This window comes from Chenopodium album, chromosome 26 (genome assembly GCF_948465745.1).
Source record: "Chenopodium album chromosome 26, dcCheAlbu1.1, whole genome shotgun sequence".
Taxonomy (NCBI): domain Eukaryota; kingdom Viridiplantae; phylum Streptophyta; class Magnoliopsida; order Caryophyllales; family Amaranthaceae; genus Chenopodium; species Chenopodium album.
This window is the reverse complement of record NC_137859.1, coordinates 6,862,015-6,933,159: the sequence shown is the minus strand read 5'-3', so window position 1 is coordinate 6,933,159 and position 71,145 is coordinate 6,862,015. Positions and strand designations below refer to the sequence as shown.

Genomic DNA, 71,145 nt, shown 5'->3' with positions numbered 1-71,145 from the left:
ACTCTCCTAAGTTGCCATATTTATAATAAAGAAGACATATTTTTTAGCCAATAAAGGAAATATTTGAGTAGGGTAGATTTTATTGATTAATCTCAGGTCTTCAACATATGCACTCTTTTTTAGATCTTATTTGAACAAGCTAAGAATGAATAAGTAATAATCGTAAGCTTAAAGTGGAAAGATTAAACATTTATTATTCCCTATAAAAGTTTGATTATTGTTTCCCGACTATCATGGGAAAATTGTCTTATAGTGTTTTCTAAGAAAATTACAACATGATTACCATATTCTGAATCCATAATCTATGATTGGATTTCATAAAATAAAAATGCACAACTTTTACTATTATTCCTTAGAATGAAAGGACATATTAGAGTACAATTCTCAATCAATTTAAAAATTCAAATCTCATCACAAATCACGGCTTGTTAATTGATAGCAAATGAATTGAAGGGAATTAATTACAATACTTCTAGAAATAAATCTGTTTCTCAAATGGAATTCTAGTTTAATTTCTACTTCCTAGAAAATACAACTTTAATTGGTTTCAAATAATAGAGCTTAAGTCAATTAGATGACCTGTTAAAGTTTACGGAATATTTATTTTGAAGTCAAAATCTATTTTCCCGTCTTATATGCGTTCTCATACGATAAAAATAAACATGTGCGATATTATAATTAACGTAAATACAATATGAAAAAAAAAAAAAAAAAAAAAACGATAATGAATTAATGATACATGAATGACTGATCTATTAAAAACTAATCAACCATTACAAACAGAACAAATTTGTTTTGTTCTAATGAGAAAAATCTACCTCATTCCCTTATTACAAACATTCAAAAAATGTTATTAAGGGAAGGGCAAACAAACCCAACAAAAAAAATGGCTAAAATTTATGAAAAAAATTATAACCAAAAATTTAATTAGTACTCCCTCCGTCTCTTTATTAACGTGTCATCATCTGCACAACTGAGGTAGAGAAGGCTGAAGAATTTGATCACAATCAGGTGAACAACAACCACTCAAAGTAGAACTCATAACATCAATATCAGATGCATGAAACTCAGAACTTTGAGACATTTCATGGAAGTAAAACTCCTCCCTCTTATGCTGTACCATTTGTAAGATCTTCTCAAACACCGCGACGTCGGAAGGGATCTTAAGCACCCCTTCTTGATGGAATCCGAACTCTTCTTCTGCTTCTCTTAGCAATATTCCAAATGCTTGATGACCTAAGTATTCTGTTGGGATTACGTACCTTTTAAGCTCTTTTCCTACACAAACTGCTAAGTAGCCTTTTGGGACATACTCTGTTCCTGAAACAGAGTTGTCTGAAAATGAAAGTGTCTTTTTTAAAAATTTTATGCCTTTGTTTCCGCTACCGCTACCACCACCATTGCTCGCAATGGTGGTGGTGGTGGCCGAGGTTGTGTTTGTGGTGGATACAGTGGTGGTAATCGTGTTCGATTTAGATGCATTAGCTACTTTTCTCCATTTCTTGAGGATTTGTTGTAGCCTTACTATATCTCTAATTTTGTTGGATTTTTTTGAATCCATGATATTTTTTGTTGTTGGTTTTTTTTTTTTCAAAAAGTGAGATGAGGGGATGATTGGTGAAGCAACCATGTTAGGGGGCAATTTAAAGGGGATGGAAAGGGTTAAGGGGTTGAATTTTTTATTTTATTTTAGTTTGAATATTTTAAAGATTTAATATAATATAATATACCTACTAGCTAAACTATAGTTTATATTTATTTATTTATTTATGAATGAATGTATATATTTATGTTATTATATAGTTTGAGAGAGTGGAAGTTTTATTTAGTTTAATTAGTTGGTGTTGCAACTGCCTCAAGAGTCGAATAAATGATTCAGGGGTGTTTAATTTAGAATTTCGATGTAATGGAGTTTCCAGATTTTTCAACAACTAGACAGTTGGCTCCCCTAGGTAGGTAGGTTTCCTTTCTTTCCATATTGGCTGTTTTAGATAATTTCATTTATAAAAATTGTTGCAATTTTTTTTTTTTTTTTTTTTTTTTTTTGCTAAAATAATTTATTGTACATAGATGTTAAATATATTATCGAAAATAATACTACCTCTATCCGCAAACAATAAATTACATTTGATTGATAGTTAATTTAATTTATTCAAATTCATGTTAGTTTCTTAAATTAAAATTTTTGTATGTGAAAAGTAGAAACTAATGAGTGATGATTCCAATCAAATATTGTTGTTTATTGATCTCAAATTTAGCAAATTTGACTCTTTTATGGCTTTGGTGCCACAGTCCCTAAAAGACCATGCACCAAGCTAAGCTTAGTAAACTAAGGATTTCGGAATATGTGAGTGTAGGAAAAAAAAAAAAACAAAATCAAAGGAGATTGAGATGTTTACATTGACGCTAGTTCTTATCAAATATACTTTTATTGTTTATTTTTATTATTTTAATTACGATAAAAATTCTTACTGTGTATATCTTTGACATTGATCCTAATAGATTTTTATTTCCTAAATTTTATTGAAAATTCTTATATGTATTTAGGTGTATCTAGAGTTAGCTACATCCAAATGTGTATTCTGCTCATTAAATATGTAAAATAAATATTAAATAGACAATAATTATGAATTATCCTTTGGAGTAAGTGAGATAAGTGCACTCCTAAAAATGTCTGACTTTTTATAAAGTCAACAGTTAACTAATTTTCACATAATATGTCATGAAATTTGATATAATGGTTGTTTCGATGAGCGAGACAATTGGGAGGCCATTCCCCATAATGTTACTGTCTTTGACTATTTTCATGAGGCAGAAAAAAGGGTTAGTGTTATTATTTAATTGGAGGGAAAGGGTAATTTGGCTTAATTAGTTGCCTTTAACCCAATTAAGTAAGCTTAGACAAGAAAGGTAGACATGGTTGAAATTGTGAACCAACTCTAGAACGAAGAAGAAACAAGCATTAGGTAGCAAAAACACAAAACAAACAAATAATATGTGTACAGTAAAACTTCGTTAAATTTGACCTATCCTTAACCGCCACATACACTCTACACGAAACAGTATTTCGTACTTCCTTCGTTCTTTTTTACTTGATCCGCTTTGACTTTTACACTATTCATCACCCCTCTTTTGATCATCTTTTGTGAATAATATGTGAGAAAAAATATATTCATGTTGGATATTTTTAAATCTGTCTTAATAAATACTACCATAATATATAAATTTTATGATTTTCAGTTGTGGAAAACTAAAGTTAGGGTCTGTTCTCATTAACTGAAATGAAACTAAACTGAACTGAACTGAGCTGAAGTGAACTGAACTGAAATGAATATTTTATAAGAGAAGAAATTTAGGAGCTGGACTGAACTGAATTTCAACGTAAGAGAAAGGCCCTTATTGATCGTTAAAGTTTTATATTAGCAAGCATGATAAAAGAAACAGGTCTAATAAAAAAGAACAGAGGAAGTATTTGACTATTTAGGTTTGCATTCATTATACTGATTAGCGTTTTTATTTTCATTTATTTTTCAATTGATTATACAGGATATTAATTTTAAAAAGTACGAGTATTTTTAAATGCTTATTATATTACCGTTCAAAACATATGCTTATTGTATTATGTAAACCGTTAGATTTGAGTAGGCAGCAGAGTGTAACTAAATTTAGTTGCAGCAAAACTACCACATAACAGATGTATAGTTCCCCGGAATACAAGGTAAAATGCCACCCTTCATACTAGGAGCTGTATTAATTATAAGCTTATTATAGTACAGTATTAGTAACTACTTCAACAGTCAAAAACCATCAAACGCAAATCTCTCTTTCTTTCATGTTAGGGTAGTAGACTAGTACGAGTAGTATTTCGTCCCTTTTCATTGCTTTGGTGCCCGTGACTCCGTTGTCGTTTATTATACAATGATGAATTGAACGTATACACAAAGGTAATGATACGAACGGATACAGATACAAATAGGGTAGTCGTATTGGTTCTAAGCTTCCGCTTATATTTTGTATTGTGTATTGAATTATAAACATTTCGACTATTAAACATGTTTATGTATTATCAATCCTTTGAATTTGATTTAATAATGCTTTTTCCAATATTACTTCTACTTCATCTCAAATTGCATAATCTTTTACCTTAATTAATATTTTATAAGATTGACTTTATGTTACGTAGTATTATTTAACAATTAACATAATATGCCAATAATATGTGAATTGTCTTATGCTATGAATAACTAACGTAACTTTTGTTAGAACAAGCAATACGATGACTGTGAACAGTAGGTAAGTGGGCGAACAACTTTTTACATATCAAATTTACATTGATGGTAAAATTTACTATGATTAAAGTCAAAATGTGGCTAAATGCATGCCTGAACATGCTATTGTTGTTTTATCGATCAATTATGAACATATTTATATGGAAAAACGGTACATGGAAAAACGGACACTACTATATCTACCCATTGAATAGATAACCCACCGTTAATACAACTTTTAAAAATACTTCTCAATGCTCCGTTGATAAAATAATGGTACCTTATTAGGTCGTACCACTACTCTCTATAATGAGTGATGGATAGACAGTTTTATTCCGCTTTGTATTGTCTTAGTCACATTATTCATCCAAAAAAAAACGGCTATTTCATCAAATGCCACTGAGTACTTAAAAAATTCACCAAATGCCATCAAGGTTTTCAAAATTCACCAAATGCCATCAAGCTTTTAAAAAATTCACCAAATGTCATTAATGACTAACGGCCATTAACTCCGTTAATTATTAAGATTAAATCTTGACACGTGTCATAATATGATTGGTTCATTTTAATTATTTATTTTAATTAATAAAAATAATATTTTTTTCTTCATTTTCGTGGCAAAAATTGCTCGGGTATAGTTTTGGGGGTCATTTTGATCCTCTATGGATAGAAATAAAGCTCGAAATTGACAAAAAAATAACGTAAATGCTCCGTTTTGTGTGCTGAAAAATATTTCGATTAGCGTGTCGTTATTTTTTAACCATCAAAATTGATCGGGTAAGGTTTTGGGGGTCATTTTGAAACTTTATGGGAACAAATTAAGCTCAGAATTGACAAAAAAATAACGTAAATGCTCTGTTTTGTATGTCGATATCGTAATTTTTTTTGGGGAAAAAATGCGAAACAGGGTATTTACGTTTTTTTTTTGCCAATTTCGAGTTTAATTTGTACCCATAAAGGGTCAAAATGACCCCCAAAACCTTACCCGAACAATATTTGTCACAAAAATCGAAAAAAAGTATTATTTCTATTCATTATTAAAATAAATAATTATTGTGTATTAATTTTAAAAAGTAATGGCATTAGGTGAAATAATTTTCCAAAGTAATGGCATTTGGTGAAATAAGAATTGCATTAACGAAAAACTAACGTCCATATGCTATTAGTGGCACGAGGTGTCATTGTATTGTTTGTCAGTGACATTTGGTGAATTTTGAAAACTTTGATGGCATTTGGTGAATTTTGTAAGTACTCAGTGGCATTTGGTGAAATAGCCGAAAAAAAAACATATAACTTCAAATCTTCTAATACTCTTCTAACACTATATATGCATGGTCGTCAATTATAAAACTAAAGGTGATCTAATACCTCGTGATAGTCCAAACTAGCATTATTCACTTATATCCCTCGTACATAATGACAATCCATCTCAATATGTTCCGCAGATAATGACAAGTAGACAATAAACCACCAACTAATTCCTCCACCTCTCTTGTACAAGTAGACGAAGTAGTATACGTACATGCACATAACACAATTGTTTTATAGAGACATCAGAATTTGGGGAATTGCTTTGAAGAACGTGGAGAAAATGGCAATAGAAAGGGTTCCATGTGAGAACTCCTTACTATCCTGCCGTGAATTAATAATATTAACAATTAAATAAAAACAAATTGAAATCAAAATAAATAATAATAGACCTACATATAATTATAGACTATATTATAGGCCCTATTAATTAACAAAATGTTTAAGGTGGGTTATTATTGTTAGCATGTGATAATGTGATTTGGTAGTATTACGTACCTCTATTATTATGAAGTAGTACTACTATCATTTTTATCAATTTTTATGCAGTACGAAATCCGTCCTATTAAAGTTGATTAATCATTGATTAGAGAGTAATTATATTAATTTCTTATTGTTGATTTTTTATAGGTACATATCTACCCCAAATCGCCCGTTATCTATAAGATGATTTGGTGCAGTTTTAATCTTTAATTAAGGTGGGGAGGAGGCAAAAATGAGGTTAATCATGTGATCTGCCCAAATGTTAATTTTCAGATGTAGACATACAGTTTAATTAAAGAATTTTATCCTCCTTTAATTAAGTTAATTGGCACAGTTAACAAGTTAAAAGTGCACGAAAAGTCAAAAAGGGAATTCTCTAGGGATACCCTACCCTAGTGTACAACATACATGATTATGTTTGTTTGGTAAGTGGTTATAAATCGTGAGAATGATAATGAATTTGAGTGTAAAAAGAAAACTTATGTTATTATATACGGTAGTGTGAGTCGATCTATCCCAATTAATCATTGCATTTTCTGCATAAATGTTCATTACCATACATAATTCCATTATCGATTCGGGTAATAGAAATTTGAGAACAAAAACATGTGTTTGCAGATAAAGTTTCATTACTTCATGAACATTTAGGTTAGTATTGTCGATTTTACAATACCCTTAAAATGTGTCTTAAAATAGATACACCAGTGACAATAACAAGATAAAGTTTGATATTAATATGTCGTTCCGGTGGCCGGGTTTAAGATAGAAGTCATGGTGTACCATATAAGTACTTCAAACTCAATTGACATTAACCAAAAAAGGTTTAGTCAAAGGTCAAAGGAGGATGGGCCATTTAATGATTCTTATAATCACTTGTCTTTGTGTTAAATTAATGACAAGTTGAAACTTAGCAAGTTGAAATTCAATAAGTTAGTTAGTTAATTAATGTGTGGGAAGGGGAAATAAAGGTCTCTTCCCATATGATTAGCTTAAGCAGCAATTACCTAGGGAAGTACAATCCTCATTGATCTATCAAATATGATTTGATTAATGATCCCAAATTACTGCTTAAACACCTTAACTTTAAAGCCTCTCGGCGAAAATTAAGCAACACAATCAAACACATCATGTGCAACCAAAATTTTCAACATTTTTCTTCATTTTCTCTAAGGAACAAAAATCTTTAGTTTCCAATTTTGTTTCCAAGATTTTAGGTTTATGATCGTATAGCCATATAGGGTATGATTATTTTTAATTTGTTTTAGTGAAATCTAAAAGAATGATATCTTATAAGATTTGTTCAACAAAATAAAAGCATTTAGGGTTGTGTTTTGTAATTAATAATGATAAGCATCTACTATTATTTATGGAATCCTCTCTACTATGGTTAAGGTTACTACGTACATGTTGAATGCTCTTACTCATCGAACAAACTAGTAGATCTCGTATTAATCACTTAAGATTATGAAATTGTAAGAGGAAATTTACCGCAATAATGATTATACCTTGTACAAGGATCTAATATATGGACAAAGACATAATTTTGATTGTGTAAGCATGCTAAAATTGGCAAAAGATTATACTCGAGCACTTCAAAAATTCCGAGTGAGAAAGTGAAAAGAGATTGAGTAAAAGTTCAGTAATGTTTAGAGCCTAAAAGCATATTATATGTTGCTAACTAATTTACTTCTCTAATCAAAAGAAACATGTTCAATGTATAATTCTTACTCGTATTATTTTGCATTGAAACCATCCATAACAATATTGACTTTGATCAATCGTAAATCTTAATGGCTTCATATCGTATAAAAACAAGTGATGGCATTGGTTCAAGCATCTACTTGATGTTCACATGGTTGATGATCCCAAATCAAACTTAATTATTATCCCTTTACCATTCTCATAACAAATGTATACTTCGATATTTGATCAACCACTTGCTCACAATTGAATCTTTCCTCTCCCAATTATTATTCTGGAGTATTATTATTATTTGCATAAAAAAAAGATTATTATTATTATTACTATTATTATTCTTAGCATTTATTAATTAATTAATTTATTATTATCAAGAAGCACACTTTCTAGAAGCACACTTAGTTATTTTTCATGAATGATGTAAATTTTTTTTTTGTAGATGTGCACGTTCATACTATGAACAACACTTATTTGTGGAGAAATGAATAATATAAAAATCTTTAATATGTTATCTATACATGCAAATTATTCCAAATATTATATTTTAAAAACTATGGAGTAAATGTTATTCTAATAAGTTTACATTATTTAATACTTACGTAGTAAAAGTGTAAAATCATATCATTTGAATAAATTAACTTTTAATATTTTCACTAACGAGGTTAATACTTGTACATTAAACACACCTGAATTAAGTAATTAATCTAAAAATTCAATATACTCTTAACCCTAAATATATAACTAGCATTTTTTTCAAGTATGACAATAGTATGATACTTGAACCAATTTACTTGCCCCATTTTCTTTACTTTGCCTCATTTTCTTTTTCTTTTTAAGGAATTAGTCATCACTACTTTTTCTCTTGAGTTGAGTACCACAATCATCCACTCATTTATGTTCGCAACGTATAAAATCTTGTACAAATAGCTATTGTGGCTAATTAATTAGGCCGAACGAAAGCATAATGATTATGATTAATTACAACAATAATAATTGTTGAGAGAAACAAAAAAAGGCTAAAGAATAAAACATAGAACATTTATTCTAAAAGGCGAAGATGCTAATGAGTAATCATTATTGGTGCTAGAATGTGCAGTGAGTACAAATGCAATGTACCAAAGAGGCAAAGAGAATGGGTTGTTCATGAATTGCATATCTTTCTACTGTTCCAAATCTTGACTCTTTGATTATATGTAACAATACATCGAGCTACGTGTTTAGTAAATCCAAGAATTTTATTTTATTTAGCAAATCAATGGAATTATGCATACTATGGGTTTATGGTGATGGTATTATTGTTTTCCATAGTTTTGTTTGTGTGGAAAACAGCTACCAGAATACTTTAACTAGTAGACGACGTAGCCCACTGATACGTACTTTTTTTTTTTTTTTTTTTTTGGTAAATTTAAAATTAAAAAAAAAAAAAAAGTATTTTTGAAAAAAAATAAAACGAAGTGGCACTTTGTTATCTTAACTTAAACCATATTACCTAATCAATGGCATGAAAATGTATTAGAGATTATGCACACATATTAAGAGTTTTTATGTTAATATTTACGGAGAAATATTGACAAAATAATACAAGTCTGGCTTTAATCTAGAGTAGTTTTGATAGTATGAAATAGGAGTCATTACAATTTACAAAATGCTTCAATGATCATGCATATTAAAATTGCATTCTATCCATTTCATTTTTACTTGTCTAAACTTATCAAATCTTATATGAATTTATTTAAACTAATCTAATCTTATTATGAAGATTATTAAATTTTATCAGAACTTATTGTGGTTGTAAATCAAATTATAAAATCGTTTTTAACTCATATAAGAACTCACCTTAACTTCCCTAGATAGTTTATTTAAATTTATTAACCCTTAATTAAACTTAGCTGAACTTGATTTTTTTGCAATAAGTAAAAATAAGATAAACTAAACAATGTCCAACTATCGTTAGAAAATGAATAAGCTGAAACAAATATAAAATTCAAGTGACTTTTACATGTTCTTTTTTACTAGAACTTTTACATGATTTGGGGTAACTTATATTGTCGTACATACATCACCTGTTATACACACGACATATGAGAACTGAGATAAAGTTACGACGAGTCGAGTCGGATAAAATTGAAAACATCACCGTTCTAAAATTAGACACTAGTTGCACATAAAAACCTCCGTATATCCTTTCTGGTACACTAGTAGATGGTCCATAACCTAATCTAAATAAACCACAAGTGTGTACGTAGGTGAGTTGGTGACAGATTCCTCGTAGCCACCCCATCTCATACAAATTTACAACTTTTTGCGACAATTTCAAGTTGAGACCAACCAAGACGGACAACTATCACAAATATTATGACATTATCAAAACTAGTACTGTACTATTTTGCTTTTATATTGTATAAACAAAATTTAATTGCTTTTGGATTTTCCCAAAAGGTACATTTCATAAAAATTCAAACAATTAATTAATGGTCCGACTAATGCAAAGCACTAATTAATCATGTAATTGCCAGCCATATAAACCTACTTAACATAGAAATACTATGATTAGTAACTTGACCAAAAAAGGATATATGGCTGAAAAGAATAATGTTGAGGAGAGAGAAAATGAAGCTTATAATTCATTTCTTCAATCATAACTTCTGTTGAGCGTCAGAAAGCAACCTTTCACTTGCTCCGCCAACTACATTGCAATCATTTATGTACCAATCACAATTCAGAAAGAAATCAACCTGCATTAAGATAAAATAATCAGTATGATTAATAATTTATGTGATCCAAATCAATATGTCATCCTATTAGCAATTGGTAGCTCAATTGTGCAGCTGCACAAAATCTGTAGTCACTACATCCCAAAGTTACAGATTTTCGATCCGAAAATCGTACACCTTATTCAGAAATTAAATAAAACAAGGGTATATTCACAACTGGCGAGCCAGTCGATGTATCGATATAACAGGGTACTGAAGATGGTGACAAGATAACAGATCTAGAAATAAGTTAAGATTACATGTACAGCTGAGCATGAATGCAGTTTCAGTTTCTCTGACATGTTACAACTAGTATTATCATTGGAAGTAACATCACAATCATGTACTAATAATGAAAAAGTTCAAAAAAACCAACTTGAAGGCCAAGGACATTTTAGAGGTAGGACATCTTAGAGGTCAATAGGATACATATACTCGAAAGCTGAGAACCGATGTACGAGGAGCAGGAAGAACACTGGAGGTAACACCAAAGATGGAATTATCATCTAAAACGGAAAAACAACTGATGAATACAATGTAAAAGTTCATTTCTTGATTCCTGAATCATGTAAACCTATACGGATAATAAATTCAGCAAATAATACAGCAAAATTATTTCCCCTCTTATTTTTTTTTTTACACTTGACAAGATTAATGAATAATATTACCAGAAATGGTCTAATATTACAAGTCCATAGCACAGAATTCAATATCAGCTTCTGAAATAGCTTTAGCAGTATAAAAAATGATCTTCATTGAAATTTTTTGAAGATATCAACCATGATTTCGAACTACTAATATAGAAGCAAAAAATCATCTAAAGTCATAACAACCCTGTACAACAGTATGGTCCTACGAGGTAAAACTCATAGCCACTGCGGCCAGAGAAGATGTATTGGCATTATGATGTTAAGAGTATTCAAGTAGCTTGATAACACAACAATCAGTGAGATTCACAAAAAGAATTTACTATATACCTATGTGAGACAGGATCTTTATCGTGTTCTACACAACATTTCCAACTATACAGTATTCACAGAAAAAATTGGCTCTGTAGTAAAATGCATGAGCTGAGCTATATCTGTTCACCTATGAAATACCAGTTTTTTGGTATAATCACAGCTATGTCGACAGTGAAGTGGGATCTTTAACAGCAAGAATAAAGTAAGCATCCTAGCCATTTGCATCACTCTCTGGCATAATATATACGAGCAAAACAAGGGCAGACTTAACGTATGTATGTACTTCACTGGTCCAGAGGATTTGAGGCTGTTACCGAAAAACAAAAGAAAGGTGTTAGCCAAGAGCCAGCTTATCAAATGAGTAGTTAGCTCAAAGCAATGATACCAAAAAAAGGTGGAGAAAAGGAAGATTAAACAAAGAAAAATAAAAGAAACATACTTGAACTTTATCATGCTTTGATTTGCCAATAATACACCAGAACAAGATGATTTTACAGCATAATAATTCATCTTGTGAGGGGATTGGTTCCTCGGGTCCTTGAGACATGTGGAGAGGGTGCCAAATGTGCACATCTTCAACTCAAACAGCCAAACTTCAAGAAATAGACAATATATAAGCAAAATTGTGCAGGAAAACCCACTCACGGAAACAACAAAGAGAACAAATAAAGTACAGAGTATCCTAGATAAGAACTATGATAAGCTATGGAAGCACAATTGCATTAACATACATTCATCAGCAACAGAGACATGAAAAATATAAGAAATTATAACTAGCATAAAGGATCACAGTTTGCAAACATGAACATCTACTTCACTGAAGAAAAGAAAATACAAAGAGTGCAAAAAATGGATTAAGTTAACGCAAGGGACTAGGGAAAAAACAGAAACAGAATTGAAAGATTTTTTTTCGGCAGAATCAAAAGATCCTGTAAATATAAAAAAAAAACCCTCAAAATTACACTGGTATAAAAGCTCTTGAAGATCAAGGGCTTCAAGGCTGGCAAAAGCATCACTAATGTACTTCTTAAGAATATATACAGTACCTATTAAGTATATATATACAGTATGGTAACTCAAAATATAAGCTGACCGGTATACCTTTTATGAAGGCCATACATTCTGCATCGATGGTGTACCAACCAACAATCAGTTCTGCATGGTAGAACTGTAGAAGTTTATCGAATTACATGATACTTAGACCGGGAAAACTTGAACCCTACTTGCTTTGCAGCATATTGTTCTGTTACTGACTTACTGTTAGCAAATCACATCATTTATTCGAGTAATAGATAGCCATTATACAGTAACTGGATCCCATTCCTGGAAAATCAAAACAAGCTCAAGTTATTAGAATTTGAAAAACATGTATTGACGTAAATCATACAGCAAATTTAGCAAAATTTCCCCTCAGAGGGCAGCATAAATGTGCAAGCACAGGGAAATCAATCACAAACGTAGTCTTCCTCCGATGGATTAAGAAAATTACCATATAATACGACATTATCTCTTTTTACTGGAGCTAAGGGATTCCACATTCTTGTCTTTCTTCTGTCTCTGTTCAGCTTGCAGGCCTACCAATGAAACAGTCAAAAACACAAACTTGAAAATCCATCCTTACTGACAGAGTGGGGCATCATTTGCCTTCACAAAGAGCCAGATAACAATCAAATAGAGGAACTCACATCTTAAAAACTGAAGTTATGAGAAACAGAAACACCCCACTGAATTTAAAATGCCCTTATTTTTCTTACCATTATTATGGTATCAGTAAAATTTAATGATCATCATTCATAGAGGAATTATGAAAGGCGTGTATATACAGATTATCAGGAGACTTTCACCTGATCTTGCACCTTAAGCTACAAGATAAGCCATCTATCAACCAGATCAGACTCCCCTGTTCATCCTTTGTAGTGCTATTTACGTATATGAAGAAAGCAAAGGAAACTCATTGATGAGTGTCATTTATGACACTATTTCCTAGCCTTAATCCTAATATTTTAGGGTAGTCTCTGACTCTCTGCAGCATTTGAGTCATATATAATGAAGAATAGCAACGACCGTCTTTTCATGGTAGTGGCTAATTATGAAGAGAAGCTGAAAGGAATTAGTGTCCGTCTGGATATCCAAAATAGCAAAGAAACTTGCTAGCAGTGGCTCAAAGGAGGGCTTCAAATTACAAAAAAATTAGCTGCTACATAATATTTGGGAGTTTTGAGAATAATTTATGAAAATGTACAGATGTTTGGAAGAGTTATTTACTAAGGAGGAGATCCAATCATATATAAAAAGATATGTCAAAACATAGATTCTCCCAAATTCTATCTAACTATTATCTCTTTGATATTTTTTGGGATTTTACTTGGGGAATCATTCTATCTTAACCCTATAAATCTCCATGGACATTCAGCGTTAAAAGAAACTATCATTGGCCATTCTCCTTACTTCTAAATCGCTTACTCATGTTCTCGTCCAGAAAAAACAACCTAGAGGAACTCGCTTTTTCTAGTTTGGAATTGACAATGTGTTTCCCTAAAAGATTTGCTTCTCTACTTTGTAACATCAATGAGTAGTTCTTTTTTGCTCAGGGGTGATTAGATAGAAGCCATGTAATCAGTGTTTGAGACAATGATTCCGTATTATTCGTTATTTCTATTAACTTATTTTGAGTATTCATGAAATACTTGTTTTATCTTATGAATGATTTCTGGCAGCCAACAATTATTTGAGTCGAATTTCATACTCCCTCCGTGTTTAAACAAATGAAACGTTTTGACCTTTTGCACTATTCATCTAATTCACTTTGACTAATGTTTGTGATTTATACATAGGAATAAATATAGTCATGTAGGTATTTGTTGGAATCGTCTCAATGAATAATTTACTGATTACTGTTATAATTTTTACTTATTGATAATTTAAGATATTTTTAGTCAAAATTTTGCATTGGCATACTTGCACAAGGGAAGTGTTTCATTTATTTAATGGAGGGAGTACCTATTAAGGAGTCTAAGTTCGTAATTGCTCATCCAATGGGTATATGTTCTATTATAAATTGTTCATATATTGCTATGCTAGTGTAACTTGTTAAATTAGTTCTTTAACTCCCTCACCTTACCCCCCCCCCCCACCAAAAAAAAAAAAGGAATAAAAAAAGTGTGCTACATATTGTGTGGAACATTATTTGCTAGTTTCCTATTCTTAGATTCGCTCTCTTTGTTAGAGTGGATTAAATTTTGTGGGCACTTTGACAACAATCCACTCAGTTGCAAGTCATGCAACAAATAATAGCAACATGAAAATGGGCAAATCAGGGATATAAAGCATATAAGCTAATATAGCTCATTTCTTAAGCATGACATAAGATTAGAAGGTACTTCCAATAACATTACAACAAAATTTCCTTAAAATTCATAAATCATGAAAGGCAAAAACTCCTACCAGCATTAAAATTAGGTTTCTTACATATAAAGACAAGGTTAATCATTATATCTCTTCATAATCTTGAAATTAGGATGATTTATTTTACATGGTGAAAAGAAGATAACAAAACAGTCAGATGTTTCATTATACTACATTTGAAAATGATTCCCATTTTGGGCCATTTCAAATGTTCATAACATGTAACCTTACTCAATGGTTGCCATATCCCTTTTTCTATGCTCGTATCCTACCCCCCCCCCCCCCCCAACACACACACACACACACACACACACACACATGTCCATTCAATTTTACATTATCAACATTTTTCTTACACCCACCCATCTTTTAACACTCTATTTTATTATATCACCTATTTCTTACACTCACTACCATTTTACACAATCTCTCACCTTTGTCTTAATATTTGTGCAAACAGTAAATGTTAAGGTCAATGTGAAACAGAGGTAGTAGGATCTACAACATTATTGGAAGACATTTGTACCTCTTTGTTGCTTGGTCGACTTAGAAACACCACCTGTTGATGATGGAGAACGAGGCCTTTTGTGGGCCAAGGTTCTGGCTGAGGTTTCAGGTTTCTTAGATGGTAAAAGGGCTGAGGAAAGAAGGGCATCCACAGCCTCTCGCTGTTGCTTTCTATTACAAATCATGTCCTTTGGCCTCTCAATCTCAGCAGGTCTCCCATCCTCATCCACGCCTTTACTTCGTGCCTTGCTGTTAACATGTGATCTTAGACCTCCTTTATCTTCCTGGTGTTTAGAATGCCGTACAACAGGGTCCTGGTTTTTAGAATTTTCTACAGGGTCCTGTTTTTTAGAATGTTGTGCGGAGTCCTGATTTTTAGAATGTCGTACAGGGTTTTCAACTCCTTTTGACCCCAGTGTATCAGAGATTTTCTTAAGACCACTATTTTCACGCTCAAGCTGCTGTACATCCCTTGTATATTTACCTTTTTTCCCCCTCGTATGAGCATAGTCACTTGACCCCGGTGGATTTGTGATTTTATCATGGATTATTTTTTCTTGGTCAGGTAGGTTGACACTCCTAACGTTTTTTCTCACACTCTGATGAATATCCTGCTGCTCAGCCTGCTTCTTACATTTCTCAGTAGTATCCTCTTTAGTTCTGGCAGTTTCAAGGCCCTCACTCGCAGAAGATTTCTTATGCTTATGCTTCATGTCCTTGTTCTTACTCTTCCTTCTAAAATTTTCATGACTACTTCCAATTTGCAAGCCATGCTGGCTTTTCTTAACTTCTTCACTAAGCTTGCCACAATAATCATCTGAGCATATGGTGTTGGTGGTTGTACCCAATATGTTCTCACATATGGACTTGTAAGGTCTTTTTAAAGATATAATCAAATTCCGCTCCCTAGCATCCTTCATAAGAGCAGCCCAATCACGATTTTTCTTCAATGTCCTCTCATTGCCCAAAATCCACAGAGAAAGCCTTGCTCTTGTGAGAGCAACATTCATTCGCCTAATATCAGCAACAAACCCAATACTGCTAGAGTTCATTTTGGAAGCCGTAGAATATGTATCCGAAGATCTAACTGTTGAAAGAATGAGTATGTCAACCTCCCGACCTTGAAAACCATCAATAGTATTAAATTCCATTTCTGAAGAAACAGACGATCCAAATACTCTGGAAAATCTTGAGCGTAAAAGGGAAAGTTGGCTCTTGTATGGAGTGATAATACCAATTCTTTCACCAACGAACTCTGAAGAATGCCTGAACAAAGCAAATAAAAATACATCAGCAATTTTAAGTAATGTGGACAGGCATCACAAAATAATAACTAAGAAGCACCACCGATACCTTTTCTGAAAAAACTTCACTATTTCAATGGCAGCATCTGCCTCACCCTCATTACATAGTGATGAAGACCCAGCATTTCTTCCATAGGACTCCTGACCATCACTGACATCATAGAAGACATAAGGTCCAAGACCAGGAGTCTTGTGAAAAGGTGCAGCTTTACTTGATGACAGAACACCATCCAGCAACTTGCCATCATAAAAATGCAAGGAAGGAAAACGACTTATCTCAGGATGCATTCGGTACTGCATATAAGAAACACCAATATTGCTCAGCAACCACATGAGAAACTGAACATTTTGACATAAGTAAGAATCAGTTTGGAGAGGGATAATTGAAAACAATTTCCCAGAAGGCTATTTATTTCTATCAACAAATGAAAAAAAAAATAACAATCAGTAAGCAGTTGGGTTCAAGTTACTTGTTCAGTGAGCATAATGACTGGATAACCAGCCCTCTGTAAACGCTCAAACATGCTGCATTCGTACAAATATCTGCTGGCAACATTAGAAAGGACTGTCGCAGGAAGTTGCTTTGGGTCACCAACCTACACAAATTGTTAATATGTAAACATCAATATAAGATTTAATCTTACTCAGAACAAATAGGCCAACAGAGTCTTTATTACTCACCATGATGCATTTTGTACCACTTGATTTTAAAAGCTGAAGAGGTATCAGAGTGGCTGGTTCCAAAGCCTACAGTAACAGAAGAATATCAAAGCTGCGAAGACATCAGAAATAATTCAGGGTGGGGGCAAAAGTTCAACACAACAACTACCCTAATACAAACCTGTGCTGCTTCATCAATGACGACAGCGTCAAACAAGTTATGTTCAGACAGGTTAGCAATTTTACTATTAGACATGGACTCAAAGCATGCCGAATATAGATCTCCACCACACCCACTCAATGTTGTTACCACTATTTCAGCTTCCCTTAATATTGACCTCCTTAATTTATTCCTTAACACTCTAATTTCTTCACTAGTCTTCTTTTCCCGGGCTTGTATTGCTGCAAGCCTCATGTAAATCTCCTTTTTCTGATTATAAAGGCTTCGCAACCTAGCCTCCAGCTCTGAATTCGACATTTTCTTTCCATTATCAACTTCAAGATGTTCATCCGCAGAAGCACCATTTTTGTCTGTACTTTCATCTTTCAAATTAGCCCGTTTAGATTCATAAAATTTTATGCGGTCTACTGTCTTTTCTAGACTCTCACGTAGAGTTGTCGAAGATTCTACAATCAACTCATCCTTTCCATCTCCCACAGCCATCTTTTCTTCAGCAAGACGATGTTCTACTAGTGTATCAATGAAAAATGGTAATGAATTTGGATGTATTGTTTTTGCATTGCCAACACGTACAAGGTATGGTTTGTACATGTTTCCATCAGCACCATACAGACCTTCACCAGCTAACCTTGAAACTAATTCATCCACTGCAGCATTAGACTGAGCACAAACAAGCACCCTCTTTCTCCCAGAGGCCCTTGGCAATTTCACATCATTCCCAGCATTATCATTCAGTTGTCTAGCCAAGGCAGCATCCTGCCATGCCCTTGCAATAGCAGCAGACTCGCTAATACTTTTCCGGAAATTGTTGAATGGAGTGGAGTTGTGTTTCAAATTGTTACCATATTGTTTGTCAATAGTTTTTGACTGTAATGATACTGCAAGCAATGCACTGATAAGAGCCACAATCGTCCGTGTCTTCCCAGTACCTGTATATAAAGACCATCACATAACAGGAAGTAATTCAATATATTGCTAACTAATGTTACATAGAAAGCCACAAACCTGGAGGACCCTGAACAAGAGACAAATCGAAATCATTTCTAGAATCAGGGATTTCTAAAACTGCACTGATTGCTTGAATCTGACTCCCATTGAAGGTTGACTTGAGCACTTGCTGCATTGGTCGCGACAGCTTGCTCAAATCTACCTTTCTATTCTGAGTAAAGGCATGAGAATGATCAGCAGGTTTCAAGATAACTGGAAGGGCAGGGATAACCTCAATTGAAGAAAGTGCTTGAAATTCTCGAAGTTGAGGTGTAATACTCATAATACGATTCAGATACCATTTGCTCCTCTCAAGAAGCTGCTTTCTGGCTCGATTTAAGCGTGAACATCCACTTAAAACATAAAATCTTATGAGAAGCATATTTAGCCTTCTTTTATTGTCTTTCTCACGTCTCTCCACCTAAAACACACAAAAGCAGAATTACATAGAGTAGAGAAGCAACAATTGAGATAAATTGAAACTGACAAACAGTGCAATTAATGAGCATAAAAGAAAAAAAAGTTTTCCGCAAGAATTCAAGGAACCTTTTTGCTATTCGTATTTTAAAGGAATGTCTATTGCTCTTTGGTCCCTAAGTTCAAGGAATGCACTATCCCTGCTTTTTCAGTCCCACAATATACTACTCCATACTTTTTTTTTTTCATTAAAAACCTCTAGTATACCTCCAAGCGTCTAATACTTGCATCAAAAAAAAAAAAAAAAAAAAAAAAAAAAAAAAAAAAAAAAAACCTAATTTCAAGGAAAATAAGATTTAATAACCTCTATTATACCTCTAACAGTCTAATACTTGCATCCTTTAAAAAAAAGGATACAAAAGTTGCAAATATTATTAATACTTGTGCATAAGCACAGGGTACACTCCACTAAACATTGTAGGAATGAAACATAAAAAAAGACCAAAGAGTATTTAAGCAGGAATCAACTAGGAGGGATGAAGAGGAATAGATTATTAGTTCATACCTTTCCTACCAAGTATACATTATGAGGAGAATTTTTTATGGGTTGTTTAGTGAGTAAAACTAAGTCATTCTCAGCACAACTGCTAGATGCAGAAGAACCAAGCTCGTCATGGACGCATCGAACAAGATGGAAGTCATCAACTCTTTCTACTGAAACCACAGATAAACTGCCACAAGATATTTCTTCTAATAAAGACACCTCTTGGAAAGAGCTGCGTAATTGTGCTTTAAACTCTTCCAAGATCAAGGGCCGGAAAATGTCCACATATTGCTGAGGTGACTCAAAACATACTGGAACCTCCTTTAAACCAAGCGGTGTCTCATTTTTCTCTTGATGATCAGTATCTAATCCAACAGCAGCAAAATAATCCATCTCCAGTATTGCCTTAAACCATTCATCCATTTTTGGAGGCTTCAACCGTCTGGCTGCTGCCTCCATCTTACGCAAATATACAGATCTGCTATCAATAGGACCTGCAAGTTGAATGACTTTACGTTTAGGAAAAGAGGAACCCTGCGTTTTCAAAGATGAATGATTACGTCCGGCAGACTTCAATGCAGATTCTAATGGATCTTCAGTATCACGCACAATTTCCTTTAAAATTGTGTCATTCAAACCAGAAACTGCCTTTTTCTGGAAATTAACCAAATGATTGTTTTTGGCAACTTCAGCAGAGAAGGATCTAGCCGTGGCTTTGTCAAGTGTGATGCCTTCTTTTGGGATACTCTTAGAGACGTCTGTTTCTCCAATCTGCTTGTCTTTTATTTTGGAAAGGGATGTTGATGTCAGGGCTTGTTTTGTCACAGCAGGTTTTTGAGACTTTGGTGCAAGCACAACATCTTTTAGAGCTCTTTCTTCAACCTCTGACAAAATCCTTGCAGGGCCAGATTCAGAATAGCTCTTTTCAATATTGGATTGCATAACTGACTTATCGGCAGAGGGAGCCAAAACATCTCCCTTAGTTGGTTTTATAGCATCACGAACTACAACAGGAGGCTCCAAAATTTCAGTCTCATCATCTGATAATAGAATCACAGGGTCACTATTTCTGCTTCTAGTGGCCACAGTGTCCAAACATTGCACAGAAGACTCAATATCAAAAGATGAACTCTTTTTCCCAGCTGCCAATCTATCTGAAAGTGATTTTGACTTTGGAATGCACTTATCATTATATGAAACTTCATTTGACAATGAAACAGAAAGACGTGATACTTGCTCCTTCAATGAATCCATTGGAACCACATCTGCTCAGCAAACCATTAGACATGAGCCAGCACAAGGAAATAGTGAGCAATTATAAGTAAGACATAGTTAAGTTTTATTAAAAAAAAAATAAAAAAAGAAAAAGGGCCAAACAACAATTCCTAATGCACCTGATGCAATCAACTTTTCAATAACTTTGACAATCGCCTCTGATCTTTCATTGCATAGACTCTTTAGCAAAGCAGGCAAAGAGGCCATAGACAGTTTCCAATATCGAATAACTGCTTCCAGTTCAGACTTTCCCCAATCTACCAGATCATGTAGCCAGCTCATGTCGGATAATCCATTCATCTTCCTTAAATTTTTCCCAAGAAACACCTCAGATGATTGTGTAAGTTCCCCGAACAAAATGGGCAGGATTTCAAGCAAACGGACACAAGACATCTGTAACAAGTCAAAATATGAATTACATTCATCTAACCATACCAGACAAGCATGTACTTTGATGACGCAACAAAGATATTTCAGAACATAGAAAGAAATTAAAAAAAAAAAAAAAAAGGGAAACAAAACAAGATATATTGCCTCACATCACATACAGTCAATTTAAAGACCAAAATAAACCTTACTATCATCTTGCCATTAATTCCAATCTTTCTCTCATTGAAGAGGTTCTAGAAGGAAAATGCAGGTAGTTTGATACTGGATTCCAAGATGCATAGTCGCAACTTTGCTCACTAATAATAAAATAATATGATAAATCAGGGTACAATACACTAAATTGTTGTTTGGAACCATATAGGGCCACTAGTCCATCACATAAAAGCCCATGGTGGACTTGGGTTCATGAAGGGAGGCATGTACATAATCGGCTTGATAGTTAAGAGGCAAAGTGGATAGTTCCAACCACCCAATGAGCCTTCTGGGGTCTCAAAGGGTCCATAACAAGCACCTCGTCCTATTTTCTTTCAAGCCCGAAAAAGCAAAAATTTCTCTAAAATTGAAGTGGATATGGGAGGTGTCCCCAAAGTTAAATGAGTTTGTTTCAATAATAAGGCTATTTCAGAAATCTGTTGTAGCAGTCATCTAAAGCTGCAAGAGATGGTTTCAATCACCACATAACCCAAGTTCCTAATGAAACCTTTGTGAAAGTAGCCAAAACGTGGCTTTATTGACGAGACCTCACGGTTGGCTGACAAGAATAATCAACATTGATGAAAATGACTACATTTCCCCCCCCCCCAACATTCCTCTTATTTTCCGTTTCCCTATTTCTCCTCCATTTGATCAAATTAATTAAATAAAATAATATACTTTTTTATAAAAAATATATATTTTATAAACACAAGCATGCAAACAATGCCCCTCATCACCAACACAATCCACCTAGAAATCTAAGTTTCAATCATTCAAAAATGCATTTGTACAACAAAATGAATGCGACAAAATGCAACCTGCAGTATTTAAAAAAATATCCAGTGCTGTCTATTATTCAATAGTAAGAAGTTTTACACTAGTATGTATTGATATTGCATAGTACCAAAGGAGACATCTAGAGGCATTATCACAGAGAGAAAAAAATAAAAAATAATTAAAAAAAAAAAAAAAAAAAAAAAAAGAAAAAAGGAAAGAGTTTCAAGCTTACATATTCCATTCAACAAATGGAGAAAACCATCTCAAGAACTTTAAAAATAGTGGAATTAAAAAATAAAAAATAAATAACGGGGATTGATAAAGTACCTGTGAGATTCTATAATCCATAAAAGCCTTTCCTTTGTGCAAGCACTTTTTCACAGACGGCCATGCAACTTCAGCAAGCTCGGAGCTGAAGCTCTCCCAAAGTTTCTTATCAACCTTGGATAACTGTTTTCCATCATTCACTTGCAAAGAATTGAGGTTTAATTGCTGCAAGAACCCACCTTGAGATGCGAACTTAAGACTTAGCTCATCAGAAGAATTTCCCACTGAGTGAGCAGCAGGTGAAAACCCTTCTTTAAAAATTTTGCAAAGGACAAAAAAGAAATGATGCAGACTCTGGAAATTGACAAGAACAGAATCCAACTGTACCTGAATAGAGAGAGGAGACTTCCAATGTAAGGAATGGCCATATTCAAATATCTAAATCTCAACTGCTAAAAATTTCCTTATTCACGATAAACTAGAACATTGGAAAAATGTTTATTCTACTATGGTGGTTATGAATTTATGATAGCATCATTGGTGATGTTTTCTCAGGCAAAGCACTACATTATTGGCATCTATAACTGATCGCTCAATAAAAACCTATAACATGACATGAACTCTGAGATTTATGACCTGAACTCTATTATAAAAAAATCAACTAAACCATAGACAAAGTTTTACCAGCTTCAAAGCATGCTTCAAGCCTTGTAAAATTGCAGTCAATGAAGATCCTGAACAACAGAGGAACTGTAAACCAGAAGCAAGGCCACGTGTGTCCGAGACATACTCCAAAGTACGCCTACCAACTTGCCTGACATTCTGCATCAAGCAGCAAGGCCTTCAAAATTCATAGCACTCAAAAACATGTACAGATATATACCTGAGTTTATGTTAAATCAGAAAAATGAAAAATAAAATTAATTTTTTTGTAAGAAACCACCTAATATATTAGACCCTATATAGATAGCCAATTAATACAATTTTATTTTAAGACACACTTTCATGTGTGGTACTATGCAAAACATTATAAGAGCAAAAATCAAGGGAAGCCAGTGACCTGTTCTTAACTCTTTCCCGGGTAGTTCCCAATGTTTGGCACTTTCCATACTTAAAGATATAGAAAACATGGAGGTTTAGGCAATACTAGAGGCATTAAGTTTTAGAGGAGGAATGAGAGAATTAGGGCAAGGTTTAAACAAAATACAGTAAAACAACTAGGCATTAAAGTCTAAAAAATTCAAAATACTCTGTAAGTGAGAAAGGAAAGAAACAACATTAAGAGAAAAGAATAACACTTTCTCGGTCCCAATTTAATTAGGCCATTTGCTTCTTTTAATTCAGTCTCCAAGACATCTTTACTTGCGTTTTATTATAGAAGTCATATAATGCTCATGGATGGGGAAAAAAAAAAAAAAAAAAAAAAAAAAAAAAAAAAAAACAACAACAACAACAACTTATCCAACAAAGCCAAAATGTTAAGATCATATTTGAGACAACTGATGAAGAAAAGTAATCAAGGAGCTTGGAAATATTTACACCAAATCTCAAAAGTTTAAGTTAATAATAGAAGCGTATGAGTTTGTGGTGTGAGCGAGTGTATTAAGCCGCTCAAATGATGTGACAAATTCTTATTGGGCACAATGTTTGAAAAGACGCGCTGAGGCGGGCGTTAGGGGTCATGCACTTTTTGTGGTCTAGGCAAGGCGATTACGATGATATACGCCTCACTTCAATAAGGCGCGCCTTAGGCACAAGGAACTTTGAAACGCCTTGGTGCGCCATGAGCCTTTTATAAATTTACCAAAATCTCGGTGTGAGTGTATTAGGTCGTTCAAAAGATGCAATAATTCTTATTAGGTAATTCACCACAATCTCCTTCAATAAAAAAGCAATAAATTCAACAACGGAAGTTTTGAGAGGTACATCATTAGGGTCTGAAAGCAAAAGGATCAGACTTTCACCCATCTGTGGCTCCCAAGTCCACTGCTTCCGAAGCTCTCCTTGCTCCAGTTGAATTATGAATTGTGCAGCTAACCTATAAGAAACACAATTGCATAAAATTTTCAAAACTACAGATCCAATTAACCTTCCACAAAAAAGAGGCCAGTCAAGAAAGTTTGCACTATCACTTTAAAAACAGTCTTCCGTAAATTGCAGAGAAGAAAGCTTTAAAAGCACCAACCTTCGAAAGGTTCTTATCAAAGGGATACACATTGTTGACACCCTTACTGAATTTTTTGATACATTCCCATCTCCACTGTCATCAGAACCAGAAGGGCATTTCCAACCCAGAAAAGCTGCAACTTCAGCAGCTCCTGATGAAAGCCACGTTTTAACAGGAAGTGACAGCTCAGAGTTATTTTCAGGCTCCACCATGGAAAATCGAGATAAAGCCCACAGTACAGCCTTAGCAACTGATACTGGTAGGATTGAAGGTTGAATGTCAAGCAAAACATCAAACCACAGCATAGGAGCACACATCCATTCAGTGTATTCCTGACAAACAATATTGCTTTGAAAGGTAAATTCATTCCAGCAACAAACATGTTTCTTCCCATCCAGCACAAAGCATGAAGTAGCATCATCAATTTCTTCACTCAGTTCAAAGAAATTGCTACTATCATCTGTTGAAGTCTGGCAGTGCAACAAGGAGGACAATAATGCAGTAGCATCCGATACAATAATCGTTTGTACAAGATCAATGGCAGGTTGGCGCAGAGAAGAATGGAGTGTCAAATCTTTCAAAGATGACACAAGAGAAGGCCCCCTGCATGGAACCAAAATGGCCATTGATGAAGTTCAGAGGAAAGAGGGAGCAAAAAATAAATAAATAAAGAAGAAGAAGAAATATATCCAAATTAATCAAATGCATGTACTGTAGTAAAAGATGGCTATCATAGAATATGGAAACAAAAATGGCATATCAAGATAGCCAAAAGCCCAACAATCAATTTTAAATTTGATGCAAAACAGCGAAAAAAATACCTGAACCAATAATAAATAAAACTGTATGGAGAATCTTAATTGTGCACAACTTGTCACATCACAGAAAATTAATTATGAAGAGAGTATAATTCTTACCACATGTGAGCACACTCAAAAGGTGGGCTAGGTGGGTTCATCTTGTAACCACGATGGACAATAAGAAAAGAAATCTGCAAAGGATATAGAAAACAAACTTATCTACTCAGAAATTACAAGAGCCATAAATTCAACCTACACCAAATTTACACAAACATGATGATCAGGAGGGGAAAAGACCTGGCAAGCCTTTTTCCTCATCAGCATGCTAAAGTTACTACTCCTTGTTACTTGATGCAAGAGAAAGTATAAGAAATGCCTACGTTGCTTTTCGAATTCTCCATCATGCAAAGATTCAAGAGACTGCATAGAGACAAGCCCCATTAATTACTGCTAGCGGGAATTATAGGTGACACTTAGACAGAGGTGAAAGTGATAAATAACCAGTCACATGCCTGCAAAAGTGGCTGGAAAAGATCAAATATTTCTTTATGGGTTTTCTCATTTCGTGTATGAAAACATTGACTAAGTAAAGAGTCACGCATAACACTTGGAGGCAATGATGTTCTCAACCAAAGTTTACAGCCTGAAAAGAATTTAGGAAGAGTCACAAAGTGATGATCACCAATGAAACCAAAAGAAGAGAATACCAACAAAAATCAGTTAAAACATACCCAAAATCTCAAAAAGCAACCTCATGCAATTGACGGCATGAGAAAACTCAGGGGAATCATCGCTGATGTGATCCAGTACAAAATTGAGAAAAACAGGATATGGTTCCAATATACCATCTTCTAGTGCAGGAGGTTCCAAAAAAGAAAGCCTTCAACAAATCAGTATGAGGACATAATTAGCTGGGTACAAGAAGTGAAGTCTCATGCTTTCAAAATACCAATGGTGCAGAGCCACATTAATTACATCTAAAAGTTCGATCATCCACATTAATTGAAGGCCAGACAGATACATACAATGCTTTGAGTCCCAGCCATATAGTAATATGATCCATCTGCACTCTTGGCCTTGAATTTTCAGAACTTGGCTGCATCGCATCACCAGTAAGAAAGCCAATGCATCTCTTAAGAAAAGGCTGGAGAGGTTCCAGCTCTGCAGCAGACCTTGCAAGAGAAGATATTGATGTTATGTTCCAATATAAAGAATTGAATTGATTCACTCTGCAACCTTGTTTGGGAAAAACTGTAATGGGAACTTAGGCATGCATGATATTAACCTATGAACATCAGATCTATGAACAGAACTATGATTGGAATTTGGTTCTCATCCCAAATCCTCAATATTTTTCAATTTAGCCCCAGGCCTCAAGACTCTTCAAAATATGCATCAAATAAACTTCTCGTGGCAGTCATTTTGCTAAATAAAAATTAATAAAACAACATCATAATGATTTTAGATCTAACGGTTGCAGCAGATGCCTCACATCTCATGTTATATGGGTATATGTAGACATGTAGTACTACCATCACCAGTGAAACTTGGCACCATATTCAAGTTTCAACCCAAAAATACATAAAATGATAAAGGTCAGCAGTTAGCTTGGGAATCCAGATTTAGCATATTGTACAAAACAATTCCAAAAGAATGCTATAACTAATATCGAAACGTAAAAGAACTTTCAAGTGACAGGGTACAATACCTCAACTTTCCCAAATTACCAGCTAACCGATGGCCAATAGATCGTGATTTTCTGCTTTTGAAAAAAAGTAAAGCGTAGACACCCTAATGACATCCAAATTCAGGGAATTGATATCAATAGCATCAGTATAGGCATACAAGACAAATATATCAGACCTAAAAGTAAGAATACCGGAAAGTGTTGTTGCTTGGCTAGTGCTAATTCATGAGCATCATCAACAGCCTCAATCAATTTTTGGAACTCGTTGGCAATGAACTCGTCATCCAACAATATAGGGAACGTTAAGACCTGCAAATAAAATAAAGATGCAACTATTCAAAAAAAAAAAAAAGATGCAACATCATAACAACACAAAGAAACAACCTCCATATAGATGGGTATATGGTGTATAAGAAATATACATGCTGTATATAATACAGAAATAGCTGGCTATAGCATCATAATTGCATGAAAAACAAAATTATATGTCAAGAAGAGGCCTATAGGGAGAACCAAAAACAGTAATCAAAATTATCAAACAGAACATTACCACAAAAGAAATTAAAAAAGTTCCTTAATGTACTAATGCACTCAGATAGAAAGAATACAAGTATTCACAAGCCATAAGAAGAGCCATGCAAAGGCTGGCAAGCCGGCCCTAATAGGTTTGATATGAGAGGATATTTTCTTAGTGGACTTTATCAGAAACACATTTCTCATCCAAGATAAGAAAGAAAAAATCACATAATAAACAAGTGTGCCTATGTTCACATCTATGAAATGGACGGAACAGATCAACAGAAGGTAAAAGAACTAGAGACATTGTTCTTCCAATGGAACCAAAAATAGAATGCAGATACAAAACATATAGGAGTAATACAGTACATTCAATTAGATTCCTCTAAAAAAAAAACACAAATTGCTGTTTCAAAGTCTTATATGCATGATGATCAATCCAGAAGAGATAACGCAGCATACCTCAAACATTAAACTAACAATCTCAGCATTATCATGATCAAGATGATACCCTCCGTGTGCAAGTCTTGAGTTTGCTTCTTTTATGTGTTCAGAGACTCTTTCTTCGTCAAGGCGCTGCAATATACTAAGTAGGGGAGAAATAAAAGTTGACTCATATTCAGCTTTGTACATCTCTTGGGCTTGGTGGTGCCGAGAGATGCACTCTGTACACCTCCTCATTTCTTGAGATACCCTACCCCATAACATCTTAAGAAGGGAATCATCGCTCTCAACCTTATAGTAATTGAAAAATGTCTCTAGAAAAGGACCCATTATATCCCAATATCCACACCAAGGATGATGCGAACTGGGCAGACAAATCAAGAAATTGTATGCAGATGAAAACCTGAATCAGACAAATAACCAAATTTAAAAGAGATCAGGGCAAGTAGTTTCATGTGTTACGCCCAACTTATATACTAATAAAGGAATATGGAAATACATGGATTAGCATTCTAAGAAAATTTATTCATTCTAGTTTGTCCAGAACTTCTAATTGCATTATACATGCATGAGAGTTAAATAGACAATTTGAGATACTTGCAACTTTTTATTATGTCCGAGAAAAGAAGCCTTTAAACTCAATATATACCGGATAACAAACATAAATAGGGAGGGCAAAGCTGACAACCAATCCAGCAACACCACAGCAACATTTCAGCTATTGAAAATTTCAATACATATTGACATTAGTACCCAAGCAAAATACTTCATAAGTTCAAGAAATCAACCCAAATTCAACTGAACAAATTATCAATAATACTTCCTCCGTAACTCTGTTTTACTAAACTTGCAACACTTGACTGAATTGGATATTTCAAAACAACAATTACCACTTTGTTATTTGACAAATACCACTCGGCCAACTCTTTTCTTCTCCCCTCCTCTCTGTCTTCCATAAGATATACTATTTACATTTAACTTTTTGCATTCTCTCCTCTCTTGCGTTAAACAATGTGCCAACTCTGAGTGTTGTAATTTTAGTAAAACGAAGAAAGTATCTATCTTCCTCTATGCTATTCAGAATCGGCTGCCTCGAACGAACCATACTGAAACAATCAATGTCACACTAAATACAACATTCCTTTTCAAGTATCAATATATCTTTTACACTGATTGATTTCCCTTAACCTACATTACTCACCAAAATTTATGCATGCTCCATTTTTGGAAATTAAAGCTACATACTCCTAAACTCAAAACAAGCAAGCACAATAATGAATACTCCGTACTATACTCCTCCTATCACAAAAACATTGTCACATTGTCTCAATCCCTCGTAAATTTGTGGTTATACAATCATAATAATTAATAATAGAATATTCTTCTCAAATTCTTTCAACCAATCAATTTCTTAAGCATAGGTACACTGGAAAATCTAATCATATACATTTTAAACTTTTTCCGTACATCTTAAAATAGTATCCAAAATGTCAAAACAAGTATCAAACGAAATTTCATCAATTAAATGTGTCGAGTAGCACGAATCACTAAGAAAATTACTACAGTAGCATTCAAAATCCTAAAATACAATCAAATTCATTTTAAAAAAAAAAAAGAAAACGGACCAATTTTCTTTAGCTTGTTGAATACGATTAAGCCGAGAAGAATCGTCACAATTATGATCATCTTCATCCTCTTGTTCCTGGTCTTGTTCAATAGCTCTGCATTGATCGAGAAGTTCATTTCTGCTCTTCAGTATTCTCTCCATTGATTTTACTTTGCGTCGAAGAAGGAGGAGGAGAGAGAAAAGTGTGTATCAATGGCGGCGATTCTAGGTTTCCGACGCCGGCGATGGGAGGAGAGAGAAAGTTTTCCGACGGCGGCGAAAGGGGGATTAAAGCGCGGGGAATGGGGGTTTTGGGGACGAGGGAGAGAGGGAAGTGAGGAGTTTGATTTTCCCCAGAATTTATGGGTTTTTTTTTATTTTTTGTTTTTTTGTTGGGCCAACTTTTTTCCTTGAAAAAAAGAAAAACACGATGCTTTGCCCAAGGTTCAAGGCTTCAAGCCTTCAAGGGTTGTCTATGTTTTTATTTTCCCTCCCAACAAAAGGAAAAAAAAAAAAAAAAAAACAAAGTACTGCTGTACTAGTGTCCTCACTTCTTAGTTTTAACCAATTAATTAAAATCACTTACCCGGGAGTAGCTACTATCGATTACGCCTTCATTGGAACAAATGGAGAACTTAAAATAAGTACGGAGTACATCTTACAACACATTTGGTGTGAAATGTGCTCTTTGTTGAGTTTGGTCCTACAGAAGTTGCAAATGGTGTTCCGAAGAACGTCAATATGACATGTAGGTTCGAACCCCCAATCTCTTTTAAAAAAGATGACTAATTAACCATCTAATTGTTAACATGTAAAAAAATTTACCACAAAGTTCAATTAACAGAAAATAAGATACTCAAATAATAACTCAATCTTAATTTGACAATGATAATTGTAGTTATGGATTGCACGTCTACAACAGTAGCAACCCGAGATAATGCCCGGACTACTCACTAGTTTCATATGTGAAAAAATAATAATGATTTTATTAGGTCGGAAATAGTACTCGCATAAGTGGAATATACTTTCTAATGAAAATTTAATCCCAATACCTCTCTCCTCTTCACCTTCTCCCTCTTATCCCCTTCATTCATCATATACATTCTACCTTTTCTCTTTCTAATGAACTAACAGAGGAAAATTAAGTGTAAATTCCCATAGACATGCCTGCCTTTATTAATAAATATAAATTCAATATGAATGTGAATCATCAAATTATAAACCCTAATGATTGTCCATTACCAGAGGATATATGGCATAGGTACTCCGATATTATCTATGAGTGTCAGCATGATAGAACAAAGCGCTGATCTAACTGCGACTTTTTAGAAAGCGTGTGAAGGGAAATTCAGAAAAATTACTGAATAATTGAGAAGGAAATTGAACTTGAAGACAGTATGCAAACTTTTATTTACATTGAGCTAGCAAAATTGTACAGATTGGAGTGCAGTCTAAACATTTTATACATCTGATGATCTGAAATAGTGAAATGAGCAGGGTGTAATTCAGACCAAATAAGAAGACATGACATTCCAACTGATTTTCATGTGTGAAGGCATAGATGCAACAACACGGAGGACATCAGGTTTCTCATTGAGCTTAGGGTGGTAGTCTGCAGAACTCTGTCCCAAAACTCGGAGGAACTTAGCTATATTAGGGAGAACGAGTTCTCTGCAATGGAGGTGTAGTAATGGAACTTTAGATAAAACACTTCCTTTCTGAATGTCCAAACCTTCTGGCCGCCGCAACTTGTAAGGCTGGCCACTTATTGGCTCAATGTCGACTTGAGGTGTCTGCTTCCACTTCTGATGCACAAACCAACCATACTTGTAATCACCAACAATGGGAGTGCCAAGAGCTTCAGCACAGTGGACTCGCAGCTACAGGTGGCACAAGGATATTATGAAATTATCACCATTTCCAATTGCATAAGAAATGCTTCAGTTTCAATTAAAAAACTGAACATCAAAATGCTGAATCAAGACATGGCCCTTAGCAAAAATTTCACTACCATGAGAGGAATATTGGTAAGCACTGAGCTCTAAACTCCTTTTTAAATGTCCTATCAATGACATTTTAATAATTTTATCTAAATTCATCATGCAGTGGTCTGTATTTTCCAACTACAGCATCAAAAAAGATAAAATTCCAACAGTCCAACTGCATGGAGTTCGATTCCTTTGAGTTAGCTGACTTGCTTAACCCAACAAAAAATACTTTTATCATACCTGATTATACAAAATTTCAAGAAACCTAATCCCTTAACAGTTCTAACTTCTAAGTAAATATGGAACAGAAAAATAGTTTTCCATTTTTACTCAAAGAACAGCAAACATGACTTGTTTCTTCTTTACTATGTGCACAATAGGGAAGAGAACCTAACGCATTGCTGGTGCATCAGGATGAAATTCTCATGGTCAAGCAACCAAATCAGCTATATGAGTGTCTTAACTTATATTCCATGCGTTACTTTTGAATCAAATAGACATCGTAGCTAGCTTACGATAGTGACACAGAAGAGGATAAACTTTACCTGATGTTTCCAGCTGGTATGTGGTCGTAGTTCAATCCATGAACACCCATTGATCATAGGGCCAAGTACCCGATACTCGGTCAAAGCTTCTTGATAAGCTTCTAAACCTGATGGATGAGCCAGCATTACCCTCTCAGATTTTCCATCATCGAGAAGCACCTGTAAAAAATGGCTCCCAACTTTAATAAACCTGATATATGAACAAAAAAGCACCTTTTTTTTCTGTGTGGGGGGCGGAGGATGTGTCAGAGATGAGAGAAAACCTTTGTGAGAGGAGCACATATTACACCTTCCTTTTCTTTGGGGGACCCTATGACCAATGCCCAATATTTCATAAATGTAGCTCCACATGCATCATTCCAGGCCTATAAAACAAATATACTTAATTTAGATTTCAAGATTTGCAACTTCAAACCAAAATGTAGACTAGAATATCATCACTAAATATTGACAGATGGATGAACATCAATACCAGACATGATGTGTTTGCAACATTCATATTGCTGAACAGCTTTTGAAGATAAGAAGTGCTCTCCTTTGTCCTTCCCATCAAAAGGATACCACTACTTTCTCTGTCAAGACGATGTACCTTAAAAGAGACAGGTTGGTAAATAGTAAGATGGATGAAATTAGTATTCCATATTTTCTAATCTGACAAGAGGGGAATATAAGAATACAAGCATTTATATGTCAAAATCAATTGTCAAGTTATAAAAAAACACAACTAAGGAGAAAAATCTATCAATGATAACATAACAGATTCTACAGTACCCCAAAGGCCCATAAATAATAGCAAAAAGCTTCCTCTTATAGAGCCTAGTAGCCTACACATAAGCTAGGAGTCAGACGACCAAATTGATGTACAAAGACTCTGTGAAGACATAAAGTTACCAAACCAAGCAAGCTTTTCATGCTCAATACTTCATTGGCTGAGCTTTGACTAATAGGAAACAATCCCCACAGCTCATTGCATACAATGTCATTAATTTGAGGTATGATAATTATATTTTTAAGTTTGAGTCTAATTTTACATAAACGTCCTATGTGAGTGATTATTATTACTTTCAATTAAGTCATTTCTTCATTCACTACCTTTTATTACCACCTACAGGTATGGTAAAGAGTAAGTAGTAACAATGAAATTAAAGAATGGAAACACTTGATAGTTCAGTAAAAAAATATTTAGATTGGATGTTCAACTATCATCTTCTTACTCTTAATCTTCCTCAATTTTCTAATTCATAGCACTCATTATAAATCAATCAATCAATCAATCAAAGCCTTAATCCCAAAATTGGGGTCGGCTAACATGAACCAAATTTGATTATTCCGTGTAGTCATCAACATAAATCTTTCTCCTCCATCCCTTACGATCCAAAACTTCATCCTCACGTAAATCCATGCACTTCATATCCTTCCTCACTCCTTCCAACCAAGTCATCTTTGGTCTCCCTCTTCCTCGTTTAATCCCTCCATGGTCCCACTCTTCCACTCTTCGCACCGGTGCACCCTCGGGTCTCCGTCTTACATGTCCAAACCAACGCAGACGATTTTCCCTTAATTTATCTACAATGCCCGCCACACCTACTTTCTTGCGAATAACCTCATTTCTGATTCTATTTCTTAAAGTGTTTCCACACATCCACCTTAACATGCGCATTTCCGTAACCTCCATCTTTTTAATATGCTCTTTCTTAGAAGCCCAACATTCTGTACCATAGAGCAACACTGGTCTTATGGCAGTCCTGTAGAATTTTCCCTTCAACTTTAAGGGAATGCTGCGGTCGCATAACACTCCCGTGGCCGCTCTCCATTTAAGCCACCCTGACTTAATCCTGTGGGTCACGTCTTGATCAATGTCACCATTCTTCTGGATGATCGACCCTAGGTACTTAAAACATTCACTCATGGTCAAATCCTTTCCATCCAAACTCACCACTTCATTGCTTGTCCCCCTCTGAGTGCCAAAACGACATACCAAATATTCAGTCTTACTCCGACTTAGCTTAAACCCTCTAGATTCCAACCTTTGCCTCCATTGCTCCAACTTGACATTAACCCCATCCTTAGTCTCATCCACCAAAACGATATCATCTGCGAACAGCATACACCATGGAACCTCATCTTGAATTGGTCTAGTTAATTCATCTAGAACCGTTGCAAAAAGAAAAGGGCTTAATGCAGACCCTTGATGCAATCCGATTGTAATAGGGAAATCTTTTGTCAACCCTCCGCATGTCCTCACATTTGTTGACACATCCCGATACATATCCTTAACTAGGTCTACATACCTTCGTGGGATACCTTTCTTCAACATTGCCCACCAAAGTATCTCTCTTGGCACCTTGTCATATGCCTTCTCTAAATCAATAAAGACCATATGAAGATCTTTCTTCTTTACCCTATAAAACTCCATCATTTGTCTTATCAAATGGATTGCCTCCATAGTAGATCTCCCAGGCATAAAACCAAATTGGTTATCTGAAATTTTTTCTTATATGCTCAAAATTATTGCACATGGATACATCAAGAAAATGGTCACTGTTGAGACAATTTCATCAATAGAGTTGGAAAGAAAAAAGAACAAAATATACACTCTTCAGTGAGCATGGTTCAAAGAGCCCCAACTATAGACTGGATGCAATGTCTAACTCATAAGAGATATTGGGAAATGGGCATGCAAATACTACTCATATTCGCAATAGATATCACTACATAAGCATATACTAACATACTAATGCAAAGCATATACTAACATACTACAAGCAATTGTGACAAAAGCTTACCAACTGAGGACCTTCCTCATAATCATAAGATAAGGCGGCAGCAGCAAGAGCATCCATGCTATTATGAACAGGCAAATTCCCCTGTCACAATGCAGCAAGAGAAAAAATGAGCATTGATTTGATTGCAAGCATACATTACTCTACAGAAAAATATAGACATGCTTTCTAATGCAGTCACCTGCACGGGCAATTTTGGAGGCTTGTTAAGCACAATAATAGCTGAATCCTGAAATTTACAGCAGAAGAGGAGGAATCAGAAAATCAACAAACCGATGCAAAAAAAAAGTAAACATTAATATCAAAGATGATAGCTAGGGACCTGCCTTGTACTTAACAAGCCTCTGCAAGTAAGCTATTTCATCAGCATTTGGATTTAAAGTTCCACATGGTATGGGATCAAATCTCCTTGAAATCCTACTTTCAGCAATTGACACAGGCACAAGAATTTTCGTACCTGCCTTCATTGCTTCATTGTGCTTTATCTGTAGATTAGCTGTAGAATTGTAGGAAAATTAAACCGACATGGAAAATACAGGCAGAAAGAAACTGGAAGTGTACACATTATAAGACGACATTCTCACACAAATCACTGAAATGGACATTACCTTCCTCATAGACGTCTTCCCTGGGATGCTCGACGAGCCATTTGTACTCGGATATTCTATCTGCACCTATAACCAAAATGCAACATAAAAAGATTAGCACACTTCCATTTCCCAATGCTTAATCACATACCCCTATTTTATTTTTCCCCTCATACATAAATTCCCTTCACCTAAAGGCTTAAACTTTCAACATAATTTCAGGGGTGCAACAATCTTAGCTACTATTTACTTCTAGTAAAATTCTGGCTAGCTTACAAATAAGGAACTCCTAGATGTTAACTCATTTGGATAAATGATTAATTAGTGAAAAATTTTACTTTATGCCATAAATTTTACATGAACAATACCCTGAAACCTGAAAGTTTGTCCATTTCAAAGATTAATTTCTAAAATAAATATACTTCACCCCACACATTTACATGAACAATACCCTGAACCTAAATTTTATACATTCTGATGATCGATTAAAGTCTAAACCCCCGTAGATTATACATAAACAATACCCAGAAATTGAAACATGATAATTAAACAGCTAAATACAATTCATTTCACAAAATCAAGAGCTACTAAAAACAGGAAAACCCAGCAATTAGCCAAACATAGAAGAAGCAAGCGAATAAACTCACAAAGCCTTTATTGAAATGAGACTGAATAACAGAATCATGAACTTCATCAAAATAATACTTGACCCAACTAATTGCAGTAACACGGGTATGCTGCTTTCCATTGGGGCATTTCGTCGAACACTTGGCGGGCAAAGGGTCAGAAGGAAACGGAGGAAGTGAAAGAAGCTGACGGGGTTTTGGGCCTTCCTTAGGGCTTCCCAGATGGGCTATATTGTTCACGACCCGAATCACTTGGTCGGGCCCGGTGGGCCGGGGCGGCGATAATCGGGAGTAGTGTCGAAGGGCGGTTGTTAGTGAGCGGAAGTAGCGGTGGTTTCGATGAAGGAAGATGGTCATGGTTAAGTTTGAGGATGATTTTGATGCGAAGAACAGAAGCATGAAGAGTGAGTTAAGTGAGGTGTGGTTGGTACTAAGGTAAGAAAAAAAGAAAACATTAGGAGACCTTCCTCAAGAGGGAATTTGTAATGTAGAAGAAATAATGGGTTTTAAATTAGAGTTATTACATGGTATCGTTAAGTAAGGGTCTGTTCTCTTACGTTGAACTTTAGTTCAAGTCAGTTCAATTGAGTTCACTTCAGCTCAGTTCAATTCAGTTCAGCTTTTATTTTCCTTCTCTAATAAAATATTCAGTTCAGCTCAGTTTAGTTTAGTTCAGCTGAGTTAAGTCAATGAGAACAGGCCCTAAATGACCCACATTTTGTTTTTATATCTATTGTTTGTTCACCTCTCAATAAGGATACGACAAAGTTGACATGATAGAAAATCGGTGAAAGTTGTGAGACCAAAAGTAGGGCGGAGTATGTGAAAGTGAAATTCTTTGTCCAAAAAGGCAAAAAGTAGGGGTGGAGTATGTGAAAGTGAAACTCTTTATCCAAAAAAAAAAAAAAAGTGAGAGCGAAATTATAAAAGTGTTTGTGATCATCGTTTATCATTTATTTAGTTATTGATACACAGTTAGGTAATCCCCTCAATAATAGTCTGGGAGATGTTATGATGTTTGGTTAACATATGGCCATTACATAGACCAATAGCCTTTGTTAAGAAGTAGAACAAAATCATAAATCATAGGTTTGACTTGCTACATGCTTACCTAAGCAGTTCATTATGACTACTCGTGCTAAAGATGGATTAATTATACTTGGACCATTATGAGGAGGGGGCCAAGAAACGGGAGTAGAGCAAGGATCCCTAGGAGAGGGTGGCAATAAGTGATATTTTAACTACTCACGACTAAATTAGTGGTAATTTTAACTACTCACCACTAAATCAGTGGTAATTTTTTACTATCCACAGCTTAAGACGTGACATAATGATGTTTCAATTTGACTCTCATGGCCTCATGTTCAAAGCCGTTACATACTAAGCCATATCAATTTTATCTCTCTGTATCAATCCAAGCCTCAACAAACATAATATACAATTGACATTTGCAAACCAAAAATAATTTAACCGATTGTATAACTAACTTATATTTGATGCTCAACTAACACCCTGACACCATTATTACTCTAATCACATTATACTCTTTATACATTATATAAAGGGGCGGATTTATGATTATTATATTGGTGTCTTGAAAAAGTACTTGTGATTGTCAATTCAATACATGCTTATTATCTTCAAAATTATTCATTTTGAATGTAATAAAAAAAATTTTGAAATATGGTAGAGCATATGTCACCCATGTTCCTTACTAAATACCTACACGACGATAGATATATACCCATCAAGCTATGAAGTTATCCTATGATAGGTAAGAACCAAAAAGAGTGAGCTAAGGGAAGCATATAAACCACTGAAATAATAGCAAGCTATGAAGTTGTCAATCAACAAAACGAGCCAGAAAAGATTGTAAATTCTAATTTTCCTCATGATATAAAGAATGTGTCTTTTAAAATTAATATGGAATTGTATACTCTTACTACTGAGTACATATACATATACCATACTCTTAAACAATCACATCTTGAATCCATCCAACTCAAAGGCTCATTCAAAACTCAACTACAAATCAACAATCACCAATTGTAAGTTGCAACTTATCTCATGTTGTACCATAAATATCTCATGCAAAAAAAAAAATCTAAATAAAAAGCATCCAACTTAAAAAGTGCATAAAAGATGCTCATAAGTTTCTCATCACCCGTGTCACTATACTGCACAATTTCCAGACTACAGACGTTACTTTCTTACCACCAACAACAAGGGCGCGGCACCTCGTCCAACGTTGTTGGTCCCACTTAATTCCCATAAAATTCGTCAAACTTTTTTTTTTTTTTTTTTTTCTAGATTTTCCAAGATTTTTAAGCCCAACAAAAATTAACCCAAACCCATAAACCCTAAAAAAAAAAAACAAATAAAAATAGTTTCTTTGACAGTTCTTCTCAATTTCCTCCCTTTTCGCACCTCTTCAACTCACTGAAGAGGGAGCGACCAGCATATTCAATTTTTTCTTTGATTTCAATTTATTTCAAATGATCCAAAAATCCCCATCTTCTCAGGTATGTCCTACAATCTGTTTCTTTTCCAAAGTTTTGATTTTGATTTTTTTGTCTGTTTTATTTATTTATTTATTTATTTTTTCTGGGTTTCCTTATTGGCTGAAATGGGTATTTGTTGAATTGATTGATGATTTATGTTTTTTTTTTAAATTTTTTTTTTGTAATGATGGGTATAGAATTGAATTTGCAGAATAACAAGCAGTTGGTATTTGGGGATGTCCATGGAGCTGTTTTACTTCCTACACAGATGGAGCTTGAAAAAGCCCAGAATTTGGACCTTAAATTTCAAGTTCCTGACATTGGCAAAGCGTTTCAGGTATATTTATTTATTTGTGTACTTTTTTTTTTTTTTTTTAGAATTTATTCAATCCTTAAGAGGTTTAATTTGGTTTGGTTGCAAATGCATGTGATGAAATTGGACATTAAGTAAGATTTTATCTGCTGTGTATTAGTGTTGGTACCTCATCATGCATGAATAGATATCTTTCAATTGTTTAACATTCGACATCGAATTCTGTTGAGTTGAATTGATGTGTGTAATTGACTGAAATGCTGCTATGATGTGGCTCAGGATTTTATTGGAACCAGAGAAGTAGGTGAATTTCTTAGTGGTGCTCTTGCAGGGGCAATGACAAAGGCTGTTTTAGCACCTCTTGAAACTATCAGGTTTGCTTTCGTTTCGAATAATCTTCATGTTTAATTACTTTTGGCTTGTATATGTATCTACATTGGTTTTGTTCATCCTGAATGCAATGTTAACACTGTTTTGGACAGTAATGATAATCTGTGACCTGAAGTTTCTGATTCTTACTTGCATGTTTCATTTCATCTGACTTTGGAATTGACCCTCTTTATACAGCATGAAAACTAGTTTGACATGGTCTTGTGTAAATAAATGCATGATACCACTTGATGCAAATTAAGCTGTCCTGCTCCTGCATGCTGAAATGTAGCTTTCCTGTATTGTCTTTTATTAAATTGTGATGCCACTCTTCATCTGTTTCTTAGATTTTGTGTTTGGATTTTTTTTTAAGGACTTGTGTGCATGTAATCGTTTTGCATGTCTTTGCTAAAGATTTATTTACTCTGCTTGAAAATTGTAGCAGGCTTGTAACTTAGATGCTGTTTATAAGTCCACAACTCGATCAGAAATTATAGTATTCGGCTTGTTGTCCATAATTTTTGCTATCAGAGATTTTTGACTCATCAGTTAATTTTCTTGATGGATAGTGTTGAATACTGAGGCAATTGAGTTGTACTTCCTTGGTTGCTTGAGTATTTGCTGTTTCAAATTTAAGCGTCTAATTTGGCTGTGCTCTGGAATTTTAACATCTGATATCAGGACAAGAATGGTCGTTGGTGTTGGGTCTAGAAGTATACCTGGAAGCTTCATTGAGGTTGTTCAGCAGCATGGGTGGCAAGGTCTCTGGGCAGGAAATACTATTAACATGCTGCGCATAGTCCCTACTCAAGCAATTGAGCTTGGAACATTTGAGTGGGTCAAGCGAACAATGACATTGACCCAAGAGAAATGGATCCGCGATGGAGATCCTAAGCTTCAATTTGGCGACATCACTTTGACCATTCCTCTCTCATGGTTGTCTCCAGTTGGCCTGGCAGGTGCTTCTGCTGGTATTGCTGGCACACTTGCTTGCCATCCTCTGGAAGTTGTTAAGGTATCTAAGCTGAAGGCTTGCCATCTGTTTTATTATCTTCTTTTCTGATCTTTTTATTTGTTTATTGACATTTACTGATATACGTGAAAAGCCATCATCTTAATTGATAAGCGCATATTAGAAAGCCACTTCTTTTTTATTCTTCGATTTTATTGGGAGGATATGGTGAAAAATGCTGTCGTTCTTGAATACATGGGATTATTCTTTGATGTTTTCTCTGTAAATAACATTGGTTGCTGGCTTCTTTCTGGCAGGATCGATTGACTGTGAGACCTGAGGATTACCCTAATTTAACAGTTGCTCTTGGTAAAATTTACAAAGATGGAGGTTTTCGTGCCTTGTATTCTGGTCTTGCTCCAACCCTTGTGGGGATGCTCCCATACAGCACATGCTATTATTTCATGTATGACAAATTAAAGACGTCTTACTGTGTTGCAAAGGATAAGAAAAAGCTGAACCGTGTTGAGATGCTTTTGCTTGGAGCTGTTTCAGGTGAAACACTAGACTCCATTTTGTTTTTTTTTTTTGTTAAATAAATGCTCTTGAGCTTATTTTGTGCTTTTCTATTGTTGAGAGATCATTCCATGCCATGATAAGCTAGTTCTTTTTTTTTCCTAGGATGATAGGCATTTATGTGGTTAGTTAACTTTGTTCAGTCTTGCTTTGTATGATATATATTCATGTTAGGCGACCTTAAATCATTTTGGGACTAAGGCTTTGTTGTTGTTTTTGTTGTATTTTGGCAGGTCTTACAGCAAGTACAATTAGCTTTCCCCTTGAGGTTGCTAGGAAAAGGTTGATGGTTGGAGCACTACAAGGCAAATGCCCTCCAAATATGGCTGCAGCACTTGCAGAAGTAATTCGGGAAGAAGGTGTAATGGGGCTTTATAGAGGTTGGGGAGCAAGTACTTTGAAAGTCATGCCAAACTCGGGCATCACCTGGATGTTTTATGAAGCCTGGAAAGACATATTACTACTTGAAAGACGCCATTTATAAGCATCTTAAAAACCCTCATCCCCTATTTTAAGAGAGGAGATGATATATGATAATGTTCTTTTGCTTCAATTAGAATTTTGCTCATTGGCCCTCTATTACAACCATATTGAGAGGCTGTGTACCATTTCAAAGGAGAGAAATCTAATTATCTAGCTTCTTTAGGATTTAGGAGTTCCAACTACATTGACTGAGTCACTAATCTTGTTTCGGCTTAAACTTTGTTAATTAATGAAGAATATCTGTGAAACTACTCTAATTACTGTGTTTCTTGAAGCACAATACCCGCGGCCTACCCCACCGTGTTAGTGTTTGGGGGATAAATTGCTTTGTTTGCCATTTAAAGATTACCAATTCATTGGTGTTGAGCTCCGCTTGTCACTGTTGAAATCTTCGGTAAAGACATTGCAGTTCAGTTGCAAAATTAGCATGTTTCTCCGTAAAATAAATTTGTAAAAATTCACCAAATAACAAAAGGAGCCAAAACAGTAGAAAAAACTACAATTTCCTCCAATTCTAATTAGCATTGTAACTTTGTGAGCATTGAAACCACATAAAGAGTATGAACACTTCACGCTTTATTACAAAATAAGGAGGCATTTAACTCATTAACACAATTGATTTAACAATTGCTACTCCGTACTATTTACCAAAATTGTGACACATACAACTAAAATCGAATGACAGCTACAATTAGTACACCAGTAATTGGTAAAGTACATTTAATTTTCATATACAGGTATGGCAGAGGGGTATAGTTGGTGTAGTATACAGGAATGTCAGAGGAACGAGACCTGCTGTATACTCGTACATATTAATCCTGTATTTCTACTGCGCTCTCTCTTCTTGCTAAATACTGAGATAGTCGACTACTGAGCGGCAGTGAGCTCTCGACAAACATGTAGAGGCAAAATAAACACAAACCTGAACGAAAATAACACCATAAGTTAGCTATGCAATAAACGGATGATCTGGATGTAACCAATACAAACACAATGGTAAGAATGACCAGTAGTATATTCAAAGCCCTAATTGGCAGACATTATCAACAAGGAAGAGCATGAAAAAAAAAAATGAGTTGACTAGGGAGAAATGAGTAGCATACGCCATGTACAATCCTTTGCCACATATAAAAGAGAATAAAAAGGCGATTAGAAAATGCAAATTGATTATGCTAGTATGACACGTAATCATCCTCAATGCCTCAAACCCCACAAACAAGAAAATATTGTGATCTTGAAAAACCTGAAATAAGTCTGTAGCATGGCCAAATAAAACCTGAGTCTTGAACTCTGAATGGAGTAAGCAACCCAAGTGGGTGCAAGTCATCGAAAGTAAAACTACAATCAAGGGCATAGAGAAAGCATGATGAAAGGCCACTCAACGATGTTACATAGCCATGGCAAGGAAAGCAATTTCAAAGACCAGGCCGAGGCCAGTGAAATTTGCGGAAAAAAAAAAAACCCCAAACACCTGCCTAAATGATTCCTACTGAAACTGAAAAGTATAACCAGCCAGGAAGCCAGTGATGATCTTGAAAGATGCAAATAGCAATAGCAATTTATTAGAAACTTATGACTACTGCGTATTTAATAGATACACCAGAACATCAGAGGTTCATTTTCAAATAAACAATGCAGAGTCACTCTTCTTTAATTTGAAACTTGCAACAAAGAACAAACATTAAGTTGCATAAAATTTACCAATTGAAGCACATAATACATAAGGAAACGGGTAAAGGAAGGTACCAGCATAAGCAACTGTCACCCCAGAGACTATCCTTCCCAGAACTGACAGAAAGTAGAGACTGACAACCACCTGTAAGACACACAGAAGTACCAATCTGTGACACCAGATTCTTCTCTAAACATCCATACCAGATCACAATTCACAAACGTGGCAACTAATACTAGGTCCATCACATGGTCAAGACAGATTTATTAGAGCAACTTGAAGAAATACGGCATCCATAACAACATTTACTAAGACTAAAAACAACAAAACATAACATATAATAAGAGTAAAATTGATCTTCCATATCTATACGGACACAGGTATGTTCTGGTATCACACAATTAATGTCATAAGGTTCGCAATCATAATAAGAACAAGACTCTTAAAAGAGAATGCACATCCCATTTTTGCCCCACTATTGACAAATTCTGAGAAACACAAGCAATAAGAAAACTTTATACAATGCATATGAATGTGAATCACCATAACCAAGAAGAAGTACAAGAGGCACATAAGACTAAGAATTATATACCCGAACAAAGAGCCTCTTATCATGACCCGTAGCCGCGACTCGAAGAACAGACTCAGCAGCTCCAACAGTATTAGCCAAACACGCAAAAATACTGTTGGCAGTGTCTTGTGAAATCTGCCATTCTAATGGATCAACTGGCACCCTGCATTTGCATAGAGTACAATACAACTAAAATACAATCCAAACCCAAAATTAATAAACTTTCAACAGTTCTTTTCCCGAAGTTCAATTGCATATCACAAAAAAATAAAATCAAAAACCCAATTCTTCAATTCAAATATAAAAACTTCCCAAAAAGTATTAAAATTATAAAGATCAACTACAAGAAAACTTCAAAGGGTTCGCATTACAGCAGCAAAATTAAGCCCCACATCATCACCCTCATCAATTAGAAACCAAACCCTAGAAAGAAATCTCAAAATGGGTAATTCAATTTTACAAAAAACCCAATCAAAATTGGGGAAAACAACAAAACCCCAACAAGGAAAAAAAAAAAAGGGGGAAATCACAAAATCAATGAAAAAGAAGAAATCACATACGAAATATTGAAATGGCGGAAGAGGAGGCCGAGAATGGCGAGAGAACAGAGAACAACGAGGAAGACATCGGAAAGAAGAGAGAGAAAACTGGAATTGCGGAAACAACAATGGTAATAAATCAATGTTCCGCTAATTAGCAAAACAATTGCTTTTCCTCCTTGTTGGCCTTGATGTTGCTGCAAATCGTCGTCTTCCATTTTTCTCTCACTTTGATCAAATTTGGGGGTTTTTCAGTTTTGACAGTTTCTTTCTGGTAAGGTTTGCTACTTTACTTTTTTTTTTTTTTTTTTTTTAAGAACTTGCTACTTTACTAGTTTAGGGGCATTTTAGCACTTTTATTTTGGCTTTGAAGTTGTGATAGTTTTCAAATGGCTACAATAATATTGTAGCCATTATACTAGATTAAATCTCAGCCATTCATTAGATTTTGACTAATCAAAACCTTTTATTAGGATGACTTTGTAATTTACAAAATAATTCCAAAAAAAAAAAAAAAAAAAACTGCAATACACGTTCATTCAGTTTCTATCCTTCAATGTCCTCAAAAAGAAAAAAAATATTCCTTCAATTACTGTACTTTAATTTGCTTTGCTCCATTATTTCATTCATTTGCGATTACTATATTATGAAAATAAATTTATAAATCACAAATCCTCGCACATGGGATGACCACATCGGATGATGGAAGTTGGGTGATTTATTTTAAAGTATGACCAAGGGCAGTGAGGGCGATCGAAGTGAGAAAAGATGGCATATTTCTGAAACCAGGAGTTAATTTGGGTGATGAATTGATGATGATGAATGTTTAATTTGGGTGGGGGAAAATCCAATTACCCTTTGTTAATTCTTAATTACATAATCAGATCACCATGTTTACAACATGCTTATATGGCTCATGGTTGTATGCAAATTTGATGGAGATGTAGAAACCATAAATGGCGACAAAACATTTTTTCAAGGAGGAAATACAGTTTTTTATTTTTTATTTTTTTAAAATAAATAAAAATTTTAATGTCAAAACACTACATGGACGGACTAGATTGATTCATAAAATTTAAACGGTCAAGATTGAAAACAGTTTCAATGGCTACAATTTTATTGTAGCCATTGAAAAGTCATCCTTGAAGTTGCCTTCTTTGAATACTTTCATTATGATGGATTGGTGCTTTTATTGAAGGAGAATAAAAAACCTATCTCGGGTTTTGAACAGCGGGTAAATTTGTTATTAAAGTGATTTTTTTTTGACATTAGAGTGCACTTTTCATTGATTTACTCATACGATTGACAAAATTAATTTTCAGTTTATCACGTCAAATATTTTCATTGTGAAATTGTTTATCGGTATGAATATACTCGTAGCGTTAGCGTACATCTATGATGTACTTTCTTTGTTACTCATTATTGCACCATGGGAAATTACACATACCAAAAAGTCAATCTAACTAGATTCAAATACATTTTTGGTTATCCATCATTGCATCAATCACAAAATGTGATTGAAAATACGAGTAGTGTATGGGTGAATCAAAAGTGTAAGCGGTGCAATATTCATTGTTGTTTGATTGACAAAAATTTGGTGACATGGGAAAAGTGAAACTTTTTAGGAATTTTGAATTCCCACATTACCTAGTCCCACTAGGTAAGTAGAAATTTCCATGAAAAGTTACTTCCATTGTGGTTTACCACACAATTTTAGGAAATTCCCATAAACTATAATAGGAATTAAAATATTGCACCCTAAGTGGTATATGTAAATTCGTATATCATACTCCGTATGAAATAATCGAAGGGTCTATAATACGAGTATTAATTACCAATTTATTTATCCTCCCAATACAAAATTATAAATTTATCTCCTAATAAAAGTGTTAAAGATATTTCTGTCAAAAAAAAAAAAAACAAAGTGTTAAAGATATAGGATAAATTTTGACGGCCACTTAAAATACGAGATAATGTAGGATTAGGAGTGTATTGTGTATATATTTACAAGTCTTTGTTAAAATTCCTGTTTTTTCTTAGTTGCAATTGCCCTAAAAAATAAAATTACCCATTAGATCGATAAACTTCTCCATTCAAAACTTTGACCCAAAAAACAGAAGATGAAAATCTATGCGATTGTTTTGGTTCTTCTTTTGCAGTTTCAGCTTCTCATAATTACTACTAACTGCTCCAATCTAGGTAACAAATACAGTATTTACTACTGTACTTCTTTCGTACTCCCTCCATCCCTAAATTACATTCCTCTTTCTCTCTGTTATGTGAGGAATTAATGCTAGAAAGAGGAATGTAATTTAGGGACGGAGGGAGTATCTGTTTTCTTTAATTTATTATTTAATTTGTTATTCTTGTTGCAATTAAGATTTTCTTTACATGAATTTGCTGCAAATTTATGATTCTACGGCATTTTTCTTTACAATTATGTTGTTCTCAGTTTTAGAGGGTACGTATAAGAGAGTTAATTTGTGGGAGATGTCCAAAGAAACTTGTTACGGAGTACAACCCTATTTTGTCAATAGCTCTAGAATAGTTAACACCTGTCAATCAAACAAGATCCGGAAATATATAATAATAATGTATATGTATATTTTATTTTTGTCGCAATAGTAAAGATGTAAATTGAATACAATTAAGAGTTTTTTCTTAAAAAAAAATGTTCACTTTTACCATAAATTTTTTTTCTCTACTATTAGTTTACTTTTCTAAACATATATATACGCACGTGCATTAATATACGGGTTTATTCTAGTTTGTCATGGGGTAGTTATATATATATATTATATATAAATGTATAATAATTGCTAGGATGTACGGAGTACAAATTTTCCTATCTGAATGTATAGCTCTTCATCCTAGAGTATTTTGTAATTTATGTTTAGTGAAATATTAAAAAGATGAATATACAAATTTCAAATTATGTACAACTGTTACAATGTGGTATGATGTAGCAAGAGTGCGTGGAACCATTGCATCTTATTGTAATTCGATATTTGAATAAAAAATTACAATCATGTAATCTGATTAATCATTCCCATTGTTAGTTTATCAAATAAATTCTAATTCTTATTGCATTATGTATGTCAAACAGGAATTCAGGAAGAACATAACAACATGAACGTTGTGGAAAACAAGCAGGTGTATATTGCAGCACTCCGTGAGCTTGGAGGTAGGGGATTAACAGGTACTCACGCCAGTAGGGGTGGTCACGGTCTTGGCGAAGGAGCCTCAACACCTAAGGATGAAGTTGCAACTGTAGGTGGACTCCGAAACAGTAAATTTGTTGATGCAGATGATGCGGCTGCAGGAGCTGGAATCGCAATTGCAGAAGGAGCTGCAATTGCGGCTGCAGGAGAAGCTGCAGAAGGAGCTGCAGGAGAAGCTGCAGAAGGGGCTGATGATGATACTGCTCCCAGTATGGCTGCTGCTGGTACAGCTTCCGTGGCCAGTGAAGCAAGATCAGTTAGTCCAAATGCACCCTTTGGGCTCATTCTTTGTCTAGTTTTAGCATCCAGTGTATTATTATTGCTTACTGAGGTTTAGATTTAAGCCTAGCTACTAGCATGTGCTGACTTTTTAAGTTGATTTTTTCTTTCGTTAATGATTTTACAAATGAATCTTAAGACTTAAAATTGTTCCTAAGAATTAACATTTCATTAACGCTTTATATGTTACGCGTGCATATACAAATACTGAATACAAGTCCTTCTCATCACGAGGGGAATTCCTAATGTAACGTAGTAATTAGAATAGGTTCCATGATTGAAAGTTATTTCTGGACTAATTAAGGGCATGTTCAGCCTGTTCTCTTACTTTGAAATTCAATTCAATTCAATTCAATTCAGTTTAGCTCAGCTCAGTTCAGCTCCTACTTTCCTTCTCTTATGAAATATTCAATTCAGTTCAGTTCAGCTCAATTTAGTTCAGCTCAGCTCAGTTCAGTTCAGCTGCTGAGTTCAGTCAATGAGAACATGCCCTAACTGAGTTCAATTGAACTGTACTAAACTGAAATAAATATTTTATGAGAGAAGGAAATTAGGAACTGATCTGATTGAAGCGGGGCTAAATTAAACTGAACCGAACTGAAATTAAGCTCAAGTGAACGGACCTTAAGTATACACTCAGGTCACTCACTTTTTCTATTTTGTAATTTTTTTTAAAGGCTTCTCATTTTGAATTTTGTACAATTTTATATGTACCACTTTGACTATTATTTATACTTTATATAGAAGTATAAGATTAATATAGACATATGGGTACTTATTAGTTGGATGAAAAAGCATTGTCCATGATCCATGTTTAACTAAGGAGGTTCTACAAGATGACATTCACAAAGAGACATCAATCGACTATGGTTGGGCAATTAGAGCCCATGACCTTTGATAGAAAAGACATCTTCCAAAGCTTAAACATAATAATAATGGTGCACCCGAAAGAACATTTAGTATATTTAAAAGAACATGGGTAAAAAATGAACATATTTTTATTTTCTAGCAACGGTAAATCCATCACTCTCTTCTCCTACAATTCCTATCACTCTCTTTCTTGCTGCCAATTTTCTCTCTCCTTTACACCATCGTTTTCATCTAAGAATTTCAATGAAGGTCTCAAATTGGTCTCACTTTGGTGTGAATCTCGTAATACTGGTACTTCTTCTACTGTTTGGGTAAAAATCATTTCCAAAGTACTCATTTTCTCTCTAGAACTTTTCGCTCTATCTTTTTCTATTTTTCAAAAAAGTTTCAAAATAGCAAAATTGTTTATCTTCAAAGTGAAACCCAAGAAAAAAACTGAACTTATTTCAACAATTCAACCTTCAAACTTGAACAAATGGTGGATTCAAGTAAATTGTAAGTACAAATTTTGTACATGCAAATTGTTTTTCGTCAATAATTTTAAAGTCAAAGTGTTTAATTTTGTGAATTTGGGTTTTTTTTTTTTTTTTTTTAAAATAAAAAATAATTAAAGCTATGAAGTACAAGTTGTTCAAAAAAGAACAATTGGAAGAGAAAGAAGAATAGTACGTAACGAATTGAAGCCAACTAAGGGCATGTTCACATTTACTGATTGGAGCTGAACTGAACTGATTGGAGCTGAACTGAACTGAATTGGAGCTGAATTGAGCTGAAATGAATATTTTATGTGAGAGGGAAATTAAGAGCTAAACTGAACTGAACTGATTGGAGCTGAACTGAACTGAGTAAATGTGAACAGAACATAAAAGATAACCAATCAAGGTTAATTTTTCAAACACTAACTTGTTCTTTTTCAAACACTAACATGTTCTTTTAATTCCATATTCTTTAAAATATGCCTAATGCTCTTTTCGGAGGCCATGTTCTTTGTCAAACACAAACATGTTCTTTTATTGAACACTATTGTGCATGTTCTTTTTCAAATACTAACATGTTCTTTTTCACACACTCGTATGTTCTTTTGTTTTTTTTTTCTCATCTTCTTTAAAATAAGCCTAATGTTCTTTCCGGGTGCACCATGCGCATGGTGTACCCGGGTGCACTATACTATTTTATTTTGTATTCTATTTAAACAAAATCTTAAGTTGATCTTTTTATTTTATTTTTGTTTTTTTATTGTATGGCATGACCCTACTAGGACACAAGGTGGCTCCGCCACTGGCTATATACAATTTAGATGGCCGAAGGTATATATGTACTTCCCATTCGATGATCTCATCCCAATGAATTCAATTCCATTATTATTATTATCCAGAAGTTGACGATAAAACAATCTATTAGTTGTCTCCCTTCCGCCTTCATATGAGTACTTCAAGGAGATTAATTGTCTCTCTTCTGCCTTCATATGAGCACTTCAAGGAGATCATGCTATATGGCAACAATGGTTCTATCTCTTTTGAAGATGTCAAATCAAATTTACTTTTAAAAGGAAATTTTGACATTGAAATATTGATGAAATGGTGAAGGTTTATATTACATGTAAGAGAGAGATCGCACGGAAAAAATAGTACCAATAATTAATGAATCCAAGGATTTTTTTGCAAAGATTGTAATTAGTCGAATGAGCACGATGTTTCCGATTGCTTTAAGTTAAATAAAAAACTAAAAAGAGAAGAAACAAGAAAAAAGCTAAGGAAATTGCATTATAACGCAAAAGAAAGAAGGTATGGTAATAATGGTAAGCACACAATTAACATGTGTGTATAATAGGCTAATAGGTTAATAGCTATATAATTCATGTCTAATGTTTCTAATTTAGAATTATTTCTAAGTATAACCAATTGCACTGGCCTAGCAACGGGTTGAAAAGTAATTGTTGCTAATAATAATCAAGATTAAGGAATATTAGATGTAAAGATAAACTTGACATTAGCTGATGATGCCTTTCCACGGAACGAATTCAAAATAAATTGAGGCTCAGTATCAGTGAATGGTATGATTTTGATATATTCCCAGGGTTGCATGCCTCCCTCAATAGTAAAAGATTTGGTAATCACCATACGATCCAACACCAAAGCACTTTGCAACAAATAGGTAGCAAATGGTATCCATAATAATTTGAAACAAATCAATTTAATCTCCTTCAAATTGTTGTGGAAACACACAGGCGGAAGTTCACAGCTTTGATCACCAGTGTCTATTGGAAACTACAAAACAGAATTTATTGATATCAGCATATATTATATACGACGAAAGATGAAGGTCTTGAATCAATAGATATCAATGGACGGAGCTCAAGTGCAGCTATAATATATTGAGAGAGAGCTAACTAAACTAAATTGAAAAAATTGAAAAAACAAAGTCCTTAATCTTGAATTTTCATCAAAACTCATTGGGTCAATTTCGGGTTGGATGGACTATTGGACTTCCTTACCTTGAATGGATTAAACTCATCCAAAGTTGTGCAAATTGCAATTTCTAAAAGTGGCACAAATATAAACTTCTAAAAGTAGAGCACTTTACATGTGTAATATTGTGAATTATAAAGGGAGTTGGCCATATTTACCTCTATCTCAAGCTTTTCCAATACTGGAAAGGATTTGATAAGGCAGGGGAGATCCAGCACTATTCTGTTATCACCATACACCGAGGAGATGCGCAGTTTCAAGACCGAGTGAAATAGATTGTGTGGGCTAGTAGGTAGTTTACTTATCTGTAAAGAAGAAGAAATTCTTGCAAGTAAATAAGGGTCCGCTACATAACATGTTAGCTAATAACACGAGCAAATTTTCAAGAATTATACGTACCAGAGGATCGAATGCTCGGAGGCCTAGATACTTAGGGCTCGTGCTAACTGCAAGTCTTTCTAAAGCATATTCAGTTCTGCAGTTCACAAACATATGCACACTTTCCAAATTTGAAAGGTTTTTAAAAGTCCATGTCAAACCTTGTTCACCTTGACCACCATAGTACTCAAACTTCTTCAAATTCCTAGCACTAAGTTCCAATTCTTGCAAATTCGAGCACTTTGCAATCCTGAGGAAGCTCAAGCAAATAAAATTATTGTCAATATACAACTTACTTGGAAGATTACATAATTTCAACTCTAAGCGTTCAACAGTTGAAGAACAATTAGATAGAATGCTCTGCCACTGTGTGACTTCCCCTCGTACATTAACGTTGTATAGATCAAGGTTAGTTAAGTAACGTGATAAAACCAAATCATTATTCTCAACTTCTCAAGGTTCAGAACGCAGGAATCTAGATGCAGATCTTGCAAACACGAAAACTGAGAAAGAAAGGAACCACTAATAACATGCAATTTAGCGTGAGTGGGATAGACAAGACCCCTGAAACCCTTTTGACGACATATAAAGTAGAGGGTGAGACTCTGCAGAGTACCCTTGCTTGCAGCAGCAAAGTTGATCCACCGATTCACTTCATTTGCGAAAGTGAATTCCAGGCAACACACAAGACTAACACTTTGTTTGGATAAGAAGAAATGGAAGGAAAAGAAGAGAAGAGAAATGGAGGGGGACAAATTCTCTTGTTTGGGTAAAGGATTGGGGGAAGGAAAGGGAAGGAGAGGGAGGGATCCATTTTCCCTCTTACTTTAATAAGCATAATCTCTCTAAAATTGGAGAGATTTGGAGGGAAAATGGAGCTCATTTCCCCATCCCTTTCTTTTCCCTTCCCTTCCTCCATTTTCCCTCCCCTTCTTTTCCTTTCTTCTTTGCTATCCAAACAAAGCGTAAAGGAATTCAACTTCTTATGATCCCTGTAATTATGTAACACCTGATCCACACGTTTCAAATATTTTTCTGTACAGGGTCGTTGTTGACAGATAACTGAATGAGACATGCCATCAGGCGTATCAGACAATTCATACCACTCCAATTCAAGAGACGGAATGTCTAAGCACAAGTTTCTCCATTTTCTCGATAACATTGACATTCTTGCAACATCACGCAATGACATATATGACAGCATATGTAACAAAACCCCATCAGGAACCTCACTGAGACGATCAACCTACATTGGACATAGGTAGCATCTCTATTAGAATTACAAATTCAGAAACACATTACGGGTATGTTCTATTCTCCTCGAGATTATTCACCTTAATCCTTGCACGGTATCTCCTCCAAATTCCATATACTGCAGCCGCAGAAATTACTACGACCAGCACTTTATGCGTTTTCATATTCCAAAATTCTACGAGCAAAAAAGCATAATTAAAAATAGGAAATTTTGTCAACAACTACCAATTATAGCCTCTGTTTTGAAAACAACTACCTTTTAAATTTTTTTTTTTAAAACAACTACCACAAAAATTTTAAAAGTTAGAGTAGCACTACCACATTAGTATTTTCGGCTGGAATCTCCGGTGAGAGGAGCCTACTTTTTGCCTTTCCCTCCAATTACATGGATTACAACCAATTAAGTAACCCTAATGTAGATATGGAATCTATTCAATTCACTCAAAATGCAAAATTAGAAAAGCGAAATTTTAATTTTCCCAATTTTCCCAATTTCAGCTCATTAAGAACCCTAATTAGCATTTGAAATTATCAAATTTTGTAGAATATAAACACAATTACCATCATAATGCTCCAGAAATAATTCGCCTTGCTCAATTGATGAAAAAAGGAAGAAATTTGAGAACTAAATTTATTTGTGAGGGGTCTTTGTTGTGAAACGAAAATAAACAGTTACATAGTGAGGAGAGAGAAACTCATATTGGAGGGAAAGGCAAAAAGTCGGCCCCTCTCACCGGAGATTCTAGCCGGAAATACTAATGTGGTAGTGCTACTCTAACTTTTAAAATTTTTGTGGTAGTTGTTTTAAATTTTTTTTTTTAAAAGGTAGTTGTTTTCAAAATAGAGGTTATAATTGGTAATTGTTGACAAAATTTCCTTAAAAATAGGAACAACTATTTAGTAGTATACTAATTAAAATTGTGAAACATCAGATGTAAAAGTTTAAATTTAAGTGATATATTTGGTAAAATTAATTATTAAGGAATAACAATTTCAATTAATTTCATGGAAAATTTGAATGGTACCGTATACCATCAAATTTGATTATATCCTGAAACATTAAATTTGGCCCATAATTTACTTCACTAGCAACAATCAATTATAGAAGAACGCTTAATTGAGTATAACCTTAGAATTAAATCAACGATAGGAAATTCGGAAGATAGCAATGTGAAATTAGTATTCGGTGATTTCAAATTGAGTGAACACCTAACCTCAGGAGCTGCTTCAATGGAAGATAGCAATGTCGGAAGTCGCCTCAATGGAACGTGGAGTGGCTTCTGCGGGAAATCGTGAGAGAGAAGAGTTTAATTTTAAGTGAAAAAAGTTGGTAAATTTGTAATTTTAGTTTAATTTGCCCGTGTTAATTAGATAATCGAGGACGACGTTTAGTTTTTCATGCCAAATATTTTATCTTATATGACGATTATATCTTAATGACTTAATGAGATGCTTGATATATATGTAAGGAGTACAACGTACAAGTGCAATGCACTTTCTTTGATTACTCCAGCTTTAATTGACTTGAGAAGTTGAGAGTGAGAGATTTAATCGACTTGTGCAATACGAATATACTCTTGTTCCCTATATGAATAATGATCGCTGCGTACTCCTTAGGAAGTACAAATCCTGTTATCTAATTAAAAATGCTTCATCCTATAGTATTATGTAATTTAGAGAGTGAGGGATAGCTCAAGTGATTAGAGTTTTTCTTCGCTCTTGTGGCTCTCTCAACAAAAAAAAATAAAAATAGCATTATCTGTTAAGAGTTAATTAATTTAGTCAAGGTGTGAATGTCCACACTCCAATTTCTTCATTGCATTTAATGTAGTAGCCAACCCTAATTGCCACCCTCTAAGGTTATAGCCCAGAATGTAATAGTGATTCTTACTACTATAAATAGCCATGTAATTTCACTTGTATGATACACAAAAAAAATATTACCAAGAGTAATACATAAAAGTAGTAATACTTCTCTTATTACCTTCTTCTCTTAATCATCTAATTTCTATATATTTCATAACACGTTATCAGCACCATCTTCAATCAGATATACTTATACCGATTATCCAATTTTTACAAAGATTCAATTTCTTTTACAAAATATATTTTGAGGAGTATGCTCTATAGTTGCCCATATGGGATCCTCTATACCAGAAACTCACAATATATTTCTCCACAAAATTACTCTACATAATTAGCCATGTTGATTAAAAATGAGGATATCAATACATACCTTATTTATGATACTTAGTTTGGTAACTCTTATGCGTAGTTATAGAAAGTAATATATAATTAATTTTGCATGTGGAAATATTTTTTTTTGTATGCATGTTAATAGAGTAAATTTCATGGTCACACAAATCATGTTCATACTTTCTTACTTGTGTATAATTATTAAAATGAAAAAAAAAATGATGCAGCCTTTATATTTATTTAATTTTTAGATTACAAACTTTTTATGTTTCTTTCAGTTTTCGAACCCTTGACCTCATAAATAGATTAGGGTTCTCGGACCACTACGGCTTGCATCCCAGTGTGATACTTATTTACGTTTGTAAATATTAATAGTTTGATTACGATTATTTTACCAGTCTACTAGAACATTGTATGATATTTTTACAGTTGTGTAAACTGAAACGGATAATTTACCCCCTATAAAAGGCGGATTACACCCCCCTTATTTCACCATACAAACCTTATCCCCTCCTTAAACTTTACCCAAATTATCTCCTCTTCTTCTTCCTCCATTTACTCCAGCCACACACCATGTTCCCCGTCGACAACCGACAACCACCACACCCCTTTACCTTTGAAGAAGATTTAAGGAAATTAAAACTATATTTAGTTTTAATTATGGCCCTAGTAGTTTTATTAATGGCAATGATGCTTTTCATCATTTTACATAAGTAGCGCTCGGTTTTTCGACAAAGGGAATTCATCCATGTAATCTCCGTAGTACTTCAAGTTTTTTTGTCTTCTAGGTAGATTATAAGTGCATTTTGTTATAATAAATGTTCCTTTTGTCTTATCATTAATGTATGTCATTATTATTATTATTATTATTATTGTTGTTGTTGTTGTTGTTGTTGTTGTTGTTGTCGGTGATGTAGTAATAGTAGTAGTATTTATTGTTATTGTTATTATCATCATTGTTATTGTTATATTTGTTGTTGTCGTTGTTTAACTAACGTAATTATCATGTTTAATTTTAGCTTAACTTTTATGTAAATTATAATAATAACCCAAGGGGGAGAAGCAAATATGTTTTAAATGGATTATTATTATGATTACAATTTGATTACTTTAATTATCACTTGCTTAATTGGCTTAATAATAATTACCTATTTGATTGTAGTTAAAATGGGAGACTTGATGAAAAGACAATTTGACGTATTAGACTTGTCCGGACATAATTATCTTGAATGGACAGTTGATGCCCAAATGAATTTGAAGGCTCAGGGATTGGAACATACAATCAAAGAAATTACCATCCCAGGAAACGAAAAATATGCCCCTGCTCAAGTTAAAGTTCCAACTGATCAAGAGAAAGCAAAAGCTATAGTTCTCTTAAGGCATCATTTACATAACAGTTTGAAAACTGAGTATTTAATGGTGGAAAATCCCAGAGAACTATGGGATAGCCTGAAAGGAAGATATGACCACCATAAAAGGGTACTCCTTCCTTCAGCACAATTTGAGTGGACAAACCTGAGATTTCAGGACTTTAAATCTGTTAGTGATTATAATTCATCACTATATAAAATCGTATCAATATTGAGATATTGTGATCAACCAGTCACTGAAGTGCAAATGATAGAGAAAACACTCTCTACATTCCATGCTAACAACATTGTATTGCAACAGCAATACCGTGAAAGAGGCTTTGCAAAATATTCTGAGCTTATTTCTACATTATTGGTTGCTGAAAAGAATAATGATCTTCTGTTGAAGAATCACAACCTAAGACCAACTGGGTCTCAAGCATTCAATGAAACAAATGCTGTAGAAAGCTCAAATCCACCCGAGACAAATGTTGCTCATAGAGGTGGACGTGGAAAATATAATAACCGTGGCAGAGGTCGTGGAAATTTCCGCGGACGTGGCCGTGGTTATGGCCGTGGTAGAGGCCAATTTCCCCCTAGAAACAACGCTCAAAGGGGGCATCAACAAGGAAACAAAAATCAAGCCACCACAAAAGGAAAAGACACATGTTATAGATGTGGCATGACTGGACATTGGGGACGTACTTGTCGTACGGCCAAACATCTGGTAGAACTATATCAGGCTTCCATTAAAGGGAAAGAAAAACATGCCGAAACAAATTATGTTAATGAAGAAAATGTCCCTGGAATTAGCCTTGATGTGTCTGATTTCCACGTAGACAATGGTGAAGCTGGTGATGAATTTATCTTTGGAGAGAATAATCATGTTTAGATAATTCATCAATTACTATGATATGTATTATGTTTTCATTATGTACTTTTCTTGTATGTTTTTTTTTTCATGTTCAAGTTATGTACTCTTAATTTTTCATCATTAATAAAGTAAGTCCAGTTTAATTATCTTAAACTAATCTTATACTTATTATTTTATGAAGATATGGATCTGCCCGAAGTTGGTTCCAAATTTCAATGCCTTTTGGACAGTGGAACAACACACACTATTCTGAAGGATAGAAAATATTTTTTAAAGTTAAAATTATTTCAAGCAAATGTTAATACCATTTCTGGGTTAGCCAAGCTAATAGAAGGTTCTGGAAAAGCTTGCATAATACTAATCTTATACTTATTATTTTATGAAGATATGGATCTGCCCGAAGTTGGTTCCAAATTTCAATGCCTTTTGGACAGTGGAACAACACACACTATTATGAAGGATAGAAAATATTTTTTAAAGTTAAAATTATTTCAAGCAAATGTTAATACCATTTCTAGGTCAGCCAAGCTAATAGAAGGTTCTGGAAAAGCTTGCATAATACTCCCAAATGGAACAAAATTAATCATTAATGACGCTTTATATTCGAGTAAATCTCGAAGAAATCTTATAAGTTTTAAAGATGTGCGTCAAAATGGTTTTCATTTAGAAACAATGATAGTGGATCAAAAGGAATATTTATGCCTCACGGCAGAAAAACATGGCAAGAAACATGTGTATGAGAAATTGCCAGCATATTCTTCAGGGTTATATCATATAGATATACGACCAGTTGAAATAAATTCAATATCTAACCAGAAGTTAGATAATAAGAATCTGCTAAATTTATGGCATGATCGTTTGGGTCATCCTGGTACAGGAATGATGCACAAGATTATAGCAAATTCAGTAGGACATTCAATTAGGAATGTCAAAATCCCTCGATCAGATGAATTAACATGCTCTGCATGTTCACTTGGCAAATTAATAATAAGGCCATCTATGAACAAAATTGCTACTGAATCTCCAACATTTTTAGAGAGGATTCAAGGAGACATTTGTGGACCAATTAATCCTGCATGTGGACCATTCCGATATTTTATGGTATTAATTGATGCCTCAACTCGATGGTCACATGTAAGTCTTTTATCCAGTAGAAATGTTGCTTTTGCAAAACTCCTTGCTCAAATTATTAAACTAAGAGCACAATTTCCAGACCATACAATAAAAAGAATAAGGCTTGACAATGCTGGGGAATTTACATGCCAAACATTTAATGATTATTGTATGTCGATTGGAATTGTTGTAGAACATCCAGTAGCTCATGTTCATACACAAAATGGACTTGCTGAGTCATTAATTAAGAGACTACAATTGATTGCAAGACCATTATTGATGAGGTCAAAATTGCCTTCATCTGCTTGGGGTCATGCCATAATACATGCGGCAACTCTAATTAGATTGAGACCAACTGCTTATCATAAGTTCTCACCACTACAATTAGTTTTTGGTCGAGAACCTAATGTCTCACATCTAAAATTTTTTGGTTGTGCGGTGTATGTTCCTATTGCTCCACCCCAACGAACAAAGATGGGTCCACAAAGAAGGCTGGGAATTTATGTTGGATTTGAATCACCCTCCATAATTAAATATCTTGAACCAATGACCGGTGATTTATTTACGGCCAGATTTGCCGACTGTCATTTCAATGAGACAGTATTCCCAGCCTTAGGGGGAGAGAAAGTGGACCCACGAAAGAAAGAAATAGAAATCATTTGGAATGCAACACAATTGTCAATGTTTGATCCACGAACAAATATGTGTGAACAAGAAGTTCAGAAAATTGTTCATTTACAAAGCATTGCAAATCAGTTGCCTGATGCATTTATAGATGCAAAGAAAGTGACAAAATCACATATACCAGCTGAAAATGCCCCTGCACGAATTGAAATTCCATCTGGTGATAAGATCATTGAAAATGAATCTCTAGCACGCCGAAAGCGTGGAAGACCACTTGGTTCAAAAGACTCTAAACCAAGAAAATTGAAAAGACCTGATGAGATCAACAATATTCCCTTTACGGAAGGTCAAGAAAGACAAAGCACAGATGAGAATAGAGAAAAAGATGATAATCCGAAAGGGGATGAACAAGATGACCATGACATCGATAACAATGAAACTTCAATAAATTTTGTTTCTACCAGGAATTATTGGAATAGAAATGATGTTATCGTAAATGAAATATTTGCATATTCCATTGCAATTGAAATGGCATCTGACGAAAATGATAGTGAACCAAGAACAGTGGAAGAATGTCGTTGCAGGCATGATTGGCCAAAATGGAAAGAGGCAATGCAGACAGAGTTAAAGTCACTCGGAAAACGAGAAGTGTTTGGAAAAATAACCCTTACACAAGAAGGTGTAAAGCCAGTTGGATACAAGTGGGTATTTGTGAGAAAACGAAATGAGAAAAATGAAATTGTTAGATACAAGGCAAGACTTGTAGCCCAAGGTTTTTCTCAAATTCCAGGGATTGATTATGAGGAGACATATTCTCTCGTAGTTGATGCAACTACGTTAAGATTTCTGGTAAGCTTGACAGTCTCAGAAGGACTAAAGATGCGATTAATGGATGTAGTGACAGCATATTTATATGGGTCACTCGATACAGATATTTATATGAAAGTCCCAGATGGACTAAAATTACCAGAAAACCACAAGCCTAGACATTTACTTTCCATAAAATTAAAAAGGTCACTTTATGGATTGAAACAGTCTGGGAGGATGTGGTATAATCGTCTTAGTGAATACCTTATGAAAGAAGGGTTCAAGAATAATCAAATCAGTCCTTGTGTTTTTATTAAGAGATCACAATCAGGGTTTGCAATTGTTGCAGTTTATGTTGATGACTTGAATATCATTGGAACCCCAAATGAACTTGAAAGAACTGCAAAATACTTGATGAAAGAATTTGAGATGAAAGACCTGGGACAAACTAAATTTTGTCTTGGATTGCAAATTGAGCACTTAAATAATGGTATTTTTCTCCATCAGTCTAACTACACCGAAAGAGTGTTAAAACGTTTTTTCATGGACAAAGCGACACCAACAAACACCCCGATGATTGTTCGGTCTTTGACTATGAAATATGATCCATTTAGACCTCGAGAGGAAAACGAGGATGTCCTTGGTCCTGAAGTACCATATCTAAGTGCAATTGGGGCTCTAATGTATCTAGCTAACAATACTAGACCAGACATAGCTTTTTCTGTGAATTTGTTAGCCAGGTTTAGCAACGCACCAACGAAGAGACACTGGAAAGGAGTAAGACACTTACTACGATATCTACGAGGAACGAAAGATCTTGGTTTGTTTTATCAATCAAGGCAAGATGCCACCCTCATCGGATATGCAGATGCTGGATATCTATCAGACCCACAAAACGCCAAGTCACAAACTGGATATCTGTTCACCTATGGTGGAACTGCAATTTCTTGGAAATCAACAAAGCAAACCTTAACTGCGACATCATCAAATCATGCTGAGTTAATTGCCCTTTATGAAGCAGGACGTGAGTGTGTATGGCTAAGGTCAATGATCGGCAATATCCAAGAAGAATGTGGGATGAAAGAAGTAACTAAAAGTCCAACCATCATTTACGAAGACAATACTGCATGTATCGCACAAGTAACTGAAGGATATATTAAAGGTGATAGGACTAAACATATATCCCCAAAACTGTTCTTTACACACGATTTGTAGAAGGAAGGGAAGATAAATGTCCAACAGATCCAATCATCTGATAATCTTGCAGACTTGTTTACAAAGTCCTTACCTTCGAAGAGTGTTGAGCGGTTGGTCCACAAGATTGGGATGCGTCGTCTTCATAAACTATGTTAAAATCAGGGGGAGCATTATATGCACTGCACTCTTTTTCCCTTCGATCAGGTTTTTATCCCAATGGGTTTTTCCTGACAAGGTTTTTAATGAGCCAGTACACTAAAGCATATAGTAATATATTGTTGTACTCTTTTCCCTTAGCTATGATTTTATCCTAAAGGGTTTTACCTAGCAAGGTTTTAACGAGGCAACATATATACCCTATTCTGTATGGACATTCAAGGGGGAGTGTTAAGAGTTAATTAATTTAGTCAAGGTGTGAATGTCCACACTCCAATTTCTTCATTGCATTTAATGTAGTAGCCAACCCTAATTGCCACCCTCTAAGGTTATAGCCCAGAATGTAATAGTGATTCTTACTACTATAAATAGCCATGTAATTTCACTTGTATGATACACAAAAAAAATATTACCAAGAGTAATACATAAAAGTAGTAATACTTCTCTTATTACCTTCTTCTCTTAATCATCTAATTTCTATATATTTCATAACATTATCTAATTTATGTTGCATTGTTAATTGTTTTTAGTGAATATTTTAAAAGAGAGAATATACAAATTTTAAACTATGTACAGGTTTTACGATGACGGAATGATGTAAAAATATGTACATCAGTACATATTTATCCTTATTTTTTTTACCTAATAAAATAAGGATAAATATGTCAATTTCAATTTTTTTTTTCCTTTTTTACAATTCAGTACTCCATTGAAGGCTTGAAGCATTTATTGTGTTTTGTCTCCCCCTCCCTCCACCATTGAAGCAACTTTTGAGTTTAAGATGATTATACAAGTAATTATTTTGATCGAAAATCTATTTCAATGTGTTTGATTGAATTTTTTGATCCAAATTCACTTAGATATCAAAATTCAATTTCACAATCTACTGTTAATCAAGATCTCTTGGTAAAAATTCAGGTATTGTTATGTTAAGAAGGGTGGGTGAGGAAGAAGGGAAGAAGGAGGAAGACAGGAGGGATGAAAAGGGGTGACTCAGCAACTAAAAAAATAATAAAATATTAATATACTTGCTTTTATTTACAATCCTTGCCATTAAAGAAACATTCAGTGTTCCTCAAGAAGAGAAGTTGGGCTCACACCATCAATGATCATAGTCAGTGGCGGAGCCAGGAATTTCAAACCGGGGGGACAAATGGATATCGCTAAGTTTTCGACAAAAATGTTAGAACAAATAAATACATAAATAATTAAAGTTATACTACTCAAAAATTCCTAAATACGGAGTACTTAGTAAAAAACTAACATTATATACCAATTCTTCCTCCATAAAAGTGTTTAATTATCTATTTAGAATTTTTGAAAAGTTAACATAATAATATAGTTAATGAAATAATTCATTCGTTCTTTTTTATTTGACCCGCTTTGACTTTTACACTATTCACCACTCATCATTTGACCGTCTTTTGTGAATAATATGTAAAGAAAAACTATTCATGTTGGATCTTTTTAAATTCGTGTCAATAAGTACTATCATAATATATAACTTTTATTATTTTTTACTTACGAAGAATTAAAGTTATTGATTGTTAAGTTTTGCATTGACAAGCGTGATAAAAAAAAAACAAGTCAAGTAAAAAAGAAGTAAACTCTAATTAATTAAATGTAGTACTTGTTATAATGTTGAAAATTATAGTTAAAAAAATGTTGAAAATTAGAAGAAAAAAAATATAATAGAAGAAAAAAATAATAAAAATAAAATGACAACAAGAGCTGAACTTTAATATCCACTATACAAAGTTCAACTCTCGAACCATAGTGGAAATAGTTTATTCTTTACATAACATTAATTAAAAAAGAAAAAAAAAAAACCCTTCAATTGACCTCGTGAGGAATCAATCCGCGTTCCCAGCTTTTACAAGTTATACACTCACCGCTGCACTAATCCATTTGTCATAACTTATTTTTCACCAAAAAATATATTTAAACTATATTTTTTTTAATCTCCCCTCACTCCACTGAGTCATAGCGACTGGTAGTAAAAGAGTAAGATACAAACGTGCCGTTACCTTGAACAATGAACAAGCCCAAATGAAGATAGGGGGACCTAAAAAAATGATAAAAACTTCATACCAGATGGTTGGTTTGGTACCTTTTACCGTATCACCTGTCTTATGCGATGCTTCTTTAGCATAATACAGCTGTAACACATTGCCGAATGATATTATCATAGAAATGAGTCCGGCAAAAATGAAATATCCTCCCCAGAAGAGGCTAATTTCTACAAACCCATTAATATTCATGCCTAAAATGAGAGTTATAGCCGATACTATTCCACAAGCAAGAGCTGTGCTATTGTAGGAGACAAATCGTCGGAAATACTTGTGTGATGCCAAATTGGGCACGCCAGTTTGTTCATTATAACCACTAGGAGGACTGAATGCCGCTGCAAAAGTAACAGTAATGATAAGTGTCGCTACAACCAGAAAAATGTTGGCTCTTTCCTTGCTGGTCGACCTTCTGGTCGATGAATATTTGTTCTTACTTGCCTGTAACTTAGCTGCCTTCATCTTATCAATTTTTTTGTTGAACCCTGGGTTATCTCGTCTTCTTATTGGCATAACCAAAAGTCTCCCATAAATGATATTCAACATCAATTCCATAAGATGGATCTGCAATATATATGAAACAAAGATTGAAATAAGAAAATTATTAAAAATATAAAAGATTTGAATGTTATAAATTAGGAAAATTTGTTGAAAACCATAATAAAAGGGGAGAAAAATAATAGAAATTAAAAGTGGGGTTAAGTGATGTGCACATGCTAATTAACGTCGGAAATGTCAATCAATGTCGAAATCCGAAAAGTGGTGGGATTCAACAAAAAAAATTTAAAAACAGGTGTGCTTTGACACACACAAAAAAAAAAAAAAAAAAAAAAAAAAAAAAAAAAAAAAAAAAAATATTTGATGGTTTTCAACAAAATTTGGTTTTTTATAAGATGGTTTTCAACTTCCTATTATATAAATTATTATGTGGATGTCCATTGTAACATTGTATCTTTCCGGCATACTCTAAATTTAGGGTTTTATTGGCATGAAGGCAAACCCTTAACATATCTATACTAAAATTTAATACTCCGTAACAAGAAAACTTAAAGAAAATTTAGAGTGCCATGTGTCATTTTTGTTTTCTAATTTTTTTTATAACTAGGTTAGATCCCGTGCCATGCACGGTGATCTTTAGTTATATATATAGTTATATAGTATTGATTGAGAAATATTATTGTACTCGGTATAATTATAAATTAGTCGAGAAATAATAAAAGTATGAAATATGTTAATTTGGTATTTGCAATTTTAATTGTAGCTTCCAATACACAACTAAAACAAAAGTAGAAAAAAAATCTGAGCAATATTTTTTCTTATTGTAAGATTTTTTTAAAATTTTGAATTTTGTGATATAATTAATTATTTTTTTTAGAAAGATTTGTGAAATAAATCTTTTATTTTAAATATAATAATTACTACATGTTAATATGGAATCTGTAAAAAAAAAATAATATGATTTTTGTAAATGATTTGTTTCCTTAATTGAAATATTTTTTTTTAGTAAAAAAAAAAAATAACTAAGGACACACCAGGAGATGACACGTGTCATTGCTGGTGTGTCTTTTAGTATATACTATTGATTGATTGATATATGCCTTTTCATCCTAATGTTCCGTTCATTTCTCTTAAATTTCTTCCCAAACAATTAGTTTCTTCTTTTAAAATTCATACGAAAAGCTAAGTAACTTTTATATGATAATTCTTTAATCAACCCTTCACTAAAAAACATCTCATCAAAAAGTTTAATCTGTGCATTGCGTGGGATAAAAACTAGTAGTAGATATATATACACTTTTGCTCAATAATAAGATGTAGATTATTCTCTCCCAAGTTCTTCTAGTTCCCTTTATTTAACAACACAAAATGGTTTTATATGCATAATTTTAAAGTTTTATGCAAATGTGCAACTTTTCTATTTACCAAATAAATAGTGCATCATTTTTAATGTTATCAATGTACGGAAAAACATTGGTATGAAAAACCAAAATTATGAAATTCAGTAGAAATAATATGCATAATAAAATTTAATTAGTTAAAAAAAAATTACACATTATATATACCCACAAACATGACACACTAATTTTGTGCCCAAAGGATGCCCCAATAGATGTTTGATATAAACTAGTACAACACCCATACGGTGCATCATATCTCCCGTCTTTTATTATCACACCATATGAGTTGGGCACAATATATTTGGTAGTGGAAAAAAGGAAGAGAGAAGGATAGAAGTACAACATTAACCATGTGATGTAAACATAAACTAAAGAATCAAGTGTTAAAATAAGGGTATAGTAGATATTTGTAGTGTAAACAGAGATATTTTGTTTCCTTAAATGGCTATGGTGTAATATTTATGAAACTTCCCTAAAATGCAAGTGGTGCAATAATTAAAAAACGAAGGAAATATATAATCTCAACTCTTTATTAGCTTTGATCTAATTGTCCAAAATGATGCTTTAATAATGAAATTTTCGTAAATAGCGCGTCTTATATATATGCAGCTAGCCATACCGTGTGATTGTTTGTAAAAGAACAAAATAACTCCTAAATCACTGACCGAGTAACCCTTATAAGCTTTGTCACATAATTTAATAAGCATATTATATCCTAAGCAGGACATACGTACCTGCAAAGAAGAGAGGCCTTTTTCATCGGGATATGTCTTATGAATCATAAACATATCTAGAGGCGTCAGCAACTCTTCGTTCATCACATTGCGGTTGGTGTGTTGATCATTCATCAATTGGAACACAACTTTGAGATTAAAGCCATTAACGGCCAAATGTAGTGGAGTGTTACCATTATCATCAGTTGTATTGATTAGCTTCTTATAATTCCGTCTTAGCAAATATTTCATGATATTATCGCTGTCATAATCTGCTGCTACATGGAGGATGTTTTGACCTTTGTTATTGAGCAATCGCATGGGGCGAAACAGTTCAATGACCTTGACACAATTCCCTTTCACTGCTTGGTGAATCGGAAAGGATCCATTTTTATCTTTATCATGCTTAAATTCAAGATTTGGATACTTTTGAAGCAAAAGTTTAACCCCCTCAACATAACCACGACGTGCTGCATAAGAAAGAGGACTCTGCCCATGCTTGTCAAGTGAATCCAAAAGGTCTGGAGCTTTGTTGATAATGCTTTTCAAGATAGCTGCATTAATTTTTAATTTATACTTATTAGCATAACCTCTCTAATAGACTAGAAGTCTAGATTGATATACTTTGTACATTGTTTTAGGACCACACGGCCGAGCGGCCGAGCCCTTTAATTTGTAAATATATTTTAGTTGTCCATTTGAAATTCTTGAAAATTTCAAGATAAAACAGCCTATACCATGCTTAGTACAGGCAAATTAAAAACGGAAAGAAGATGTTAGCTGTTTTATAAACCACATACAATTGTTTTGTAAAGAACATATAACTGTTTTGTAATGAACATCAATTTTTATGTTTTTTTATATCTAAGGAATATTTGTAATATTAATAAAGAACATGATATTATTTCCATATACCCAACATAATTTAAAGATAAAATTCAAAAACATTTCACATTAAGCAATGAATATTATATCACAAATAAAAGTGCATTACATTGGCAATCAAAGAACATGAACATATGTTCTTTTCACTCTTTTTTGGTGCAAATATGTTCTTTTTACTCTACGTATATGTTCATTACATTTTAATAGTATGTTTTTTTTCACTACAATTGTATGTTTTTTACATTTGTAAAATATGTTCTTTCCGTGAAACGTCTGTACAATGCAAGGTACAAACGCCTGTAGGAACCACACACTGTTAATTTTAGCCGAATAGAATTGAACAATGCATAAATACTTGTTTTAGGATCTAGAATAATGTACATTTGAAGGAGAAGGTTGTTTCACATAAATTCTCCGTATAAATTACGCAATGTATACAAATACAGGTAAACATAAGTTAGGTTACTAATGGTAAACTATTCTAATATTCTTGTTGAAATGCTTAATGAGAAAAAGTTACAAAATTAAAGTAACATACGAAAAATTAATTCTTATCAATCAAAAGAACACTAAAATTTAAAGAAAAGGCAATAGAACATCATCGCTCAAAAAGTCAAAGATCAATTTATAAAGTTTATTACACATGGATAAATAGATCAGATCAAGGCCAGGTTAGTTGTCCTCTCATTTTATTATAATGACATTTAGGTTAATAAATGTAAATTCTAGTCTGTATTCTCCCTCTGTTTTTAAATACTTGTTTTACTTTTATTTTCGGCCGTTTTTAAATATTTGTTTCATTTTCTTATTTTGAAATCTTTTATAATTTAAGAAATTTTGACAATTACCACCTTCTGTTATATCCATTTTAGCAATTACCACCTTCTATTTTTTTTTTTTTTTTTTTGAAAATTACCATCTTCTACATTCAAAAACATCAAAAATTACCACCTTCTTGCCCCCCAACTATCACGTGACGTCATTTTGGGCCAATTCTTTCCCTTTCCTCCCTATTTCCCTCACATTTCTCATTCCTTTTTGGATTCTCATCTCCCCTTTCACTTTTTTTTTCCCCAAACCACCAATAATTGTTCGTCAATTTTGATTTGGAGGAGTGAATTGAAGTGTTTTTGATTGTTTGGGGGAAAAGGAGTGAAAGGGGGATGGGAATCGAGTTAGAAATGAGAAATGTGAGGGAAATAGGGAGGAAAGGGGAAGAATGAGCCCAAAATGACGTCACGTGATAGTTGAGGGGCAAGAAGGTGGTAACTTTTAATGTTTTTGAAAATTGGTAATTGCTAAAATGGACATAACAGAAGGTGGTAATTGTTAATTTTCCTAATATTTGATTTATTTCTCTTAACTAGTGGCCCAACATAAATTATATTTTATTAATTTCATATTCTCTTTCTTCCAATTCTCTCCACTATTTTTGCTTTATATGATTTTTATTCTTCAGCATACCCCGCTATCTCTAATTTTTTTTTTTTTCTTTGTTCAATTTCTTTAAAAATTCCGTGCATAAAAAAATGGAGAAGTATTTAAAAATGGAGGAAGTATTAGAAAAATCATTGAATTTATCTTATAGTACGTGTTTGTAAATAATATAATGATGGAGATTCAAACACTTACCTTCATTCCTTTTACGAATTGTTAGGTGGACTACTGATGCATACTTCAGGTGATTTTGAAGTTCTGTGTTGCCTTCGAGTCCTTGGATCATATTGTTAATCAATTCGTTCTCACCGTTCTTGATAGCGAGATACAAAGGACAAATATTCTCCTTATTTAAGCAATAAGCTGCTTGTGGACATTTTTCATACAAGTAGTTGGCACTTTCTCCATGGTTATTTAGCAACGCAATATGTAGTGTCGTGTTTCCATCAATATTCGCCCTTTGACATATGACGTCTGGAGGTATGGTGGACGACCATTGAAAAAGACTTTTAAGGGACTGCAACATAGTAGCCTTGACAGCTGAATGAATTGGAAGGTCACCCGTCTTGTTGGCTTGGTACATAAGGGTAGTACAATTATGTCTATCAAGGAGATCTTGAATTATCTGCGTATTTCCAATGCAAGCTGCAATGTGCAGAACATTGTTCCTGTCTTCTAAGCATACAAGGTCCGTCAATTTACAATTATTGTGTGAAGCTTTTTGGATAACTTGATTTATGTCCCCATTTATCAGGAGTCCATACATTTCATCATCAAGTTCACAGGTTTTGTGGTCATTATTAGCCCTTTCCAACATAAATTCTAGTCTGTGGACGACATCTGTATCCTGTTCTTCAAGCTTTAATTTCATTGCCAAGTCATATGCTGTCAACCCATCGATGTTTGATAATTTGACATTAATGTCTTTATTATTTATAAGAGTTTCAACCACCTCGACATACTTAGCTTTAGTGGCCAAATGCAAGGGAGTGTTACCAACTTCATCTTTCTTATTAATTAAGGAGTTCCCGTCGGGTAAATCAAGCAGACGAGACAGTAATTGAGAATCATCAGTCATTGTTGCCAGATGAATAATATTTTGGCCTCCTGCATTGAGCACAAACCTTGATCGAGACAGTAAGTTGACCACACTTACATGACCCCCAATCACAGCTTGGTGAATTGGAAAGGATCCATCCCTATTGCACATAAAGGGACCATCTGGAACCTTCTCCTCAAAAATCTCAACTTTATCCAAATAACCCATACATGCTGCATAAGATAAGGCTGTCCAGCCATCTTTGTCCACTGTCTTGATTAGCTTTCCATCATCGTAAATTAGCAAGTGCTTCAACATTTCTGCAATTGGCATATTATACGATATATATATTAGGGTTTTTTTTTTTTTTTTTTTAAATTTTTTTTTAATATATATATACCCTAATATATTCGGTTGAAAAGAGTATGCGAGGATGATAAGCATGTAAAGAAAAAAAACCCTAACTTTGTTGTTTGTAAAATATTTTTAAAATTTAAAAGATAAAAATCATTTAAATTTTAAAGATAATAAATTAGGGAAACATCCTATTTTGATTTCCAATATATAATCTATTCAAAATTTAAAAAGATAGAAATTTAGGAAAAGATCATAATTAGAATAAGTGATTTCCAATATTAAAATGCAATTTCTACACTTAAAATATATCGATTCCATAATTTTTGTTTATTGATTAGTTCGAATCAATGTCCAAGTTCATCGTATTATAAATAGCCATCGAAGTAAATTTTGTTATAATAATTGGAAATGTCCAATGTTACATTTGGTCATTATTATCTGTTTATAATTAATAAAATTCAATTAAGGCTATGTCATATTCGAATTTGGGTCAATACCTTAATCACAAACAGTGTTTATAATTCGATCTTCGATTTTTTGGATCAAACAAAGTTGTGAGATAAAATGTGTTACGGTTTTTTCTCAGATTTTCATGACGAACATATATTACCTCAAAACTTAAATTTTTTTTATTTCTTATACCTTAAATCGCTATTTTCGAATCCGATGCTTGATTTTGTACAATTAAAATATGTTATTCAAAGATTAAGAACCCACCCACAAGATGAATGAAACCGATTATATGTACCATAAAGTTGCGCAATGGCTATATAAATTTGGCCTATTTTTTCGGTCTCCATTGATGTGCGATTGAAATTAAGGTATATTGAAAATAAAATCGTGGTTGATTTCATTATTTGATGAAAAATTTGGAACAACTAGGAAGAACGTTGATGAACATCGATGATCGACGAAGAACAAATTTTCGATTTTAATTTTCTTTTTTAATCTTAATTTTAATAAAAATCTTAATTTTAGATTTTATTAAAATTAGATTTAGATAAAATAAATTCGAAAATTAAAATAATATTTTCAAAAATTCATTAATTGAATTATGGAAAATAAGAAAATGAATTTAAAAAAAGAAAATACCTTAAATACCCTTAAATAAAGTTTGACCAAGCTAAAAAAATAAATCTAAAATCAACCAATGAGATTAAAGTATACCTATAGTCATATTTAAGATGACCATAATAGAAACATCCTAAAGGATTCATTCAATTTAAAGCGTATAAGAAACAGTTGGTATAGCGTGTACCTGTGTTCTGGGCAGAAACAGCAGCATGTAGTACAGATTGCCCTTCCACGACCAGTTGGTCAGTAATTGCATCATCTCTGGATGCCTGGAGCTTTTCTACCATATGCCTGACAAGGTCTACAAGCTCCTTCTTGATGGCCATGTACAGGGGACGTATCCCATCATTGTTTATCGCATACAATGCTGGAGGATACAAATCAACTAATTCCCTGGCGATTCCCAATTCATCATCATATTCCATGGCAATGTGCAGGGCAGTGTTCCCTCTTCTATTTATCCAACTCAATACTCGATCTGTTGTGTTCGCTCCCCTTATCCAACCAATCAGAGCATTGACACTTTCGAGTTTGCCTGCCTTGATTGCTGAGTGGAAGGGGAGATCTCCATCAGAGTTCTCCTTATACATTAGGTCTGGCCAATGCCTAAGAATCTCATTGACCAGTACCACTTGCCCTGAGCTAGCTGCAATATGAAGGACATTGTTATTGTCACTTGCACACCGGAGATCAAGGACGACATTAATGTCACTTGCATACCGAAGCTCAAGGACACCAACCTGCTCACTAGTATTGGCTGTCGTCACGTTGGTAGCTTCTCCAG

At 34.0% G+C, this 71,145-nt stretch overlaps 6 protein-coding genes across 6 annotated transcripts; 1 reads left to right on the top strand and 5 right to left on the bottom strand.

Moving 5' to 3' along the window:
- Positions 1-711: 711 nt before the first annotated feature.
- LOC145618453 (uncharacterized) lies at positions 712-1,643 on the bottom strand. The gene has a single exon (XM_081673223.1). It carries the CDS (start codon positions 1,628-1,630, stop codon positions 962-964), a length of 669 nt encoding a protein of 222 aa, XP_081529349.1. The 5' UTR covers positions 1,631-1,643; the 3' UTR covers positions 712-961.
- Positions 1,644-11,392: 9,749 nt separating this feature from the next.
- On the bottom strand, positions 11,393-30,004 carry LOC145617432 (uncharacterized). The gene is made up of 25 exons (XM_081672132.1): positions 29,621-30,004; positions 28,014-28,398; positions 27,228-27,344; positions 27,057-27,139; positions 26,374-26,520; positions 26,080-26,228; positions 25,861-25,991; positions 25,646-25,768; positions 25,466-25,539; positions 24,567-25,151; positions 24,308-24,419; positions 23,066-23,203; positions 22,442-22,768; positions 20,872-21,145; positions 19,499-20,742; positions 18,535-18,937; positions 17,530-18,458; positions 17,370-17,435; positions 17,159-17,284; positions 16,738-16,982; positions 15,404-16,650; positions 12,962-13,046; positions 12,574-12,795; positions 11,912-12,065; positions 11,393-11,779 (listed from the first exon to the last, which is right to left on the bottom strand). The coding sequence occupies exons 1-22, from the start codon at positions 29,761-29,763 to the stop codon at positions 12,976-12,978; spliced, it is 7,119 nt and encodes a 2,372-aa protein (XP_081528258.1). The 5' UTR covers positions 29,764-30,004; the 3' UTR covers positions 11,393-11,779; positions 11,912-12,065; positions 12,574-12,795; positions 12,962-12,975.
- A 1,037-nt stretch (positions 30,005-31,041) lies between these two features.
- Positions 31,042-36,592, bottom strand: LOC145618331 (RNA pseudouridine synthase 3, mitochondrial-like). The gene is made up of 9 exons (XM_081673109.1): positions 36,152-36,592; positions 35,526-35,591; positions 35,244-35,402; positions 35,099-35,146; positions 34,921-35,001; positions 32,607-32,723; positions 32,398-32,499; positions 32,135-32,293; positions 31,042-31,481 (listed from the first exon to the last, which is right to left on the bottom strand). Exons 1-9 carry the CDS (start codon positions 36,527-36,529, stop codon positions 31,107-31,109), a joined length of 1,485 nt encoding a protein of 494 aa, XP_081529235.1. The 5' UTR covers positions 36,530-36,592; the 3' UTR covers positions 31,042-31,106.
- Positions 36,593-38,456: 1,864 nt separating this feature from the next.
- On the top strand, positions 38,457-41,506 carry LOC145617849 (putative mitochondrial adenine nucleotide transporter BTL1). The gene is made up of 6 exons (XM_081672603.1): positions 38,457-38,652; positions 38,843-38,968; positions 39,224-39,318; positions 39,995-40,328; positions 40,583-40,820; positions 41,075-41,506. Exons 1-6 carry the CDS (start codon positions 38,626-38,628, stop codon positions 41,323-41,325), a joined length of 1,071 nt encoding a protein of 356 aa, XP_081528729.1. The 5' UTR covers positions 38,457-38,625; the 3' UTR covers positions 41,326-41,506.
- A 347-nt stretch (positions 41,507-41,853) lies between these two features.
- Positions 41,854-44,405, bottom strand: LOC145617415 (reticulon-like protein B23). Its single transcript, XM_081672118.1, has 4 exons — positions 44,128-44,405; positions 43,589-43,730; positions 43,071-43,140; positions 41,854-42,246 (listed from the first exon to the last, which is right to left on the bottom strand). The coding sequence occupies exons 1-4, from the start codon at positions 44,322-44,324 to the stop codon at positions 42,137-42,139; spliced, it is 519 nt and encodes a 172-aa protein (XP_081528244.1). The 5' UTR covers positions 44,325-44,405; the 3' UTR covers positions 41,854-42,136.
- Positions 44,406-50,345: 5,940 nt separating this feature from the next.
- Positions 50,346-51,697, bottom strand: LOC145616090 (uncharacterized). The gene is made up of 3 exons (XM_081670798.1): positions 51,344-51,697; positions 51,103-51,249; positions 50,346-50,743 (listed from the first exon to the last, which is right to left on the bottom strand). The coding sequence occupies exons 1-3, from the start codon at positions 51,434-51,436 to the stop codon at positions 50,432-50,434; spliced, it is 552 nt and encodes a 183-aa protein (XP_081526924.1). The 5' UTR covers positions 51,437-51,697; the 3' UTR covers positions 50,346-50,431.
- Between the last annotated feature and the right edge of the window lie 19,448 nt (positions 51,698-71,145).

What these genes read in the sequence shown, in the direction of transcription:
- LOC145618453 (XM_081673223.1), bottom strand. Translation starts at nt 1,630, where the DNA reads ATGGTTGCTTCACCAATCATCCCCTCATCTCACTTTTTGAAAAAAAAA.
- LOC145617432 (XM_081672132.1), bottom strand. Translation starts at nt 29,763, where the DNA reads ATGGAGAGAATACTGAAGAGCAGAAATGAACTTCTCGATCAATGCAGA. An exon ending in TGGCTGGGACTCAAAGCATT is followed by an intron (nt 26,229 to 26,373) that starts GTATGTATCTGT and finishes GATTTGTTGAAG; the next exon opens with GCTTTCTTTTTTGGAACCTC. An exon ending in GTGAAGTTTTTTCAGAAAAG is followed by an intron (nt 16,651 to 16,737) that starts GTATCGGTGGTG and finishes TGCTTTGTTCAG; the next exon opens with GCATTCTTCAGAGTTCGTTG.
- LOC145618331 (XM_081673109.1), bottom strand. Translation starts at nt 36,529, where the DNA reads ATGCTTCTGTTCTTCGCATCAAAATCATCCTCAAACTTAACCATGACC. An exon ending in CTCCAAAATTGCCCGTGCAG is followed by an intron (nt 35,002 to 35,098) that starts GTGACTGCATTA and finishes GCATTGTGACAG; the next exon opens with GGGAATTTGCCTGTTCATAA. An exon ending in TATGTGCTCCTCTCACAAAG is followed by an intron (nt 32,294 to 32,397) that starts GTTTTCTCTCAT and finishes CATTTTTTACAG; the next exon opens with GTGCTTCTCGATGATGGAAA.
- LOC145617849 (XM_081672603.1), top strand. Translation starts at nt 38,626, where the DNA reads ATGATCCAAAAATCCCCATCTTCTCAG. An exon ending in AAAAATCCCCATCTTCTCAG is followed by an intron (nt 38,653 to 38,842) that starts GTATGTCCTACA and finishes TTGAATTTGCAG; the next exon opens with AATAACAAGCAGTTGGTATT. An exon ending in TTTGCTTGGAGCTGTTTCAG is followed by an intron (nt 40,821 to 41,074) that starts GTGAAACACTAG and finishes GTATTTTGGCAG; the next exon opens with GTCTTACAGCAAGTACAATT.
- LOC145617415 (XM_081672118.1), bottom strand. Translation starts at nt 44,324, where the DNA reads ATGGAAGACGACGATTTGCAGCAACATCAAGGCCAACAAGGAGGAAAA. An exon ending in TTCCGCCATTTCAATATTTC is followed by an intron (nt 43,731 to 44,127) that starts GTATGTGATTTC and finishes ATGCAAATGCAG; the next exon opens with GGTGCCAGTTGATCCATTAG. An exon ending in ATAAGAGGCTCTTTGTTCGG is followed by an intron (nt 43,141 to 43,588) that starts GTATATAATTCT and finishes TGTGTCTTACAG; the next exon opens with GTGGTTGTCAGTCTCTACTT.
- LOC145616090 (XM_081670798.1), bottom strand. Translation starts at nt 51,436, where the DNA reads ATGTTTGTGAACTGCAGAACTGAATATGCTTTAGAAAGACTTGCAGTT. An exon ending in TCCGAGCATTCGATCCTCTG is followed by an intron (nt 51,250 to 51,343) that starts GTACGTATAATT and finishes TCTTCTTTACAG; the next exon opens with ATAAGTAAACTACCTACTAG. An exon ending in TGGAAAAGCTTGAGATAGAG is followed by an intron (nt 50,744 to 51,102) that starts GTAAATATGGCC and finishes TCTGTTTTGTAG; the next exon opens with TTTCCAATAGACACTGGTGA.